The sequence below is a fragment of the Pimephales promelas genome, chromosome 4, assembly GCF_988280905.1.
Source record: "Pimephales promelas chromosome 4, fPimPro1.hap1.1, whole genome shotgun sequence".
In the NCBI taxonomy this organism is placed as follows: Eukaryota; Metazoa; Chordata; class Actinopteri; order Cypriniformes; family Leuciscidae; genus Pimephales; species Pimephales promelas.
In genome coordinates this window covers 17,413,223-17,467,936 of record NC_142772.1, presented here as the reverse complement: position 1 = coordinate 17,467,936, position 54,714 = coordinate 17,413,223, and the positions used below count along the sequence as shown (strand labels likewise).

Genomic DNA, 54,714 nt, shown 5'->3' with positions numbered 1-54,714 from the left:
CTTGGTCTAACTAAGGCAGTGTACATTGCAGTTTATATATTTTAGGAGGCAGTGCTTAGAAATGGAGACAAACCACCTGGCTAACGACCTTAAAGGAGCTGTATGGAAGAAATGTACGGTATTTAAATTAATCATACATTTTCCCTGATATGTCACTAGACATTAAGAAATCATGTTAATTTCAAATACTTATATCACTGACAACTGTAGTCCGGCCAGTATATTGTCATTTAAAAAGTGAAGCTGCAGCCCTCAACTGATGTTGATGTTGTCATGTTGTGTTTTGTTCTGATCCGCCACCCTCCACAGATCTACCAATCACGGAGTCAGTATTGTTGCGCATTCAGGTTGCCAGTGTAACGAGTTGTATAGTTGTTAAATTCCTGCATAAATGGGGAAAGCGCCATCTGCTGGCGTCACTTGGTATTGTGCCATGGTGCTAAAAATAGCAAATTCTGGGTAATCCACAACAGAACTTTTGATAACTGCTGTGGTAAGTTGCATGTTAAACGCTGCAAAGCACTTAATTGCCTAAGTGTTTTAAATCTCACTACACAATGTTTATTTCACTGTATTTTTGTTATGATGTAACTAAGAGATGAATGCTGTTTATTTGACGTCGAGTGAGTCATTAGTTTTAGAGTTGAATGTTAAATGTAGCATATGTTGCATGGTTGCTGCTATTCCTCCATCCGACTTTGTGCTGTGTAGGGCTGTTCTCTGTCTGCAATGTCATGCCATTCCTGATTTGTTTTGGTTTCCCCTTGTGCAGGTAATATTGAATCTGATAGACGGCGCTAGGGAGGGGCTAATATCTGGAATAGCCCAAAATAATATCTGGAAGCAATTATATTTTGGCTGTATAGAAAAAAGTTTACTGATAAAAATCAATGTTTTCGTAGTATTCTAATTAATAAACAATAAAATAATTTAAGACAAACATTTTACTCATATGCGGCGTCTGACGTGTCAGGTCACATAAATTGCATTTGCTGCCAGTGCCACTCTTTTCAATCACAATGTATTAGAATTATTTAGAAAGATGGAGCGTTTCCTTCTGCCAAGTAAGCAAACTTGTAATTCTAATTTAGTTTGTGGAAATGAGTACATAATTTACCTCAAGCCGAGGTTGACAACGTTTCAAAATCGGATTTTAATTGTACGAGTCAAGGAGTCCATTAATGCGTTTGCCTCAGATGCAGAAACGGCAAAAGTTACAAGGCGTTTCACATGCACCTCCTTTGTGTAGGTCTGTGCTCTTTAAAGGGTTAGTTCACCCAAAAATGAAAATTAAGTCATTAATTACTCACCCCCATGCTGTACCAACCCCGTAAGACCTTCGTTCGTCTTCGGAACAGAACTACGTTCTCGCGCATGCGTCGTGGAAATCTAAGGAAGTCCCGTTTCTGGCCTACAAGGAAGAAAAGGAATAGTCGAATAATCTCGTTATTTTTGTTTGTTTTTTCGCACAAAAAGTATTCTCGTCGCTTGATAAACATATAGTTGAGCCACGGTAGTCACTTGGGATATTTAAACATTTTCTTCATTGACTTTCTGGACCGTCAAGAGGCAGTCCCTTAGGAGCCAATGTGGTAGTTATACAGCTCTCAAATTTAATCAAAAATATCTTCATTTGTGTTCCGAAGACGAACGAAGGTCTTACGGGGTTGGTACAGCATGGGGGTGAGTAATTAATGACTTAATTTTCATTTTTGGGTGAACTAACCCTTTAAATGCTGTAATAACCTAATATAAATAAATGACTGACAAACATGCACATGCTCTGATTATAATCATATAGCCTATAGATCATTTTAGATGATGTTTTGTATGCTTTATTTTAGCAGCTTGCAAATTATTTATGCTATCTATGAAAGTTGGGGGGAAAGTTGTTGTCTTTTGCGGTTCGCGCGGCCCACCGGGAAAAGTCCCGACTTGGATTGCCACTCCGCTACTGACCGGCGGCCACAGTATCACTTGTGCTTGTGCATGGAGCCGTCTCGCTGTGTCTCATGAAGCTGCCGCTACTTTGCTGCGTGCGTGAGGAGAAACACAGACGTCCATAGGGAGGGACTGGAAGCGTGTGTGGCACACACCGATACGTCTCTTACAAATCTGGAATGCGGTCATTCATTAAAGTTTTGATTCTAATAAATTTAGGTAGGCTATCTGTAATAGGTACACCTATTACACTCGGCCAGCACGAACACGGCGGGGACGAGGCAAGAGAAGCGGGCTACATGCTAGGCTAAAGGCCAGAGCTACACGACCACCGCTACCGAGTCTGCTGCTAGCTAATGTCCGCTCCCTTGAAAATAAAATGGATGAGCTGAGAACCAGGACAACAACACAATGTGAAATCAGAGAGTGCTGTACTCTGATTTTCACGGAAACCTGGACTACAGACAACACGCCAGATTCAGCCATTCAACTTTAGACCCACTCTGTACACCGCGGAGACCGCACATCGGCCTCGGGGTAGCACAAAGGTGGCGGCGTCTGTGTCTACACAAACGATAGATGGTGTTCAGACACTCAGGTGATAGAGAAACACTGTTCAGTGGACATAGAGTTGCTGATGGTGAAGTGTAGACCCTTTTACTTACCGAGGGAGTTCAGTGCTGTTTTTCTTTTGGCTGTTTACATCTCGCCGCGGGCGAACCGGACCGCAGCACTTGGACTACTGCACGATATTATTAGCAAGCACGAGATCCATCAGAGAAGCCAAGAGACAGTACAGAGTGAAGCTGGAGGGATACTATACCACCGTGGATCCCCGGCGCATGTGGCAGGGCCTGCAACACATCACGGATTATCGGCAGAGGAGCAGGGAAGTCACAACTAACCAAAGCACACTACCAGATGAGCTGAATGAGTTCTACACTCGCTTCAACAACCTCAACTCCTGCAGAGGGACTATCCCAACAGAGGCAGCACAGAGCTCTCCATTTACGGTGACATCAGCTCAGGTGTGCAGGACACTGAAAAGAACAAATCCCAGGAAGGCAGCAGGCCCTGATAACATCCCAGGCCGTGCACTGAAGGACTGCTCAGTGGAGCTGGCTGAGGTACTAACAGACATTTACAATCTATCCCTCTCACTATCTTTTGTACCCATCTGTTTCAAGACCACTACCATTGTCCCCCTCCCCAAGAAAAACACTGTAACATGTTTAAATGACTACCGTCCCATCGGACTCACTTCAATTGTGATGAAGTGTTTTAAGAGGATAGTCATGACCCACATTAAAAAGACCATTCCAGACACACTGGACCCCTTTGCGTATTGTCGGAACCGATCCATTGATGATGCAGTAAACACTGCCATCCACACAGCCCTCACACATCTGGAGAACAAGGATACATATGTTTGAATGCTGTTTATCGATTACAGCTCAGTATTCAACATGGTCCTCCCAACCAAGCTGGCTGAGAAGCTCATCATCCTTGGACTGGCACCTTCTCTCTGCAGCTGGGTCCAGGACTTTCTTACAGACAGACCCCAGACAGTCAGAGTTGGTACCCAGACATCAGGTACAAGGATGGTGAGCACAGGGACACCCCAGGGCTGTGTGCTGAGCCCTCTGCTGTTCAGCATAATACCACCATCATCAAGTTTGCGGAAGACACAACAGTCATCGGCCTGATCACTGGTGGGCTGAGGCAGACTATAGGGAGGAGGTGGCTCAGCTGGTGTTCTGGTGTTCTTTAAAATTTAAAATGATTTTTTTTTTTCATTTTAAATAGTGTGTAATGTTACTGTTGGTGCATGAACAGTATCTGCAAAGTTGCAGTGCTGAAAGTTCAATGTAAGCAGAGATATCATCTTTTTAAAATCAGGAAGTATAATTGCCTACAAAAACGACTCGATTGGGACTACAGCTAGGTTATGGTACGTCACTAACCCACACATTTACATCAACCCCTCCCTCCGGAATATGCAGAAAAGGACATGCGCATATTTCAGCAGCTCCAGCTCGTCGAGTGAGTTGTTCATCCAGCTGTCAGGTCTTCTGTATTCGAACTTCCCACAGACGCTGTACTTCGTCAATGGATACAATTTATGTTTGATTATGTTTCTTGAAAATGACGATCGTATTCTAGCTCTCTGTGCTGCGCATTTTACGGAAGACAGCTTCCAGAATCTCCACGAATTCAACACCGGATTTAACAAGAAACTGTTACTAAAACGTGAAGCAGTTTCAACTTTAAAACCAGAGGCAGCAGTTGTTGGGCCACAACCTGTAAGTAGGCTAAGACTTCATCATTTTAAATGTATTTTCATGTATAATTCCAGACGTAGCCTTGTGTTTTATTTTTTTTTTCAAATGCCAGCGCTGGCTTTATAGCCACTATAGACCATTTTGCAAGATGTAAACAACACTGGTCCAGAAGCACTTCCTGTTTCAGTTTTTTAACACTACATAAAAGCTGGGATAAAATACAACCAACAGAACATTTAAAACTGAATCAAAAAGTTAAACAAACATCTTTAAGATGTTTTATTTACATGTGAAATAAAGAAAACAGTTACAAACTGAAACAGGAAGTGTTTCTGGACCAGTGATGTTTACATCTTGCAAAATGGTCTATAGGCTACTAATGCTATTGTGTCTACGACAAACGTGTACAAACATTATGGACCTGAATTTTGTGTAAGTACTAATGTTTTAAACATATTTTTCATGTATATATGCTTTATGACGTTATTTTCGATTTGATCAAGAATGTAAACTTGCCAACGCTGTTTGAGTATAACAGTAGCCAGTCAGTTGCTATTGTTGCCAGTCAGATACTATTGTGTAAAACAAACATGCATAAAGTTAAAAAATGTAGCAAATTATCATTCAGAAACGTTTAGTAAGAGCCGTGTGTGGTGAGGTTCTGTGTACTCTCTTCATCGCCGCTTTCTCGGTCTGATTCTGCCTCAGACACTGCAGTTCGACACATATTTACATCTGGACCGGAGCTCCTGTTTCGCCCGTAAAGGTAATGGGTCTTAACCTTCCGGACAACGTGAGCGACAGTTTAGCCAATCACAACACACCGGCCCAAACTAACCAATCTGAGGCCACTACGTGTTTCTGAGGGAGCGGTTTCATAGAATCAGGAAGTCAACCGCTCGTTCAGGGGACAGAGGAGAGCGCGGCTGACAATAAAGGTGAAGGTTATGAAAAGTAAGACTTTAAAAAAAAGAAAAACCACGAATACATGTTATATTGCACCCCATAAACACAATCATGCAAAGAAAAAAAGCAGTCAACCCCCCTTTAAAGCATGACTTGCTTACAAGTGTAACGTTAGCTCACCCTGATTTTGATGGCCATTTCATATTGGCCGTGAGATGCGTCTTTCGTGAGATGCGTCTTTCGATGGGTTGGGAGCAGTACTCTCCCAGATCCCCAGAGGCAGTGACATGGCGAGGCCAGTGGCTTATCCAAGCAAGATGCTTTCACGCTCCCAGATAAACTACCCCGCGCACAGGGGGTAGTTTATCTGGGAGTGTGAGTTTTTAGCCCTTGAGTTTTTAGCCCTAAAATGGGCAGTATATGTGACAAATTCCATTACTGGTTGAAAGGTCATCATTTTACAGCTTGGACTGACAACAACCCACTCACATACATACTCACCAAACCAAGACTCGTTGGGTAGCGAAGCTGACATCCTATAGTTTCGATATGAAGTATGTGCCAGGAGCTAAGTACATAGTGGAGAATGCATTCAGCAGGGAGTCTTTTGTCAAGTCCAGTGTCAGCCATCGCCTTGTGACAGAGCCATACCATGCTTTGTTAAATCAACTAAATGGTGTGATGGATGAAACAGTTCAAGATGCTTTCAGATGCACAAACAACTGTCAACTTGTGAGTATGGATGTTGAACTAGGCTCTGATCTCTCCCACCAACTTTCTCAGGGCAAGTTAACATCTCAGGACATCTCTGCCCTCTTGGATGCACACTGCTCTGGTGGGACAAGTTGTGTAATGGGGGCGGGGGTCATCCCTCATTTGGAGAAAGAAGATTGCACCACTGCTCTGCCTAAAAGCTCTCTTTTAGGCAGTGCATGGACTACGCAGGAGCAGGACAGCAACGTGGGTAGAGTGGTTTACTATGTCCAGAGACACAAGAGACCTGACAAAAGTGAGTGTGAAAAGGAGCCTCTTAGTGTAATCAAGCTGCTCAAACACTGGAACAAACTCACACTGCAAGATGGTATGCTATTTAAACTGAAAACTCAGTCGGGGGCCAGTTCTCCTTGCCAATGAGCAAACAGTGAATGATTATGATCCAGGCAGCATTACAGGTCAGAAGTCAGATTGGATCAGAACATTCAGAATATCAATCCAGTCCCATCTTATCACATGAAAATCCTGTGCGGACAGAGAACAGATGGCACGTTAACAGGCTAGCAAATTACTAGCGTGTTGTGCTACCAATAAAGATTTAGATAGAAGCTAGCAATGTCAGGTTAATGTGTAATGTGTGATTATAAACAACAAGGAATGATAGTAAATAATGATTCAGAATAGAAAGATATACAAAGCTTACAGATGCAAACCATCGCAACAGCAGTAGCAGAAACCATCTGACAGCTGATTCTTGCCGGTAATACCTTTGCCTCAGTTCCTACATACTGTTCTATTGGCTATGGGTCATATGACTCATAAGCTTGGGACACTATCAGCGACCCTCTTAACAGCCCGTCGTCAGGTGTGGCTTGATCAGCCACAGTTACCTAAAGATTGTAAAAAGTAAAAATAAATTATACTAGGATGCATCTTGCATATTTTTGGCCCAACGTTTTCTCTGTTTAACATCTAAGTTACTGGAGGAGTTCAGTGTCCAAGCCCTGGTTTCTGGCAACTTCGAGGAGTACTACACATACTTCCTTTTCCCTAAGAAATACGGCAGGCCAGGCAGATCCTGTATTTAAAATATTTAAATGTGTTCCTAAAGTCTCTTCCTTTTCAAATGATATGCACAGTCAACGTTATTTATTCTCCCCGCCACAGGAAGTTTCTCAGAATCAGCTTCAAAATCACACCATTCGGTCTATCTCTGGCTTCTCGTGTTTTTACAAGATGCATGAGCCCTGCAGCCCTGTCACCTCTTTGGTCCATGGGCATGAGGCGTCTGCCTTATTTAGATGATTGGTTGCTTTGTGTCTCAACAAAACAACACGTTTTCCAAAACACCAGAATTTTGCTGGAGCATTCAGCGACTGGGCCTCACTGTGAACGACACAAAGAGCAATTTGGTTCCAGTACAGTCCATAACGTTCATTGGAATAATGCTGTGTTCACACTGAATAGCACGTTAAATTCGCGCCTGATGCGTCTAGTTTGACGCTTGACCACTTTGTGTTAATTCGCGTGTCAAGAGTGAAACTGACGCGCGTAAAAACAAAAGTTTGAAGCGAAATTTACGTGCGTGACGCACGTCAGAATCGAAATCCGTTGGCGGCCATTGTTTTTATGTCGACTGAGCATTCATCAAGAGAGTTTCCACTCTGTATTTACTCTGGAGAGCAGAACAGCGGCGTGGGGATCATCGTCGCTGTATATTTGTGTCCACCGGACCCTTCTGAGGTGAACCGTTTGGCGAGTTTCACCATTTGCTTGCTCCAGGAGCTGCGCTGGATGACAGCGCTGTCAGCGGTACTTCCGCCTGTCACGCGCCCAGTTTGATGACCTGTTGTCCCGCATTGGAGCGAGGATCACCCTAGCTGTCATTTATTTTTGTTTTGATAATAAATAGAGCCAGCCTTCAAAAGTTATTAACCTGTCCTTTGATTTTTTTTCTCTCTTACGTCCAGACACGAACTTATGCACATATATGTTGATTGCCTTTACATCATAATACTATTTCATATAATCTAGAGATGGAATGAATAACATTCAATACAAAATGAACATGTCTCGTACATAGAAATAATTTTTTAAGTGATAAAATATTTGCTTTTTTGTGCATAATCCCACCATACATTTAGTCATATTAACAAAATAATTTATTGAAGCATCCAGACACTTCACCACGTGAGCAAGCAGCTAGGCTCCTGATTGGAATTCACGGCAAAGTTCAGATTTTTCAACTCGGGCGGCAGACGCGAATTTGCGTCAAATGCGTGAATGCACAAATGGCACTAGCTAAATCATTCGCGCTTAACGCGCCAGATGCTCAATTCGCACCATTCGCGCGAACTTAACGTGTGAATGAGGCGTATTCGCGTCTTCCGCGCCGCGCTTCACACCTCATACGCGCCGCAGGAATTTTTTACGCGCGTAAAGCCAATTTATACTTCTGCGTCGAGGGTACGCCGTAGTGTACGGCGTTGGCTACGCACGTAGGCGACGCCGTTGTGAGCATTTATACTTCTGCGTTCAGGTCTTGGTTGTGCAGTACTGCTCCGAAACGCTAGTTGGCGGCGTAGGGCTTTAATGTTCCACTGTGTTTAGATTCCTCACGGCTAGGTTACTACAAGCAATAGCGACTGAAAAAGAGTGGATCATGTTGGAGTTGGAGCTTATTGAGGTGGAAAAACAGTTCACTTTAGTGAAATTACTAAAACTGAAAGGCAGAAATGAGAGAAGACGTCGGAGGAGATGGTACGTGTGGAAATCATAGACAGTGGTGGAAATGCGTGAGAAGGTACGTGCGGAAATGCGTAGGAGGAAATGCGATGCTACCAAGCCGACCAATCACCGTTCTTGCAGTCTGCGTCGTCGCGACGTGTAGTTACATTTTTGAGGAGGTGCGCGTCAGTTGACGGCGAAGGGTACGCGCTATGGGACCCGTCTGTGCGTATGCTACGCTGTACCTACTGCGCGCACCCTACGCAGAAGTATAAATTGGCCTTAACGTGTCTATAGCGCTTGACGCGCTATTCGCTTACGGTGTGTACGCACAATTACAATCAATTCTCTCCCAATATCTGCCATTATCTCATGCTCGGACAGACAACACTCATCAAATACTGGTTAAATAACTTGTTTTCGACTGTGGACAAAAATTTCTTATGGTGTCCTTCTGAATCAAGTGGGACTGCTAAGAGTCATGCCCAGTCTCAAATTCCGTCCTGAATTTATTTTACTGTACAGGATTACAGAGGCAATCACAGTGATTAGAGAAGGGCTCATTCAGCCCAACAGGCAATTGTTTACGCATGTATGGGTTAGAAAAACCCATACAGGTTTTTTTTAAAGTCGGCGTGAAACGGAAGTTGAGATTGTCTTTTTTTTTTCCTTGTCACGACTTATATCCGAGTGAAATGGCTTCTGAAATTAGAAAAAAAAAATAATGTTGGGCAGGGCTTGACTTCGTCCTTCGGGAATTGATTGGATCGTTGGAGGTTGGGCGTTGCATACAAAATGGAGGCAGATTTCAATGCGATTCTCTGAGAGGCGGTTCACCGACAGCCGCATCCTCATCGGATCTGGCCGCACCCTTTCGCCATTCCACGTGACTGAAATGTAAGAGAGTTCGTTTCGATGGGGGAGGGAAGGGTAATGTCTTTGATTAAAGATTATAAGGGTACATGAATTTTTTTTAAAATAATGAAGTACACAGATAAATCATTTCTAATAAACACTACTGATTGTTCTTTCACACCTGATTGTTCTTTCTCCTGCTTCTGTCCACACACAAAAACCCTGGAAATATTTTTGAGGGCCAGAGTGCTACTGGGGGTTGTACCTTCTCCTTTTGAAGTACCCGCTTTTTGGCCTGTTCGCACTACAGGAACTGGGAACAATTTAAGCTCTAGGAATGCTTTTTGGGGGAACTAAATTAGCTCCTAATTCAGAGTAGGGTCTAACTCAGCACAATGGGAACTACCAGTGATGTAAGTGTACGGTGATTGGCTGAATGCACGAGAAACACCAGCACTCGCCATTCAAAAACAAAAAAGTGTACAAACACAGATTATAGCCTTTTAATGGAATCCATGTACATGGAAAACAGTGATAGATGGACTTCTCAACCTTTACACTAAGGAGAAAATCCAACCCAACTTTGAGGGGACCAAGCAAAACTTTTGCTCAGCTAGCGACATTGGACATCATACTTTTCATTTAATGTCTACTTTCTTTATAGAATAGTTCTATGTAATACCAAATTAGACAGTACTGTTAAACAGATCATATACTAATGAAGACGGAGACTGGGAGCGCTGTGTGCTCAAACTCTGGCATTCTCAGCACCATCAAAATAAATGTCCGTCATTTTGAACATACACTTTTTGAACGAATGAAAATTGGTGTGTTAAAAAGATTTGATTGTCCGTGCCATCAAAACAATATTTTGAACTTACCTTCTAATGTTCATTCGTGTTTATTAACTATTGACTAGTAGTAAAGAGGAAGAGATTCTCATCAGTTCACATGCCGATTGAACTGAGGCGCTACAGAGATCTGTCAGGTCACATTTAAGAGTATCAAAACAGTGTTTGTTGTTTGAATGTCATAATACAGTTTGATAATTTGAAAGCTGAGACTTTGTGTCATATCATAGTAACCTGATCTGTCTTGTCTGTTGGTGCCAGAGTCTTCTTTGCTTCACGGTATTTTTGAGTGAGAAAATAGTTGTGTGGCGTGAGAGTGTGAGAAAAATGTCAATGGTCTCTATGCACAGCGGTATTTCCGGTGAAGGTTTAAGGATGCTCGATAACTTCCGCCGATCGTAGAGTCCAATACAATACCGAGAATTTATATTGAATTTTATACTCCATGGTTATACTAAAGAAACGTTAGTCACAAAAACAGACAAAACAGACACCCCTCGTTGTGTTTATGCTTCTTTTAAAAATTATATTAAATGAACATAACTATATATAAAATTACATCTAAACATATGTAAGTTTCGTTTCAAAGATGGGAGGACAGTAAATTTTGAAGACTCTGCAATAATCCCGTTTTTCCTCCGCTTTAATCTCCCCAACCGGAAACTGACGAGCATCCTTGCATCAAATGTGGAATTTATGTGTGCATTTAGCCCATTGCGTGAGTCTCATGCTGAATGTGTGAGAGTTCGCAGCCCTGGAAGGCTAAATGAGGAAGGAACCAAACAAGACCCAGGTTGTACATAATTAATTAAATGATGAGTAAACATTGAAACCAATGTAGCATCCAAATTCGCATAATATCCATTCTAAATACTATTCAAAATTAGAATTAGCATGTCCCAAATCATAGTACATTGACATGAGTTTCCAAAGTTACCTGAATGATCTACTTTTTCCAGTTAGGATCCGAAGTGCAGACTCCCTGCACACTCTGGGCAAATTCCAATGGGAAGTGAGGATCCATATATACCCTACTCACTCAAAGGCAGAGCCCTTCCAGTGGGGACTTTGGACGGAGCAGAGCACTTGTGTGTAATAATGAAGTCATTTGGAATGCACTTGGCAAAGGAAGCAATGAAAAAAACATGTAATTTAATCATTAGCTTCACATGACAATGTTACTATGACAAAGCTATGATGAATGTTACTATGACAAAGCTATGCGTCAACAACAGGAATGTCTCTTTATTACTGTTTATGGCCTGGTTTCTCATATAGGGCTAGGATTAAACCAGGATTAGACCTTAGTTAAATTAAGACATTTATGTAGCTTACATGCCTTGGAAAAAAATTACTGGTGTGACTTTGTCACAGTCGAGAAGAATGCCAACAGGTAAGTGAAACAAAGGAATTTATTGAAATCAGGAACTGAAACGGCAGGTGGGAAATCTTTCAATAATTCCGTCTTAGAACGGTGCACGGATGAGTCAATAAGATACGAGTCTCTTATCTGTTGCAGGCGTGGGAATCAGGCCGAGATCAGAAGACGGTGAACCAGAATGCAGACTGACGGACCAGATGAAGAACACAGCTCTCAGCAAAGCGGGTGAGTAAGCAGGTAAGATACGAGTTCAGCAGACACTCAATATGACGGGAGTCCGGACATCTAGGGTATGCAGACGAGACCAGACAAAGGACTGAGGAAACTGACGGTGAATATAAAGGTGAGTGAACTTGATTGCAGATCACCGTCAGCTGATGCAGGCAGGTGAACAGAATCAAAACTCCGGGGATGAGGAACGAGTGGGTGGAGAGACAAGATCTGGCGTTGATGACTGGGTGTTCGTGACAGTCAAGGACAAGCACACTTCTGACCGCTGAAATGCCAAATGGGACACCCTACAGACTTGTACACTTGGCAAGAACACGCAATTTAAGGCCACGAGACCGCGAGTCCACATGAAGTGTGCCATTTGGGATTCGGCCTCAGTTGTTCACTCTCATATGGAACCCCCCTACAAATATCTTCCCCTTCTCGAAGTGCCCTTCAAGGGTGCAAAAATGCCATTTAGAATTCACCCTCTAATGGCTAATATTGCCCACAGCACATTGTGTGTTGCCCGAGGATTTGGTTAGAACTACAAAACTACAAACATGACAGAAGACAGAAAAGAACTTTTCATATGCACTTTCGGTTTTGTGTGCTTACAATGGCTAACGTGTGTCCGTTACAGCCATGAAGACCGTAGGGTGTCACATTTGTATTTTAGCTTTCAGAAGGTGGCTCGCAAACACCCCCTTTGCAGTCGATATGCGCCCTCGATGCACACTTTTGCTGGGCCTGCATGGAAGTGAGCTCCCGACAGTCAAAATGGCATTACGTTACGGAAGTGCGGACTCGTTACTTATGAATCAGGGAACCTACAATATGTCCCGCCTTCCAAGTAAAAGTCACTGCAGCTGCCATGAGAAGCTCCTGTTCTCATAGAAACCTGAGACTCAAGCTTACATGCGCATTGGCTCATCATTGTGAGTTTGGCAAGCATTTTTGGAGATTTCAGGATTCCCCCATAAATAGATCTTGGATGCCTAAAATAGCTGCAAATATGTCCTTGTTGCAAATATGGCCACTGAGTGAGCACACTTTCCTTGAAAGGAACTTTGGAATTACCCACAACTGGCAAATCAACATGCTTCTATTCTCTCAGAAACGGTATGAAATAAAATTATATTGAATGTGGAATTTTAACTGTGACAATACGATTGACTGGGCAGTGTAAACGGTGACAGGATGCACTTAACTAAGCAACAGAGCTGTCCTTTAAAGACAAATTTATTGCGAAGTAGTTCATCCCAAAGCTCGTCACACACTCAATAACATGTACTTTTGGTTATACTTTATTTCGATGGTAACTTTAGACGTTCTACTAGTTATAAGTAACTTTTCAACTACATGTCAACTAACTCTCATTAGAGTATTAGTATATTATTGTAGACTGTCAGTAAACTGTTATGTTATGGTTAGGTGTTAGGCTTTGGGTTAGGAGAATAAGTTTACTTGTAGTCGCCAAGTTACTTATAGTCAGTTGAATGTCTGTTGGGGGACCAACATAATAAAGTGTTAGCAGATATTAAAGGAGCAATGTGTGACTTTTAGCGACATCTAGTGGTTCGGTTGCGAGTTTGCACCAGGTTTGCACTAAGGGCTCAGCCCACTGCTCACCCCTCCCTTTCGAAGAAGCTACGGTTGCTAAAACGGGACAAACATCTCGTCGGCTGAGACAGCAGAGAATAGCCAGAGTAAGCCAAGAGTGTGTAACATTGTCACTGTTTCTGTACCACAGTCCATTATAAACCACATCATGAATACTGTCTGTTTACAAAGCCATAGTCAGGTGAGGATCAAGGGTTTTAATATATAATTTAATAAAATAATAATCAGCTGATTGTCTCACAAACGTAACCAGCAGCACATTTCTCCCCACATACTGTAGCAAACCCATAATACAGCGAGGGAGCAGCTATATATTTTTTCTAACAGGGTAGTAATAGTTTAGCTGGCTAATATGAGCTGTTACTGTGGCTGAGCTGGGACGCGTCTGCATGAGTCCAAAGGTCGGAAGTGCGCGCGCTGTTACAATCATGTCATCTCCGCATCCCATAGATACTATTTACTACACACAATAGGCTTTTTTTTTCTCTGATTTTTAACATTTTTCGCGATCGACTTTAGTGATAAAAGACTTTAGTAAAAGTCTCTATCGACGGGTTAGTGATTCCTGTAACGTACTGTTTTACGGTCAATGACATGAATACTAATCATCAGCTGTCTCACGAACGTAACAGCACATCTATCCCCAACATAACAAACCCATAACACAGCGAGGGAGAACTAAGTTACATGAAACAATCCCAACTACATATTTTACACCACTCACAAGGGAAAAGTCACTACTCACGGAGTGTAAGGCTAGCTTCCAGCTTTCCGCTACTTCTCTTTCAAGGTAGTGATGAAACGCGTTCTGTAGCGCTGTTTGTTCGCGTTCGGCTACGGTAGGAATATGACGTCACAACATGGCGACCTTCATAGAAGGGGATTCCCTCGGTTATGGAGCTATTAATGTCTCATTCTAAGGTAATAAAAACATTACGGCTAATTAAGTAAGTTCTTTATACACCACTGAAAACATAGTTATGGATGTCATATTGCATTTCTGTAGATACTCAACTTTGTTACACATTGCACCTTTAAGTTGACAGTCTACTAATACTCTGATGACAGTTAGTTGACATGTAGTTGAAAAGATACTTATAGTTAGTAGAATGTGTAAAGTGGACTATCGAAATAAAGTGTTACCGTACTTTTTCTTCACAAAAACAGTACATACCTTTAGGGCATAGTATAAGTAGGCAAATTGGGACACAGTGCAACTAGCAATGGGAACAAAGGCAACAGGGGCTAAACAAAAGAAGTAACATAAGAATGCACACATATAACTAACCTTTACACATTTCACTCCATAGTAAAAAGAAAAGAATACTGCATACAGAAAATTAATGTTTTTTTGTTTGTTTGTTTGTATTTTGACATGCATAATGTTCTCATTGAATGTTTTGTCCGGAAATTTTCATTAATGTTATATATCATTATATATATATATATATATATATATATTGGAGTTCCCATTATTCATCATAGTGATTTATTAGCATTAGATTGACTATGATACATTATATTTTACTTAAATCAGGAGATATGAAAGACAGTACAATGTCAATAATATATCATATACTTTACAATAAAAAAGTATAATTATTTCTTTTAAATTTCAGTAATGAAAATGTAACATATCAAAGCTGCAGAATATGAAAATGCCATCAAGTTTAAAAAACTTCTTTTAGGTTGAAATGTGCATATGATTTAGGGCTAATATTGTGTCATCCAAAAGAAGGCTGAAAATCTCTTCAGTCAGATGCATTTTCACAGTGTACTGGTCATCTCTGTAGTCTAGCCAAGTTCTCTCCTCATTATGAAGTTCCTGAATCTAGAAGTAGATAATAAAAAAGGCAATTTCAGTTGTAATTCAAATCAACACTAATTTAATAAGCAAGCACATTACTATAGGATTGCCTTTACACACACCAGTATAAAGTCCACTCTGTCTCTCTTGGCATACCAGTATTTGCACAGTTTTTGGAGCATCTCTGTCATCTGTTGTTCATTTCGCTCTAAATTCAGAATTTTCTGTATCTCCTTCCTCACTGCAGCCTGTAAATAACACAAAGGGGAAATGAAGCAGTGAATCAAGTTTACATGATTTACAAGATGGATTTCCAATATAATCAACAATTATATAAGAAACATTACAAATGTAAACATTTAGAAGAAAAAAAGAAAAAACTTTGTATCTTTCGCCGCCAGGGCGCCGCCATTGTGCAGTTGACTAATATTTTTAATTGAATGGGAACCGGAACCGGAACCGGAATCGTTTGGCGGAACCGGAATCGGAACCGGAACCGGAAAATTTCTCACGATTCCCAACCCTAGTTGACGTCACGGGGTTGGTTGGCTCAAGTTTAACAGGCTCTGGGCATTGAAAATCACGACATCAAACTGTGTTTATACCAGTGTTTTGACCGCGAACGACTAATGTTAGGTACAGATATTAGACAAAAAGACGACGTCTCATGTTATATGTTGACAAACTGCACATAGAAACATTGTTCGCGATGTCTGCCGTCAGATATTCCCGTCTCGTCAATAACATGTAAGTTAGCACGTATTTGTTAAAGGGGAAATGAAACGTCCATATTTTCGCACTGGTAGTGCTAGTAACGTTAGCTACAGCCTACATATACTAGGAAAAAGTGTCTCCGCTCTGACATCCTTCAGGGAAAGCATCGCCGCTTCCACACGTCTAACTCCCGGCACAGCATGGTAAACGTGCGCGCCGGTGATGCAGAATTGACCACGCATCACATGCTTAAGATCAACCTCTTGACAACAGATGGACTCTGACACGGAGGGCATCGCAGGACAACAGCCACACTGACACCTGGTAAGTTAGCGTTGCAAACCCGCTCTCCGCCCCAAACCACCACTCACTGACTGTTCTACACAGCAACGTAACTTACATGGTGTTGACGAGACGGGAATATCTGACGGCAGACATGGCGAACAATGTTTCTATGTGCAGTTTGTCAACATATAACATGAGACGTCGTCTTTTTGTCTAATATCTGTACCTAACATTAGTCGTTCGCGGTCAAAACACTGGTATAAGCACAGTTTGATGTCGCGATTTTCAATGCCCAGAGCCTGTTAAACTTGCGCCAACCCCGTGACGTCACCTGCACAATGGCGGCGCCCTGGCGGCGAAAGATACAAAGTTTTTTTCTTTTTTTCTTCTAAATGTTTACATTTGTAATGTTTCTTATATAATTGTTGATTATATTGGAAATCCATCTTGTAAATCATGCAAACTTGATTCACTGCTTCATTTCCGCTTTAACACAATGCAAATGTTCAAAAATACTGTGCTTAAAAGTAGATATAAAATATATATACATTAGGGGTTTCATCAACTAGTCGACTAGTCGACTGTCACAACCACTAGTTGGCGCTGTTGGCCTTAGTCGACTAGTCGGAAACAAAATGATGACATATATTTTTTTGTTAACTATCCCTTTAAATACAAGCGGCAGTACTATATACTATAAGCACTATAAGGCGCACCTTCAATGACCTATTTTAGAACATTTTTCAAACGTTTGACTGGGTTTGCATTATGCATCCACTAGATGTGCTGGGAATGCAGCGAGTGCGCGGCGTCGGAGGTGAGGCGTTTATTTAGTAAGCGTGAGCGCGCTGGGGCGGGCACGTAACTTACATTCGCAGCCTGCTGACAGCAGTGTCTGTTCGTGTGTGTGTGGAGAGAGCGCTCGTGAGCGGGAGATATTTTATACGAGGTTGAACTGGCCGTGTGACAAAGCGGGCATAAGATGGACACGAGCGCGAGCAATTGATGCATATATAATGCGCTCCGGATTGTAAAGCTTGAGAAAAGGCCGGATTGAGAAAATTAAAGGCTTTTAAGTGCGCTTTATAGTGCGGGAAATACGAGTACTACTCTCGCTTTTAGACCAGCACGCGACGTGTTTAATATAGACGCATATTAGCCTACACCAGATTTTCTCTCAAATGTTTGCTTTCACTTTCTATATGGGGAGGCTGCACTTTAGACATAGCCAATTCTGTTTATGTAAACATTGTGTGTATTTAACAGTATTAGCATAATAAGACTTGAAAGATAACTTTAGTCCAGTATTCAGGCGCTGTTTGACAGGCTTCTAATGCCTGTGAGCGTCGGGGATATGCCGCGCGCTCAGGAAAGCGCACGTTAGAACAGCGCGTGAAATAAATGTTTAACAGGCAAGGCTTATGCAAACAATGAACTTTTGTGAATTGCAGTGTCCCGTACCTATTCCTTAACGTGTGATGTGTAGGCTACGTCGCGTTGTACAGTTGAGAGGCGCCAGAACTGATAGAATGCACTGTAACACGATACTACTACCATATTTCTTCAAAAGCAGATCGTGGAGACATTTACTATTCGTGTTGTTGCACACCCCTAGAATAAACCATTTAACGACTAGTCGACTAGTCGTCGACTGTTATGCAAAACTAGTCGACTAGCAAAAATCAGTAGTTGTGAAACCCCTAATATACATATATATATATATATACAAACCCAATTCCATAAAAGTTGGGACACTGTACAAATTGTGAATAAAAACAGAATGCAATGATGTGGAAGTTTCAAATTTCAATATTATATTTAGAATACAACATAGATGACATATCAAATGTTGAAAGTGAGACATTTTGAATTGCCATGCCAAATATTGGCTCCTTTTGGATTTCATGAGAGCTACAAATTCCAAAAAAGTTGGGACAGGTAGCAATAAGAGGCCAGAAAAGTTAAATGCACATATAAGGAATAGCTGGAGGACCAATTTGCAACTTATTAGGTCAATTGGCAACATGATTGGGTATAAAAAGAGCCTCTCAGAGTGGCAGTGTCTCTCAGAAGTCAAGATGGGCAGAGGATCACCAATTCCCCCAATGCTGAGGCAAAAAATAGCGGAGCAATATCAGAAAGGAGTTTCTCAGAGAAAAATTGCAAAGAGTTTGAAGTTATCATCATCAACAGTGTATAATATCATCCAAAGATTCAGAGAATCTGGAACAATCTCTGTGCATAAGGGTCAAGGCCGGAAAACCATACTGAATGCCCGTGATCTTTGGGCCCTTAGACGGCACTGCATCACACACAGGAATGCTACTGTAATGGAAATCGCAACATGGGCTCAAGAATACTTCCAGAAAACATTGTCAGTGAACACAATCCACCGTGCCATTCACCGTTGCCGGCTAAAGCTCTATAGGTCAAAAAAGAAGCCATATCTAAACGGGAACCAGAAGCGCAGGCGTTTTACTCTGGGCCAAGGCTCATTTAAAGTGGAAAACTGTTCTGTGGTCAGACGAATCAAAATTTGAAGTTCTTTTTGGAAAACTGGGACGCCATGTCATCCGGACTAAAGTTATCAGCGCTCAGTTCAGAAGCCTGCATCTCTGATGGTATGGGGTTGCATGAGTGCGTGTGGCATGGGCAGCTTACACATCTGGAAAGGCACCATCAATGCTGAAAGGTATATCCAAGTTCTAGAACAACATATGCTCCCATCCAGACATCGTCTCTTTCAGGGAAGACCTTGTATTTTCCAACAAGACAATGCCAAACCACATACTGCATCAATTACAACATCATGGCTGTGTAGAAGAAGGATCCGGGTACTGAAATGGCCAGCCTGCAGTCCAGATCTTTCACCCATAGAAAACATTTGGCGCATCATAAAGAGGAAGATGCAACAAAGAAGACCTAAGACAGTTGAGCAGCTAAAAGCCTTTATTAGACAAGAATGGGACAACATTCCTATTCCTAAACTTGAGCAACTTGTCTCCTCAGTCCCCAGACGTTTGCAGACTGTTATTAAAAGAAGAGGGGATGCCACACAGTGGTAAAAATGGCCTTGTCCCAACTTTTTTGAGATGTGTTGATGCCATGAAATTTAAAATCAACTTATTATCCCTTAAAATTATGCATTTTCTCAGTTTAAACATTTGATATGTCATCTATGTTGTATTCTAAATATAATTTTGAAATTTGAAACTTCCACATCATTGCATTCTGTTTTTATTCACAATTTGTACAGTGTCCCAACTTTTATAGAATTGGGTTTGTATATATATATATATATATATATTCATTAACAGCTGTTTCTATGGACTGCTATACGTACTGTAAGTCGTCCGCCATATTGGAATAGTCAAAGCCGGTCTGTAAACACTCGAGAGGCTGTGCAATGTTTTGGCATCTAAGAAAACTCATTGATTTTTACTGTAAGTGACAACGGCATCTTAAGTGTTGACCGTTCCAAGATGGAGGACGCGCCAATGTGTCTGGAGTGGTCGAATGTGGAATCGATGTATACAGCTTAAGCCTTAAAATAACTAATCTGGAAAACTGAGTAGTTCATACAGCTTATTGCAAATCCTTTTACCTTTAAAAATGTGACTGACATTTTACTTGATTGAAGAGTTGATATTGCATATTGATCATCTATATTCTGGGCAGGTTTTGTCCTTAACAGATCACCCAAAATCTTATGCAGTACGTCAGATGTCAACTGAAAGATCACCTACAGTGTAAAATGAATAAAGTTTAGATGAGAGTTGCTTCTCTCATTCATTTAGTATTTGTATAGTTGTTTGTTATGCATATATATAAATACTAACCTTTCGATAATGTTTGCAGCTGTCATTTAATAGATAGCTTGGTGTTTCACAAAGGTCAAGAGCGTCTTCGTTTGCGTGGCAGCACAGAATTTCCACTGCAGTATCTACTAATCTGTACACAATACTGTCTTCATGGGGTGACACCTTTATCTTTGATGGTGTGTTGGGTTGGGCCTGTTGCCACTGCTCCAAGACACATGGCATAAAATAACCGTCCTCACTTTTTCTGATGTCCTGAATATCAAAGAGTGAGAAGTTCAGAAATAGTAAGATTTGTTTTCATCCAAATTTCATGCATATAGATATATTTTATCCTTTGTTAAAAAATGTCAAGGCTGTTTTGGCAACTATAGCATCTGTTGATTGACTGTTACGCACTGATCTAATTATTTGTGACATTCTGGTACCCTGAGAACCTTTATCCAGCTTTTCTGTCAGTTTAGCATCCAATAAAAATTAGACTGTAGACATGTTAACATAAATAGAGTGGAATTACTCGACAACAAAAGACAAAAAAAAAGTCTCAAAAATAATACAGTTAGAATTGGCACTATGGTTCCGTCCCCCCCCCCCCCCTCTTAGGGTAAATAGAACAGAACCAACATGAATGTATTGCAGATATCATTAATTCCAGATTTTAAATTACAACATCATTCGAGAATTTATTCTGATTTAATGGGAATCAGAATGACATACTGACTGACGAGAGGAGGAGCTGGGGATGAGGGTAATTAGCTCCTGAAAAACACGATAGCTGCTGATACTGAAGGAGCTTAAATATGTATCCAGTGACTGATGAGCGTTGTATTCCTATAGATAGATGTGGATCAGCTGAGTGTCAGCTGATGCGAGCTTGACTAACATGACCTGCCAGAAATGACGCTATGCTCAATATTTACTAAACAGGGCAAATTAGCATGAGAGCCCATTTCCCAAAAAAAAAAAAAAAAAAAGCACGACCTGCCAGAAATGACGCTATGCTCAATATTTACTAAACAGGGCAAATTAGCATGAGAGCCCATTTCCCCCCCCCCCCAAAAAAAAAAGCACAGATGAGAGTGGAAAGTTCTGCTGCTGATCTAATAATGACGCGCAAATTGAAGAACAGATGCTGCTAGATCATTTTCCCAATGACCAACGCAATCTACCAGTTAGCATCTTGTTTAGGACATGCTTTTTTGGGCGGTAAAATAATGGCGCAAACAGCAGTAGATTGACGAGCGCAAACCTTAGTAATTCACCTTGCATGTTTCATTTAAATACTCTCCTTCCATAAATGTTACATCTGAAAGGGAAACTCCTACAAATGCATAGGCAATAAGTTCAGCCCCAAAAATAATTATATGCATGCCTTTTCAGCGATATTTTTTTACTGTGTGTCTCTACTAAATCCTGACAGTATTTTTTTTTAATGCCAAAAGAGGGTTTGCACTGTTAGTAAATCTGGTCCATTATAGTGTACTATGCTCAGGAAAAGTTTCTTATTATTATCAAAGTTGAAAAGAGTTGTTCTCCTTAATATTTTTTTTTTTTTTGTGGAAAATTCAAAATAACAGCATTTAAAAAAAAAAAAATTGTCATATTATAAATGTCTTTACTGTCACTTGCGATCAATTATATCCACCCTTTTTGAATTAAAACTATGAACTTCTGTATGTTCTGTATGAATTAAAAGTATGGAAAAACAATCTTACTGACCACAACATTTTTGAACAACATGCTTTCACTGTATATAAAAAAGCAGCACAAACTATCATCTGAACATCTTCTCTTGTGTTCCAATGTGTCCTTGTTACACAGTGTCTTAAATTAGGCACAATTACATGCAACTAACCGTAAACCAACCCCTTATCCCATCCTAATCAAACAGTAATGTACTTAATTAATAGTACTTAAATGTATAATTACACTGCAAAGGGGACACATTCAAATAAAGTGTAACCGAGTAAAATTCATATGGGTTTGGGATGACATGAGGGTAAGTAAATGTTGCCAAAAAATGTAATTTTTGAGTAAACTGTCCCTTTAAATTTTTGGTGTTACTTACTATTGGTGAGGGCATTTCAGAGGGATGTGAAAGATTTCTTGCGCCATCAAACGTATCTTCCTGAGATTCTTTTTGTTGTGTGCATGTGGTGATTGTAAGTATGGTTTCATCTCTAGGAGGACACTGACAATGAGTATGTTCTCTTTGTCTATCTTCCCATAATATGGCTATCTGTTGTCTATCTCTCTTTGCACTAGGTGGTTCCTCATCTGAGAAGGTATCTTCATCCTTCCCAGTCTCTACATCACTACTATGTTCTCTGTGTATATCGTCAATGTCCTCAGCTCTGACCAGGACACCGTGACTTTTGTCACAGCTAAAGTACTTCACACCTCTAAAAGTTCCATTGTGGTTTCCATTGGGGTTGTCCAAAGCCACACCAGCCCAAAAACCATTCGCAAATGCTGTGAGGCCTTTATATTTCAGCACACCTGGTTTGGAGTTACATACAATATCTCTGTCTCCAATCTGGAAGTAGGACAATGGATCTGAGATTTCATTTCTCACATCTTCAGGAAGTGAGCTATTGTATTCCGAACAGTCATTTTCCTCAGCATCCTCACATAGAGCTCCATTACTATCATCATTTACCTTGTTTTCCCTCAGACTGTTAGAGCCTAGACTTAGAGGCTCTCTTCTTTTCAGAGAATGGTCCACAGGGAGAGGAGGGAAGCTTTCGCTGTTAATGGAGAGATCTTCAACAGAATCAGGTGGAGCTGGAAGTTCCTCCTCACTGGTCCATGTAATAATCTCAAAGGCTGGAGGGGGAGAAGGACAACCATAGATGTCAAGATCTGTTGTGGCTCCTCTAGTAGACGAAAGAAGTTCTGCACTTCCGTAAGACAAAACCTCATCTACAGGAGAGATAATTTCTGACAAGGTAGACTCTACAGTCATTTGTCTTTCGTAATGTGGCAGTCTACAGCGTCCTTCCTGTTTATTGTTCACATAAAGCTGAGCATCTTCTGGTACCATAGTGTACTTTTCTGAAAAAAACAAAGAGTAGCTACTTGCTTGGGCTGCCTCAGTCTTCTCCTCATCGAGACAGTCCCTCTCTTCCTCAGACCAAGCGAGTGCTTCACTTTGAAATGAAATTGCCTCTGACTTCTCATCTATCTCAGACAGACTGACATCACAAGATGGACTATCCTCAGCCTTTCTTATTTCCACACTTGCTGCTTCCAGAATCAAGTTTTCAATAAGTGGATTGTCTGTGACAGTCTCATTTGTAAACAACTGTGTTTTTTGTTCAGGAAGCTCATGGTCTGCATTGGTTTTATTAGTTTTGTGGTATGAAAGAGATGACTTCCTTTGGCCCCCTGCATCCTGGTCGCATATAGTGTGGTTATTGTTAAACACCAGCACATTGTGCAGTCTCTGATTGTTCTGTGCATTTAAAGCCGTGGTATCTGGTGTTGCACTGCCACGGACCATGCTTGCCATCTTTATGTCCTCTTGGTCACTGGGCTTAAGATGGCTCTTCTCCAATTGGAAATCATCCTTTTTGTCTAGACACGGCTCACGGTTGAGTGTGAAATGCTGAATTTTTAATACTGGCTTCATTGGCACTGCAGCTGGAGGTTGTCGTCTTTCTCTCTTGGGTGTGCAGGTGTCCTCATAAAACCCTTGTGCCTTCTTCTGCGTGTCTTGTTCTGAAAGCAACTATAAATGGTTATAATTCAAATAATTTTCCATAAATTTATTTAATGAATATTAGGTGGGGGTTTTTTTTTCCAAACCTTCAAATAAGTCTGGAGATATTGATCTCAACAATGGCAACACATGCAATAGTTCAGCAAAATGTAAACCTTCAACCAGCTATAAATATCCGGCTAAAAACATAAAAAAAGCCACAAAGCATGCTAGATTACCATCAGTGCCATAATAAGGCTGCATCCAAAATCGCATATTCCCTTGAGTAGGTTATTGTTTTGAATTACTTCATGACTGCAAAAAAGGTATGTTCTATGATATGAATGTGTGTAGTATGAATGTAGACTGGGAGTAATAAATTCGTCATGTTGTCATTATCATGTGACCTACCAGCATCAGTTACATCGCTTCATTGCCATTCACAAATTCTTCATGGGATAGTTAAATGACCATCATATGCACACTTCAGAATCTTGACGGAAGAACTAAGTCATCCGGTACATTTTTTGCCTACTCTTTTATGAGTACTGTGAATTCGGACATGCTTCTTTTGTCACATACTGTTTTTTGCCTACTATATAGTCGTTAAGTATGCAATTTCAGATGCAGCCTTTCAGGCTATTGCGTCATTAGTAACTAAAGTGTTCACAGTACCAAAGCAAACTGAGGAAAAAAAAAATGTAAAAGGTGTTGTAGAAAAATTAGGAACACTGCAGTTCACTTACGCTAAAGTTTTTACGGTAACACTTTACAATAAGGTTCATTAGTTAACATTAGTTAACTACATTAGTTAACATGTACTAAGAATGAACAATACTTCTTCAGCATTTATTAATCTTAGTTAATATTAATGCCAACATTTACTAATACGTCATTAAAATCAAAGGTTGTATTAGTTAACATTAGTTAATGCGCTGTGAACTGAACATGAACACACAATGAACAGCTGTATTTATATTAACTAACATGAACAAAGATTAACAAACACTGTAACTAATGCATTGCTCATCGTTAGTTCATGTTAGTTAATGCATTTACTAATGTTAACTAATGAACCTTATTGTAAAGTGTTACCGTTTTTACTTTTAAATTAGGCTTTTCTCTTTAACTGTGAATAGCATTATAAAATCTCTGATTCAAAATCTTTTTCTAGTACCATGGGATGCTCTGTAAAGTTGAGTAAGCAACAGTAACCAACGAGGGCTTAAATTTTTCTAAGAATTTTAGTTCATGTAGATAAACATAGCCATTATGTTATACAGTTTCTTAAAGCCACAATATGAATTTTTTCTGCTTTAAAAATAGCAAAAATAACTGTATCTATGTTATATATTTCTATTAGATGTGTACTTACATTATCCCGACAGTTTCCACCAACTTTCAAATACGGAAAAATGTATAGTTTAATTCGAAGACACGGGACGTTTCTTTATTTCTGTTTCGTCGCCCGTCTATGGCGTCATATAACAGCCCGTTCTCATCCTTTAACGTCATATAGAACGCTATATGCAAAAACGGCGCTATACTACGCACATGGCACCCTTTATCGTTATAATAACACGCGAACCCAAGACGTTATAAATCCTTTAGCGTGAATATGACACACACACCCTACCCCACACCTAAACTTAGCCCTCACAGCACGTGTTATATTAACGATAACGGGTGCCATGTGCGTAGTATAGCGCCGTTTTGTCATATAGCGTTCTATATGACGTTAAAGAATGAGAATGCGTTGCATATAACCTTTGACTCCTCTATTTTATCTAACTTCCTTGCGGAACCCGGCGGAACCGCCAAACACAAAGGGGAACACTGGACTACCGCCAATAAAGCAAAGAAAATGATGAAGAAAAAAAAGTAGTACGTATTTTTATGTGTGTAAATCACGTGCCCGCTCACTCTTAACAGACACTGTCCCCGGTGCTGCTCGCGCATAAAGCGCTTCCCATTCACAGTAACCGGGTCGTCTCATTCAAAACCGATTCAAAACAGCCAACTGTTGTTGTTAGTGAGCCGGGCATATTGAATACTCATATGAGTCAGGCTGCGATTGTACGTGCCCGCTTCAGCGCACTCATGCTTACTAAATAAACGATCACCTCCGGCGCCGCGCTCTCACTACATTCCCTTTAGCCTTTAGCACATAGTGGATGCATAACGCAAACCCAGTCAAACGTTTGACTGGAGTATCTTATGTGCTTGCTTTATAATCCGGTGCGCCCTATATATGAAAAATGTTCTAAAATAGTTCATTCATTGAAGGAGCGTAATATAAATATTTATATTCATCTGTATTATAGTTATGGACCACGATTACGCTTTGCCTGCATGTTCTGCTGCTACAGCCAGCTCAGTAAAGCTCAAACGTACGGGTGAAAAATATGACCCGAGAAGGGTTTGGGGCAGGAGAAAAAGCATGACACAGTGTAAACATTGGGGTTGCATTTAAAGCTTCTTGACTGAGAGATGCCGTATATCCGTATATTTTGTGAAACGATGATGTCATGCCATGAGCTGAGCTGGTTGTCATTGACAGCGACAACAACTCCCATGAGCCCACGCTCTTTCCCTACGTCATCAAAGTACGTCTTTTGTTATTATTTTAAATAAGTGACCCCTGGTGGCCAAAAATCGCATACTGTACGTTTAAAAGGTTAGTTCACCCAAAAATTAAAATTAAGTCATTAATTACTCACCCCCATGCTGTACCAACCCCGTAAGACCTTTGTTCGTCTTCGGAAAACAAATGAAGATATTTTTGATTAAATTTGAGATGTGGATCAATCCTACATAGGCTGCCTAAGGAATGGAAACTTGACGGCCCAGAAAGTCAAAGAAGAAAATTTTAAATATTCCATGTGACAACAGTGGCTCAACTATAAGTTTATCAAGCGACGAGAATACTTTTTGTGCGAAAAACAAACAAAAATAACGAGACTTCAAGAGTTTTCCATGACGCAAACGCGATAACTGAACTGAAGTAGTTTATGCGTCGTGGAAAACTCTTTAAGTCTCGTTTCAGGCCAAAAAGGGAGAAAAGGAATAGTCGAATAAAGTTGTTATTTTTGTTTGTTTTTTTGCACAAAAAGTATTCTCGTTGCTTGATAAACTTATAGTTGAGCCACTGTTGTCACATGGAATATTTAAAGTCCCTTTAAAGTCAAAATTAAGTATGTGTTCTGAGTTTGTCACACCACAGAAAAATGTGTTATTAGCCACTCAGCCAAATTTGAATGATAAAAAAGCCGGCAAGTACATAAAATAAGCTATCAAAATCTTGAAAAAATGAGCAGTAATCTCTATCCTCAAACGCTGGGGGCGTGTCCGCTGGCTGCGTGGAAACCACGCCCACTCGAGGGAAAGCTAGTGTTGACAGTGATATTAGCTGATACTGCTTTCGGGACAGGAGAATGAACGCTGAGGCAGGAGATAGTCGGTCCGGCCCCGTTCACCAGTAACAGCGGATTATCAGTGAATCCCAGTTGTCTCTGAGGAAAGTTTATATAATGATCCCGTGTAAAATGATCACTACAGAGGAGGGTGTTGTCGGTGATCCTCAGCTCTTCATCAAGGTTGGCACTCTAAAAACCTCTTCTTGATGTGATCGTTTTTAGGGAATTTAAATAAAGATACCGATCTGTTTTGTACATGATCGCATTCAGGTAGTAGCCTATGCATTTCTGTGTTGAAGGCATAGCTAGCTAGAAAACTGTAGGCTCAGCTGTAGTAACTAATTGTACTGACAGTCACTCGCGATTGAGCGGTGAATGCGAATGTGCTCGGGGAGTGTTATTGTGTGTTAGGGGAGAGATCAGACTCTGTGCGTCATCAAATAGGGGTGTGTCCAGGAGCTCATGGGCTCCAGTGCGTCATCGAGCCCTGTTTTAGCCCCGCCCAAACAATCCGTAAAATTGCAATGGTGAAAAACTGTTTAACGGTCTAACTCCACATTTCAGTAGTTCAGTTCACAGTCTTTGTAATATGTTTTAGCAATACGTAACATTTATAATGTGTTTAGAACGTTTTTGTAGAATTGCCTTTACAGGGACTTTAAACATTTTCTTTGACTTTCTGGGCCGTCATGTTTCTATTCCTTAGGCAGCCTATGTAGCAGTGATACACCTCTCAAATTGAATCAAAAATATCTTCATTTGTGTTCAGAAGACGAACGAAGGTCTTACAGGGTTGGTACAGGTTGGTACAGCATGGGGGTGAGTAATTAATGACTTAATTTTCATTTATGGATGAACTAACCCTTTAAGAGTATGATGCACTAGCAGTTAGGGGCAGTCAATCTTTCTATTTGGTATTAAATAAGGGCAATCTATGTTTTTATTTAACTGACTTAAATTGTCTTAAAAGGAAAAAGGAAAACTGTGATGACTAACATTTTATGCAACCAGCCACTTATTTTATTCTAAAAGAATTCCTCCTTGATTAGAATTGGTTCTGTTTTTCGAACACTTTTTTGACAGTATAAGTGTTTTCCGTTTTTGCATTGTTTACATGCAGTCATATGCTATAAAAGCCACAGTATATCTGAATGGGTATCGAGTCATTCTGCTAACAGTATGAGTCAGCAGAAACTAAACTGTAAATCAGCACACAGCGAAACTGCAGTCCACTCAATAAAAACAGAAAGGCATATATCAATGAGATGCACTGTGAAATGGTAAAATCAAACTGTATGAAGCCTGACTGCTTTGTTTGACTGCCTGAAATGAAGACAAAGCCTGATGATTAAATGTTCTCTTCTAGGAGTGGCCATCACAGTCACTATGTGCTCATGAAAGCTTCAAAGTCTGAAAAACACAGAACCCTACCCACCATTAACTTCAGATCCTGATTTCAAAGCCTTCACGGATTCAAGCAGACATGAAGTGCTTCCACCTTCCGTCTTGGCAATTCTTTCAGGACTGATAAGGTGAAGAGGGGCCTGGTTCTGTCGGCTGTACCTGTGAGAGGGACTGGTAGAAGGATTGTTTGATTCTGCAACTTGCAGAATATCCTGCTCGGCTGGGACAAATTCCACTTGGTTCCTCTTCTTTCCTAAAGTCCACACTTCATCTGATGACAACAGCCTCCTCAAACCTGCCTTATTCAACAAGCTGAGGGAAAACAAACAAGTCTGCACTCACATTTTGTCTTAAATCTGAGGCCTCATCATTTAATATTTTGCTATATTTTCACAACAGATATTATGAACTAACAATATTGAACAATTAACAATTTTTAATAATGTGTTTAATCATTTAGTAATCGAGATAAATGTTAATTTATGCATCTTTAAATATATAAAATGTATTAGTATATGTAAAAATAAATGTGAACCTAGATTAATAATTGCTAAAAGTTATTGTTCATTGTTAGTTCACGAAGCACTAAATAAAACAAAGCTTACTGGAGTTGGTTTTACAAGAAAATACTATTTCTTCTTCAAAATGTCAACTTTAATTGTGTGTTACTTGCCATTTCATTGTATTTAATTGTGAAATTTGATGAAATTTCTGAGTGAAATTGTTTCTGCACCAATCTTTTTTAAATTTATTTTTTCAATAACAAACTTTATTACACGTTTAATAAGTTTTAATCTAATAACTTCTATATACTTCTAACTTATGAATACTTCTAATTTTAATAACACATTTTTCTTTACCTAATGTGAAAGAAAACATGTCTTCCAAAATATAATGATATCTAATTTAATTTTTTATATATATATATATATATATATACATATATATATATATATTTGCAATTTTGTGTAATTAAATTAAGTATGGTCTGCAGATTTCAAGCATCAAACAGAAGACTTAGTCTCTTTTCATTGTAATTGCTTGAAAAAAGTAAATAATGTGCTTAAATAAGTACTACTACTTTAAGTCCATGTTATATATGTTACACACAACTAATGCCTACTCATGCAAAAAGAAGGAAAGAGAGAGAATCAGAAAGAGAGACAAATGCCATCCACCTACCCTGACCTGCTCATGACTGACATACTGCCATCACAATGGGGCTCAGTCGTGAGCGAGCAGCCAGAGGAACAGTAGCCTGTCCTCCTTCAGGTCCCCCAAGAGACGCTTCTGCCACTCCCCAAATATCGTGTCTACTCGTAGTTGCAGTCGAGCCACGGACTGAGAGAACAGTCATCCTGCATCTTTAGTCTGAAGCTATGCCCTCTTTTTATTCTCTTTAACTTCCTCCTGCTTGCCTCTCTCTCTCTCTCTCTCTCTCTCTCTCTCTCTCTCTCTCTCTCTCTCTCTCTCTCTCTCTCTCATCCAATAACTCTCTCCACCCATCCAGCCCCCCCCCCCTTCAATCTCTCGCTCAGTCTGTCTCCACTCGATCTCTGCAACTTCCTTCCATCTCTCTCTCTTCAAGGGTAATTACTCTGAGTCGTGCATGTAACCAAGACAGACACAGTAAATGCTGTAGATAACAAGCTTATGATATGCACACACTTCTGTCATGTCTCCTCCTCTGCTGTGTGTCATGCAGGATTTGTAAGTGGTGCACTGCAGTATTTCCTCTTGAGCTGGTACCCTACATAAATGTGTTGGTATTGCATGCCTCTGCTTACTGTATATGGAACCAAAATTCTCTGTGTAGATTTATGATAATAAATGGTGCTTGGTGCTTTATCTCTGCTTCTAGCATCTGGCTTAATCCCAGGCTGCATAACACTCTCTTCCTCCTGCAAAACATCAGCATACAATCCAGTACCTCTAAATGTAGGATCTGAGCATTATGGGTAAAATGGTTTTGCAGTTTGAATGGTCTGGTAAAATGGTCTTCCTGTTTAATCCATCACATTTTTGCTGTAACAACACTGGGAAGTGTTGCTTTTTTAGACTTTGTTAAGGTCAACATGAAATCAAAATTGACAATTTAGTTGTTTTTTTTTTTTTTTTTTTTTTTTTTTTTTTACCATAAACATTTAATTGGTGCAAGGAAATAGTTCCAAAAAAAAAATAAATAAATAAAAAAAAAACATTTATTTCCATTTGATGTCAGCAATCCCTCCTGTTCCCATTCAGGGAACTTCGAGCTGCGTGTAAACGCCGTGAGAACGCCTCTGTGTGACGAGTCATGAAGCACGTATGAAATCTGTCCAATGGCGAGACGGAACGTCATAGGCGGCGTGACGTATCGACCAGGAAACTATAAAGCATCCCCGAAACACAAGCGCAACAGCTTCTGAGTCTTCACAAGCGCTCTATGTATGAATTTTGTCTGTCTGTCTAATATTGTATATTTATATATATTGATATGGCGAGCAAACAACAGCAGAATTTCAGAAAGTGTGTTCATCCCTGCCCTCGCTTCATCACGGGTGGGGATACACACGATCTGTGTGTTGTTTGTTTGGGAGTGCAGCATGCTCAATCGGCTCTCGAGGGGGCCGGCTGTGAGCACTGCGAGTGTCTGCCCATGAAGACACTTCGCTCCCGCCGGGCACTCTTCGAGGAGAGTGGTTCGATGCGCGCTCCCCGCGGCTCGGGTCCCGCTGCTGCCGAGGCACAGCGAAGGCTTGCGTCGTGGGGATCGCAGATGGATCTATCAGCGGGGATTGAGACGGGCCCCGCCCTTTCTCTGCCCTTACCTGGTAGATACAGTGCCTCAGTTCTCGCTGCGGGGGTCCGCGTTGCGGTTTTTCCTGCCCGGGCTGAGGCGCCATCACTTCAATTATCCAGTTCTGAGGAGCTGGATGTTGAAAGTGTGGATGCAGAGTCTATGGACTCAGTGGAGAGCGAGGGAAGCTCGTTTGCCATCCCAGTCTCCCGCGAATGCAGTAAAAAAAAAAAAAAAGGGAAAAAAAAAATAAAAAAAAATGGAGGTTTTTGACTCGGGCTGTGGAAAAATTAAGCATTGAATGGCCAGTTGAGAAACAAGAGTCGAGAGAGTAAAATGGATGAGAGATTTTTAATATCACACTCATACCTCCATGCCGGTGTTTGCCCAGTGTCAGCTAGAATTTTGACACACCAGACCTCTATGTATGCTAATATTGCTGGGTCTAGGAGATAAGAGTGAGGGGGAGGTCGTCGGCACTGACGTGATTAATGAGATACTGCGTCAGGCGGCAGATATTTCTCTCCGTGCCACCAAGGAGACGGCCAGATCAGTCGGCCGCTCTATGGCAGCCCTGGTGGCCACGGAGAGGCATCTGTGGCTAAATCTGGCTAATATGAAGGAGAAAGATAAAGCTTTTCTCCTGGATGCGCCACTGTCGACCGGGAAAAAAACAGGCAGCGGCGCTCCAGAAATGTCTCCCCCTCCGTACTCATCCTTCGGGGGCTGCTGGGCGAGAGCAGCCCCGCCCGTCGGGTTCCTCGCATAGGGCGCAGCAGAAGAAGAGCGTCGCGTCTCGGGCTCCTCCCCAGCAAAACTGGGCTGAGACGCGGCGTTCTCAGGCGAGGTCTTCCCGGGATAGAACCGATCTGAGGACGGTTATTGTCGCCAGGAAGGCTTCGTCCAAGAAGTCCTGACGCCACTGGTGTCAGGCTACTGAGGGTGGTCCCCACCGTGAGACAGAGGTGTTCGCCGCTGAATCCGGCGCCCGCTCTCTCTCGGTGCCCTCAGGGGTTCGTTCTGCCAACCCTGCCTGTAATGGGGGGTGCAGACGGTCCCAGCGAGCGATTTCCCGAGGGACGCTCGTTTGCTCCGAGGAGCGATACAGAACGGTCGTTAAACCCTGCCTGTGCGCGGTCACAGGGCGCTGTTTCTGTTTTAAAAACTACTCCAGAGGCCAGTCTCGAGAGACTGGTACCCTTAGTAGAATTTCTGGTAGAATGGGGAAGTCTTCCAAATATATCTCATTGGGTCCTGCAGACTATCGAACGCGGGTACGCGATCCAGTTCAGGTCGCGTCCACCTCGTTTCCGGGGGGTTTTGCCCACAGTGGTGACCCCCGAGCAGGCTCTGGTTATGGAACAAGAAGTGAAAGCTCTGCTACTGAAGGGGGCGATAGAACGAGTTCTTCCTCCCGACAGAGAGCTGGGGTATTACAGCCGGTACTTCATTGTTCCAAAGAAGGATGGGGGGCTGCGTCCGATTTTAGACCTGCGCCTCTTAAATCGGTCAGTAGGGAAGCTCAAGTTCTAAATGCTGACTCTCAAGCAGATCGTGTCACAGATCAGGTCCGAGGACTGGTTTGTCACGATAGACCTAAAAAAGACGCGTACTTCCATATCTCCATCCTTCCGCAACATCGGAAGTTCCTGAGGTTCGCTTTTTGGGGCGAAGCGTACCAATATCGGGTCCTTCCATTCGGCCTAGCGTTATCTCCTCGAACCTTCACGAAATGCATGGACGCGGCCTTGGCCCGCTGCGTCTCCAGGGCATTTGCATTTTAAATTACATCGACGATTGGTTGATTCTGGCTCAATCGGAGCATCAGGCGATTCGGCATCGAGATGCCGTCCTCGCCCACATCAGAAGGTTGGGGTTGAGACTCAACGCCAAGAAGAGTGTGCTTTCGCCAGTTCAGCGGACCACTTTTCTAGGCGTGGTATGGGATTCGACGACGATGCAGGCACGTCTGTCGCCGGCTTGTATAGCCTCGATTATCTCGACTGTAAAGCAAGTGAAGCGAGGCCAGTCACTCACTGTAAAGGAATTCCAGAGAATTCTGGGTCTGATGGCAGCAGCATCCAACGTGTTACCGTGCGGCCTGCTGTACATGAGACCACTACAGTGGTGGCTCAGGACCAAGGGGTTCTCCCCGAGGGGAAAGCCGCTCCGCAAGATCAAGGTCACGCGACGTGGTCTCCGTGCCCTGGCTATGTGGAAAGAACCTTGGTTCCTGTCCCTGGGACCTGCGCTGGGAGCCCCGTGTCGCCGGGTAACGGTGACGACGGATGCCTCTCTCACGGGCTGGGGAGCGATCATGAGTGGTCGCTCGGCCCGCGGGTTGTGGCAAGACCATCATCTCCGATGGCATATAAATTGTCTAGAGATGATGGCGGTGTTTCAGGCTCTGAAACACTTTCTCCCAGACCTCAGAGATCATCATGTTCTTGTCCGGTCAGACAACATGTCTGTGGTCTCTTACATAAACCACCAGGGGGGTCTGCAGGGACCCGTTCTGCTGAACCTGCCTGTGAGGGTGGGCGCAGACGGTCCTAGCGAGTGGTTTCCCGAGGGAAGCTCGTTTGCTCCGAGGAGCGATACAGAACAGTCGTTAAACCCTGCCTGTGCGCGGTCACAGGGCACTGTTTCTGTCTCTATAATTACTCCAGAGGCCAGTCTCGAGAGACTGGTACCCTTAGTGGAATTTCTGGCAGAATGGGAAAGTCTTCCAAATATATCTCGATGGGTCCTGCAGACTATCGAACGCGGGTACGCGATCCAGTTCAGGTCACGTCCGCCTCGTTTTCGGGGGATTTTGCCTACAGTGGTATCCCCCGAGCAGGCTCTGGTCATGGAACAAGAGGTGAAAGCTCTGTTACTGAAGGGGGCGATAGAACGAGTTCTTCCCCCCGACAGAGAGTTGGGGTATTACAGCCGTTACTTCATTGTTCCAAAGAAGCTAACGATATACGCCTCCCTCACGGGCTGGGGGCGATCATGAGTGGTCGCTCAGCCCGGGGTCTGTGGACTTTCTCCCAGACCTGAGGGGTCACCATGTTCTTGTCCGGTCAGACAGCACATCGGGGGTCTTCTTATAGACCATCAAGGGGGTCTGCGCTCATGTCCATTATTCAGGCTAGCGCCAGATCCTTCTGTGGGCCCAGGGGAAGCTTCTTCTTTGGCGATTATATATCCCAGGATATTTAAATCGGGAAGCAGACATCCTGTCGAGGCAGGGGCCGAGGCCCGGGGAGTGGAGACTCCACCCCGAGGTGGTGGAGCTCCTATGGAGTCATTTCGGTCATACCGAGGTAGGCCTATTTGAATCCAGGGACTGAGACACTGCATGCTGTGGTTTCTCTGTATCCACCAGCCCCTCTGGGGTTGGATGCGATGGTACAGGAGTGGCCGAGGTCACCCCTGTACGCATTTCCCCCGATTGCTCTGCTCCCAGGAGTTCTGGAGAGGGTTCACCGAGTCGGGGTCTTTCTACTGTTAGTAGCCCCGCGTTGGCCGGCCCGAGTATGGATGCGGGTCGATACTTCACCCCCGCCCAGATCTATGGAGGTTGTGGCTTGGCCTCTGAGGGGGCCCAGCTCATAGAATCGGGTCTCTCGACTGAGGTCGTGGAGACCATCCTCCAATCCAGAGCTCCGTCCACGAGGAGATTATATGCCTTGAGGTGGCAATGTTTCACCTCTTGGTGGGGAGAACACCAGTTGGACCCAGTTAACTGCCCGGTGTGGCGGTGCTGGAATTCCTTTGGAGCATTTCTCCACAGGGTTATCCCACTCCACACTAAAGGTGTATGTGGTGGTCTATCTGCTTACCACGTCCCTTTGAGTGGAGCTTTTCACGGGAGATACCCATTGGTAATTATTTTTCTTCGTGGTATTGTGAGGTCAGACCAAGAGAAACTAATCTGCTCTGCCCTCTGAGGGCTCTAGATGCTTATGTCCACAGAGCTGCCCTGTGGAGAAAGCCTGAACAGTTATCTGTTTGTTTTGGACCTCCGAAGAAAGGTTGTCCCGCATCTGAGCAGAGGTTGAGTAAGTGAGTGGTCGAGGCCATCTCATTTGCATATGAGTCCGCCGGTCAGCCTTCTCCTTTGGCTGTCTGGGCTCACTCAACCAGGGGTATGGTAGCTCCGCTCCAGGGGCGCAGGTGCTTTCGTCTAAATATGTGCCTGATTTCATACAACGGACACCTGCTCGCATGGCGGCGTTGGTATTAGCGTTCCCACGGCGTTTACACGCAGCTCGAAGTTCCCTGAATGGGAACGTCTCTGGTTACGTATGTAACCCTAGTTCCCTGAAGGGAACGAGACGCTGCGTGTCTATGCCATACTCCCAGCATGCCCGTGAGCGCTTGCTTCAGTCCTATCAGAAGCTGTTGCGCTTGTGTTTCGGGGATGCTTTATAGTTTCCTGGTCGATACGTCACCCCGCCTATGACGTTCCGTCTCGCCATTGGACAGATTTCATACGTGCTTCATGACTCGTCACGCAGAGGCGTTCTCACGGCGTTTACACGCAGCGTCTCGTTCCCTTCAGGGAACTAGGGTTACATACGTAACCAGAGACGTTTTTCCATCCCCTTCCCTCCAACCACCTGTCATATTTAATCCTTACATAGTTCCATTCTAGCATGGAATGCTCACTTTTTACAATACATTGAATCCATGAAATCAAATGAATCAATGAAATATTTCTGAATTTCCTGTAAGCTCTACATCTGCCCATCTTCAACAGTCATGTCATCTAGTCAAAACCTACATTTCTAAGCATCCCTCCTGTTCATCACTGCTGTTTCACTGACTTTATTAACCACAGTATCACTGAAAAAAAAGAGTAGATTTCTGATTCATTGAATACCATAGTATTGGAATCTCTTGGCTTTTCTGTATTTCTTTGGCAGTGTCTACATTTGCAGTAATTGTCTGAAGTGAAAAGCTGACTGCTTGATTTCAAGAATGTCTCTCTGATGGTGGGGAGGCGACCATCTCTGCTGTTGACCTGATCTTTATATGTTTCTCCAGTGGTCAGGTCAGGTCTGCTACTGGTACCATGTAACCCAGTACTATCTGTTTCATGGTTGAGCTTTCTGGCGATCCACTGCTGTCTACTTTTGGCATTCCCTGCCCCCAGACACTCTGCCTTTTCTCTTATTACATGATCTCTGGGTGAGAGAAGCCCCTGACAAGTGATAGGACCACCCAGGGTAGCTTTAAAGTCCTGGTGGCAAGTGAAAAACTTGAATCGTCGACGTGCGCAGAGAAAACCTGCACCTGTAACTCACTCTTACAGAAAACAATACCCAGAACAAGGTAGTTACTGGTTTTAAGTCTGAATGATGGTGAGAACACTCAGGCACCAGGGACCTTGTTCTAGAGTGGAAGGGGTTCCCAAACAGGGTGGGAATTATGTAATTTTAGGGGCAAGGCCATTTGGCCTCCACCTTTTCTTTTTTTTTAATTTTCTTTTTCTTTTTTAGGGGCACCAATGCCATATGACAGGGCACAAAGGCCATTGAGTACAATTTGATGGTTTTCCCATTCAGATTAATACCATAACAATCTATTTTGGAATAAGACATGAATTAGGACTTTTTTTTTTATTATTAATGAGAGAGAGAGAGCGCAATTACATTCTAGAAGGTAAAACAAATCTGACAGAAAATATAATATTTTATGTATAATGCAACAATGATAAAGTCTATCGATTATCATAACATTATACAAATAATCTATTATGAAAATGCCTGACATGGCTCGAAGAATACAGGCAAGTCAAATATCATTGGAAAAATGCAATAATAGTGGTCAAATACTGAAACGTGAGTCTTATATCATTTTAATGATGTATAGTTTGTCAAGGTAAAAACATTAAATCTTATCCACAAGTTTCCGAGGGGCGCTCCTGTAAAAAATAAAGTGGGTAAAACTTCCGGTGAGGCGGCGGAAGTAGCATTCCAATGGTATTTTGTGTGTTAGTTAGCGAAGAGCCTAGCTGTTTTTCGGAGAATTATTTTACTATTTAAAGACGCAAATCTTTATGAGAGATGGTGTTACGGAGTTCATGGACAACATGTGCTGTTCGCAGTTGTATGTATAACCGGATTAAAGTTCAGTGGCTTAAACGTGATTGTTTTGAACATAAGCTGAAAACGAAATCAGAGTGATCCTGCCAGAGCCCATCTCTGATCCTGCCAACGACTGTAGTTTCCATTACCTCCCAAAAGATGACGAATCTTCCTGTGTACATTTGTTTAAATTCTTAATATTCTATAAACTCTATCAGCATGTGATTGGCTGTTCGCTACTGATGTTACAGCTAAACTCAGGATCAAAGCCTGTGTTGACAGAATACCAAATGTGCCAGTTAATCTATTCAAGCAGCACATTCATTTATAATTTTGAATAAACTCCAAAGCACAATGACTAAGTGTGTATTTTTTATTTTAATGGTTTGTCAGCTCGCACAACTGTCTGTCACCATGCCTTGATGAGTATTGATTATTAATAATGTTATTATAATACTCCCAATCAACTACTGCGGAGGGTAAAGGTACTGTTATTTCACCCTTTTGAATTTCGTTGAGGTTATGTTCCCACATCGTTAGCTAGTTTGGATCGCTATAACCTGAATGACTGTCAACTGTTGAATGAACGAGTGTCAAGCATGTCAAATCGCGCTTTGTTTACTTCCAACCGGAAGTCGCGCCCACTTTTGACGCAAGGCCTCATGGGGCGTAGGAAACTTGTGGATAGGAACTTTGAACTATTAAAAAAAAAACGCTTTGTGCGCCGAAGCACTGGCAACGTTTAAAAGGTTTAATATACCAGTAATTCTAAGTTTTACATTCAGTCAAATCCTAACCTTACGCATCATATCAAACCGGCTTATCTCGTTTGCTATGCTAATATTTACCTCAGTGTCGTTCTTCTGTTGGTGCTGACATTACGTGCTTATTCTTGCACTGCTGTTTTGAGGCGTGAGATTATCGATATGATTATGACACTGCACCTGCACGAATCCACAAACTAATTGAAGTTCAGAGACTTCTTGGGTGGCTAGCTGTAATTCAAAGCAAGCCCTCTGTGCCGCACTGGCACTTTATACATGTATCTTGGACAGGGCCAGGGCACACAGGCCACTGTGGGCGTAGGATGATATTTTTTTTTCACGGGGCATTCCCACATTGTTCCCAAACCTCATGGAATCTACCGCCCGCTGAAGCTGTTGAGCCCCCGGCCAATTAGGTGCTCCCCTCACCAACGAACTATCAGACGAGGTGGTATGATTCGTTTGAAACAATCACCTCAAACAACAAAACTATTTTCTACCTGGAAAGTCCAAACAATGATGACTGGAACTGACAACAACCTTGATCCTGAGACATGCATTAGGAAAACGCAACGTGCACATTGCTGCCCTGCAGGAAACTCAAACCGTGGGTACAGGTGCCATCAAGGAATTCCACTTTCTTCTGGTCTCTACGGCACAGGTTTTGGTGTCAGCAATACCATAGTGACAGACACCAGTTGCTGTTAGTGACAGAATTTCAGATATAAAGCTCAATACACGACAAATCAAAATAATCTCTGCTTATGCTGCGACGCTGGCTGCTGACCCTACTGTCAAGGATCACTTTTATCACGACCTTGAGAGTGTTTTGGACCCCTCTAAATGTGTTGTGCTCTTAGGAGGCAGGAATACCAAAAAAGACAAATAACTGATCAGACTTCTTCCATGGAGAAGACAGATGAACATAAGTGTCCAATGCTCACACTGGACAAAAAAGGTTCAGCTTTTCCTGGTCTGAAGAGGTAAACAGCAGAGGACAAAAAGCCTGCAGCACAATAGGCCTCAGAATATTGGTTGGCACCTTAAGAACATATCCTTGCTTAGGGTATAAGAATACCTTTACCATCCCTGGTGCAAAATCAAAGCTGTCAAAACTATCTCTGACTCTTTTAAGGGATGAAATGGCTAGAAGAAAAATGGTCTTGAGTGAAAGAATTTTTTCTTAGACTAACTCTAAGGGCTTGAACGGAGCCCCAGATAGACCTTCCAGTACTATTGTCAGGTCCCAGGCCGGCATCCTAGTCTGAGTTTCTGGCCTTAGCCTCAGAGTGCCATGAAGGAAACGAATAATCAGCGAGTCTTAACCCAACAATGTAACGCCCACCGGGTTGTGGAAAGCCGCATGGCTTCCACATAGACCTTTAAGGTGGATGGACATGGACCTTACACAAAGCGATCCTGCAGAAAGTCCAGCACTGTTTACTGAACAGTTAACTGGATCCCACTGATGCTGGTGACACCAAGAAGTGAAAACTCTCCATTCCAATGTATACTATTGCCTTGTATCGGGATCTCTGGAGCTTAGAATGGTCTCAACAACCTCGGTTGAGAGACCACTCTCTGTGAGTTGGGCCCCCTCAGAGGCCAAACTTCATATTCCAAATCTCTGGTTGGGGTGAAATATTGGTCCAAGGGAGGTCCAACTAAGAGATTAATCAGGTCCGCAAACTCAGATTCAACTCGGCCAGCGTGGTGCTACTAGCATTAGGCTTATTCCGTACTGGCTGACTCGCTCTAGAACTCCTGGGAGCAGAGCAACAGGGGCAAATGCGAACAGACATAGTCTCTGCCATGTCTGCACCATTAGCATCCATTTGTTCCACAATCTAGACAGCTCATTGTGTAGACCGGTAAAAAATGGAAGGCCTCATGATGGAGGTGAACAATGACAAGGAGATGACAAAAAGCTCTCGTCTAACTTTCTTTTAGGATGAGCGCCCTTTTTCTCAGCTGGCCATTCAATATGCAACTTGTCAACAGCGCGAGTAATCACCTCCACCAGCTCCTCATATGCTGGGGAAAGACGTGGTGAATCCTTTACCCCCGTGATTGTGTCACTACCTACGCTCAGCACATCCACCTCCTCGGAGATAGAGTACTGAAACATTGGGCTCTCTGTCCGGGTGGAAGAAGCCGCAGCATGGGCTTCCGACACCAGAGAGAGAGAGTAGAGGATCTCACAGGAAGAGAAGGAGAAAGAGCCCTCGGACCAATCTCCAATCCTCCTTAGAGATCCTTTTGCGATCCCCAGGAATGCATTCTTTGTGCTGCCTCAGCAGCAGCGGGTCCTGCACCCTGAGGAGTGTGAGCTTGACCACTTCAGGTGGAATAAACAATTCAGGTCCGAGGATTGGTTTGTCACGATAGATCTAAAGGATGCTCACTTCCACATTTCCATCCTTCCACAACACAGGAAGTTCCTGAGGTTTGCCTTCAGGAGCGAGGCATTCCAATATAGAGTTCTTCCATTCAGTCTAGCTTTATCTCCCAGTACTTTCACGAAATGCACGGATGCAGTACTAGTGCCCATGAGACTTCAGGGCATTCGCTTCTCAATTAATCGACGATTGGTTGATTTTTAAGCTCAGACAGAGCAGATGGCATTTCAGCAATGAGATGTTGTCCTCGCGCATATCAGGAAGTTTTGGTTGAGGCTGAATGCGAAGAAAAGTGTTTTATTTCCTTCTCAGGAGATCACTTTTCTGGGTGTAGTTTGGGATTCGGTCACTCTCATCGCTTCGATTCTTCAGTCTTGAAACAAGTAAAGCTAGGCCAGCTACTCACTGTAAAGCAGTTTCAAAGACTGTTGGGTTTGATGGCAGCAGCGTCCAACATTATACCTTGTGGCCTGTTGTACATGAGACTGCTGCAGTGGTGGCTCAGAACCAAGGGATTTTCCATGAGGGGAAATCCACTCCACACGATCAAAGTCATGCGGCGCTGCCTTTGTGCTCTGGAAAGAAACTTGGTTCCTGTCCAAAGGTCCTGTGCTGGGGCTCTTTGTCGTCGCGTGACGCAAACGACGGATGCTTCCCACATAGGGTGGGAGGCGTTCATCAGTAGTCATCCAGCCCAAGATCTGTGGCAGGACCATCGTCTATCATGGCATATAAATTGTCTAGAGATGTTGACGTTGTTTCAGGCTTTGAAACACTTCCTATAAAAGATCCTCCTGTGGTCCCAAGGGAAGCTACTATCACTGAGAGCAAATATCTTCCTGTTTTTTTGAATGTGGTAGCAGACTCCCTATCGAGGCAGGGGCCGAGGCCGGGAGAATGGATACTCCACCACGAGGTGGTGGAGCTCCTTTGGTTAAGTTTCAGTCACACTGAGGCAGACCTATTCGCTTCCAATGAGATATCACACTGTCGTCTGTGGTTCTCCATCAGTCATCCAGCCCCTCTAGGGTTGGATACTATGGTACAGCCGTGACCAAGGTCACGTCTGTATGCCTTTCCCCAATTGCTCTGCTACCAGGTGTTCTGGAGAGGATTCGCTGGGACAGGGTCAGCCTACTACTAGTAGCACCATACTGGCCGGCCTGAGTATGGTTTGCAGATCTTATTTCTTTCCTGGACAGCTCTCCTTTGGAGCTCCTGGTCAGGACGGATCTTCTCTGCATGACCCAGTTAACTGCCCGGTGGGTGCAGTGCTTGAATTCCTGCAGGAGCGTTTCTCCACCGGGTTATCCCCCTCCACACTAAATGTGAATGTGGCGAGTGGCACTAGCTGCTAGCATCCCTTTCAGTGGAGTTTCTCTTGGAAGACACCCGCATATAACTCGTTTCCTTCGTGGCACGTTAAGGCTGAGCCCAGCAGTTCAAACGAGGGTGCCGACCTGGGATCTGGCCAGTGGCGGCTGCTGGTCTTTCAAAGAGGGGAAGCTCTTTTTTCTTCTTCTTTTTTTTAAACCCGACTGTCATATGTGGGGATGGTGAAAAGAGCGAGGACTCGATGCAGAGTTGATGGGCTTTATTTTATTGATAAAAACAAAAACAAAAAACAAACAAGGGGAATAAATTGGGAGCAAAAAAAAGGCAGGTAACGAGAGAGGACAGGTAACTAATAATCAGGAAACAATATGGGAGTCGACACAATGACAGGAAAGCAGATATGGCACAAGGAAAAACACATGACAAGCACAAGCCATGTGCTCATACCAAACATGACAAAAACACATGACCAATAAAATAAATTAAAAAGCAATTGTGCTCACACAAAATGAGACCTGAAGAACGATGAGAACACTCATAAGACACGTGTTCACACAGAACATGACAACATGAAAGCACACAGCTAGTTGTGTGTGCTACACAGCACAAGACAAAACATGACATGAAAGCACATGGCTAATGTAAACACAAGCCATGTGCTACACAATACACAACACACTGAACAGAGCGAACACGACAAGACAGAACGCTAACGTTACGCATGAGTACGATCATAAGGTCATCCTGTGCACTCACAACCGAAAACAAACACGCGGAGAATGCACGTCCGAATCCCAACACAAAAGTGAAACCAAACTAGACAGATGTGCCGTGATTCAAACACCACGCCCGCACATGTAACAAGGCATCTGACATCGACGGAAGAAATGTGGGAATTAGGTTGAACTGTGAAATATCTGATGAAAATTGCAAATACTAAGAAATATGTTACAGCAGTTCGTCTTTCGAGTAAAATGCACACAATATCCGCGAGTCCGCGACGAGACTGAGCTCGAAGTCTTTAAACTAGCTTCCGCGTCAGCGATTTTTTTTATTGGGTGAAATCGCTGTCAATCAAAAGGAGACGCAATCCTCCAATCATCACGCGGACGCCCGGACGCCAGGCCAGCCCACTTCCCTATTCACCCCAGAGACGCCCGGCGTCCGTGACCGTGATTTATCCAATGACCGTCTAGTTTAACAGCACTGAAAAAAACTGTTCAAAGCAGCCCCATTGAAGTCAATGGACGCTGAGCTTCAACGGGGAAATGCCATAGAAAAATGCATGCACTGTGACGCGCTACAGGTATGCATGAGAAGGAGATCAAGTCAGCCGACCTGCTATGTGTAGCTTATTCTGAACGAACTCGTCTTCGAGATTACCGCGTTCTAACACATTTTTACTCAATAAAATGTTAACACAATAGTACATTTGACCATTATTTTTTTGACATTATAGGGGAAGCTGAGCTTCCCTTGCAGTCTTAAAGAAATCTCCACTGGATCTGGCCATTGTATTAGAAGGTCTTTCCCTAGCTCCTTTCGAACTTATCGAAGAAGTTTCTCACTCTGAAGTCTATCTTCCTTCTTGCTATCTCCTCACTTAAGAGAATCAGAGATTTGGAGGCTCTCTTGGTTGCACCCTCGTGCCTGGAATTTTCGCCAGGTATGGTTAAGGCTTTTTTATACCCTAGGCCAGGTTATGTTCCTAAGGTCCCTACCAATGTTGTTAGACCTACAGTTTTGCAGGTTTTCTGTCCTCTTCCATTTCTGTCATCAGACCAGGAGAAATTTTATCTACTCTCCCCGGTTAGGGCATTAGACGCTTATGTCCACAGACCTGCCCTGTGGAGGAAATCAGAACAGTTATTTGTTTGTTTTGGGCCACTCAGGAAAGGGTTCCTGCGTCTAAACAGAGAATGAGCGGTGAGTGGTCAAGGCTTTCTCACTTCCTTATGAGTCAGCTGGTCAGCCTTCACCTTTGGCTGTATGAGCCCACTCCACTAGGAGTATGGCTGCTTCTAAAGTTTTATTGTCAGGAGTATCTCTAAATGATGTTTGTGATGCGGCTGGATGGTCTTCACCGCATAAGTTCTATGACTTGGACTTAAGCTCCACTTCTGGGGCACAGGTGCTATCAAATGCTGTTGCGCTTGTGTTTTCGGGGTGCATTATAGTTTCCTGGTCGATGACGTCACCCACCTATGACGTTCCATCTCTCCATTGGACTGATTCCATACGTGCTTCATGACTAGGGCTGGGTATCGTAACAAAATGTTTGATACCGAGACCGATACCGATACCTTGACTTCGATACCGGTTCCTGAACAATACCTTTGTCGATACCAATTTTATGTAACCAGTTTTATCAATATAGTATTAACTACATTTTAATTTTATTTTTCAGTTCACTCTAAATGCTGGGTGTGTTTAACCCAATTTTGGGTAAAGTATGGACAAACCCTAGCCTGGTTCAACCAGACTCAAGTACATTTCATTTGTACATAGAGTCTGGCCTCTCTCCATTGAGAAACGTTTACTTCCTTGTAGGTGGGTTCACTATTCAAGTTCAAAACTATTGGATCTGCCCAGAGTCACTCACGATCTGCCATAGCCAATCGCTAACGTTTGGTCGCGAGTGACGTATGTCATGCGCCGAAACGGCTGGAAACAACAAGTCCGAATGAACAGAGGATTATGTTTACAATAGGATTTCAGTCAATGAGAGCTGCAGGTTTTGTTAATCTAGGAACAATTATTAATTCGAAATGTATATTTGACATGTAGGACAGTGATATATTCATTCAACGGTCGAAGCTCTGTCTAATCATTACAAATACGCCGCTGTGGTCGTTTTTTGATCTGCTGCAAATGCTGTACAGTGAATTATCAGTCTGTCTCTATCTGCAGATGTGTAATAAACAACAATTTTTCATATTACGTCTTATTTTTTCTTAATTACATTAATTATGGCCTTCAAAGTATGTGTTTGTATATTTTTATATGGCATTTAGTATTTTTTATTAAAACAAATTAACCATTGCCATCTAAAACTGAAAATCAAATAGTCTTCAAAGTATGGGTTTTCACATTTTTATTTATGACAATTTTTTTAAAAAAAATCACAACCAATTTGTATGATTTACAACATGTAAAACTGACACACCAACCTGCACGAGAACACAAAGGGGCTCAAAATGTTATACTCATCACAAGAATCAGGAAATTTACTGTTGGTAATATGAGCTGTCATGACTCCTGAGCAGTGGAGATTTCTTTAAGACTGCAAGGGAAGCTCAGCTTCCCCTATAATGTCAAACAAATAATGATCAAATGTGTACTATTGTGTTAACATTTTAATGAGTAAAAATGCGTTAGAACACGGTAATCTCGAAGACGAGTTCGTTCAGAATAAGCAACAAATAGGTCGGCTGACTTGATCTCCTTCTCATGCATACCTGTAGCGCGTCACAGTGCATGCATTTTCCTATGGCATTTCCCCGTTGAAGCTCGGCGTCCATTGACTTCAATGGGGCTGCTTTGAACAGTTTTTTTCAGTGCTGTTAAATTAGACGGTCATTGGATAAATGCTGCGATTATGTCCCGCCCACGGACGCCGGGCGTCTCTGGGGTGAATAGGGAAGTGGGCTGGCCTGGCGTCCGGGCGTCCGCGTGATGATTGGAGGATTGCATCTCCTTTTGATTGACAGCGATTTCACCCAATAAAAAAAATCGCTGACGCGGAAGCTAGTTTAAAGACTTCAAGCTTAGTCTCGTCGCGAATTTTGTGTGTATTTTACTCGAAAGACGAACTGCTGTAACATATTTCTTAGTATTTGCTATTTTCATCAGATATTTCACAGTTCAACCTAATTCCCACATTTCTTCGTTACATGTGCGGGCGTGGTGTTTGAATCACGGCACATCTGTCTAGTTTGGTTTCACTTTTGTGTTGGGATTCGGACGTGCATTCTCCGCGTGTTTGTTTTCGGTTGTGAGTGCACAGGATGACCTTATGGTCGTACTCATGCGTAACGTTAGCGTTCTGTCTTGTCGTGTTCGCTCTGTTCAGTGTGTTGTGTATTGTGTGGCACATGGTTTGTGTTTACATCGGCCGCGTGCTTTCATGTCATGTTTTGTCTTGTGCTGTGTAGCACACAGCTTGTGTTTTACACTAGCTGTGTGCTTTCATGTTGTCATGTTCTGTGTGAACACGTGTCTAATGAGTGTTCTCATCGTTCTTCAGGTCTCATTTTGTGTGAGCGCAATTGCTTTTTAATTTGTTTTATTGGTCATGTGTTTTTGTCATGTTTGGTATGAGCACATGGCTTGTGCTTGTCATGTGTTGTGCCATGTGTGCTTTCCTGTCATTGTGTCGACTCCCATCTCTTGTTTCCTGATTATTAGTTATTTTGCCCCACCTGCCCTCCCTCGTTACCTGCCTTTTTTGCTCCCAATTTATTCCCCTTGTTTGTTTGTTTTTTGTTTGTTTGTTTTTTTATCAATAAAATAAAGCCTATCAACTCTGCATCGAGTCCTCGCTCTTTTCACCATCCCCACACCTGACAGTCGAGTTTTAAAAAAAAGAAGAAGAAAAAAGAGCTTCCCCTCTTTGAAAGACCAGCAGCCGCCACTGCTCCTGAGTGCATCTTCAACAACAGTTTAGCAGCCAGGACTCGGGGCTTCCGAACACCAGGCTAAACCATCCGTCCAAAATGTCACGGTCATCGTGCACATCGTCCGAGCTGCCCAGCACAAACTTCCAACCTTTCTGCCTCCTTCACTTGGTCCTCCGTTGTGCAACAAGAGGTGAGACGATAACAATCCGGCTTCTGTATATTCGGCAGTTTCTTTTCCAACAACGGACCGAATAGCTTTTCTCACGTCTTTCTCCGCTGCCATTACTGAACTCAAACTGACGCGCTACATCAACGTCATCGTTCTCAGCCACTCCCTCTGTTCGCTGATTGGTCCTACAAAAAATTGATTTCTGGAAACCTAATATACAGCAGTCCCAGACGTAGTACTGAAGGAAAATGAAATTGAGCGGAAGTGCGTAGGAGGGCGCAGCCAGGCTAGACAAACCCAGCCACTGGGTGAAATTTTTAAATTACATTTTTAACCCAATGGCTGGGTTTGTCCATTTTTACCCAAAATTGGGTTAAAACAACCCAGCATTTTTTGGAGTGTTTGTTGACTTTTTCACACACACATTTGAGTATGTAAAAAAGCACCAATGTTAAAGTTTTCTGTAAAGCTGCTTTGAAACGATATGTATTGTGAAAAATGCTATACAAATAAATGTGAATTAAATTAAATATTGGCTACTGGGGGGCGGGATATATGCCTCGCGTTCAGCACACGTGAAGCCGCAAAGCACTGACAACAGAAGCCTAATGATTATGGATGTAACAACAGCAAGGATATATTTTAATTGTTTATTAATGAACAAGTGTTTAATAAGTCTGCTGGCAGACTCGTCATTCCTGCAGCAGTGAATGCGCGCGCCTAACGTTATATGGATCAGGTAATCAAACTCTTCATTTCTATTTGTTTTGTTTAAAAGTAGACATATTTTGACCTACTATATGGCCTATTTCTCATGTCTATGAGGCAAGTATCCCATATGCTGAGTTTCGGTTAATCTGTGACGCGCTCCAGTTCTTGCAGTTGAAGATGGATGAACTTTGTACTCTCAACAAGTGTCTGTGCGCTTATCAGATTTACCGTGGTACTGGTCTTGGCGGCAATTATCCTGTCGAAAATATTGCATCGCGTGCTTCTGGTATCGAGTCTGGCACGCAGGTACACTTTGGATCATTTCCACAAATTTTCTATCCATCTTGGTTGGGGTGCTTACACGCACGCACACGCACTCACACACACATGTGCGACGAGCTACGTCTTTCGCCACAGCCTATCATGCTGCGTGCTTATTGTTTCACTGACGTTGACGAGATTAAATGTGCAAATAAGAAATATTGGAAAGAATTATATGCTACTTATAAACATAACACTAAACTGCCAATAGGTGGCGGCAGGCGGCCGTATAAATGAGTAAGTTATTGATTCATTCATTTAAACGATTCGTTCTTGAAAACGGTTGATCATTCAAGAATGAGACAGATGTTTATGAATTGGTTATTGAATCTTTGACTCAACCTATTCGTTCAAAATGCGGAATCATTCAGTAATGAAAACAGATGAGTTCCTGTGAGATGCGTCGTGGTTCTGCTGTGACTTTTCTTTGGAACTATTTTCGCTGCTGAAATTAAACACCCAATATTAATAAAAAGTAAGTGACTAATCTTAACTGTTTATTGAACTGTTGTAGGAAATCAATATCACTTTTTCAATCGTGATGGTATTCAGGAAAAATAATTGAGGCTGCTTAACATATGTTAAAATATAAAAACTACACATTTAGATTTTTTATAGGTAGTATGCATAGGGTAGTATGTTGTTAACTGTGTGTGTGTGCGCGGTCCGCTCATGTGTGTAGATTTCTCTGCGCGAGCGTCAACAGCGCAACCTTACCATCAATACAGTAGGCCTACATTTAGGCCTATTATGCACAATCGATCGCAACTTGCAATAAATGTAATAAAATCATTCTCTCGGTTTAGGTTGTTTGTTATTGATGTTCTAATCAGTCTACTTGTCCGTTCGGGCGAGTAAAATTCTCTTTGTCCTTCAAAAATCCATTTGTCCCGGACAAGCGGACAAGTTAGACGGGCTCTGGAGATACTGAAAGAAACGAACAAATACATGGCGAAAGAATTGGTAGACAGCAGAAGATGGGATTGGGATCATGATTGGAATTTTTGGGATGATTTTTAATAAAACTAGGCGGATGGAGGTATTAGTAGCCTATGTGGTGTGTCATGCCTATGAATGCATGCATTTGTATGTGTGCGAATATGAATAGAAGTATCCTAAATGACAAAAAAAAAAAAGACTTGTATAGTATTATAGTTCAGTTTGACGAACGATATCTGCCTCGTTGTTAAGGGAACACTCCGACTTTTTGGGACTTTAGCCTACTCACCTTATCCCCCAGAGTTAGATAAGTCCATATACCTTTTTCATCTCCGTGCGTGCTATAAGTCTGTTTGACGCACCCACCGCTAGCCTAGCTTAGCACAAAGACTGGATGTGAATGGTTGCAGCTTTCATACTAATCCAACCCAGATAGCAAACTGACATTAAATCAACGTGGAAATATGACATCGAAACAACGTTGATCTGACATTGTTTTGCTCATCGAATTAACGTTGAACCAACGTCAGACGCGTCGTTCTTTCAAAACTAACGGAAAATCAACTTGAAATCAACGCGTTGTTTCAACGTTATGAAAGCAAACCAATTTTCGATTTTCATTTACCTTTGAAGAATGCCGCGTCTGACATTGGTTCAACGTTAATTCGATGAGGAAAATCAACGTTGTTTCAATGTCATGAGAGACGTCGTTTGCTGTCTGGGAAATGAGTGACAAAATAACGCAAACGTTTTTCTATTTACATGTTGTGGTTTGTATAGTCACCGACTGTACAAATATTAAGGCCATATGAGACACAGACATCTTTTAACCGTATAAATACTATATTTTCTGAAGGCGAAGCACTGATACTTGGGCAGAGTGATAACCATCACCTGAGACGCACCGTGACGAGGAGCAGAGAGTTCGCTCAGTGTTGGAGTAAAGAGTCAGCAATTACTAACGTTAGATAGAAAAGCATAGTTTATCATGGGTGTTTGCTTTATTGTATGAGCTGTGACAATAAACAGGGGAGACCAGGTAATACAGTACCATGTTTCATTGAATTCCAACCAAAAACGCATCCAGATTTATAAATATCACAGAACATGAATAAACAATTTTTATTACAGGAATCAATATATTTTAAATGTAATTTATTAGCTGAACCAAATATTCAACAGCATATAATATAATTACTATAGGATAGAATAAGGGGAAAGTAATAGCACAAATTGTTTTTGCACAATGAACTCAGCCTGAACAGCCTATCGTACCCTTTTGCACGCTCAAGTTCGTTATTTCCATGGTTATTTCAAATTTAGGCTAGGCGCGCCGCGCGCAGGGTGCAAAGTTCAACGCGGTCGTTTTTTTCCAAGCGCGTCCGCGCCGCATCAAGATAAAAACATATTCATACCCTAATCATATAATAGTGTCACTAACGTTACATTAGATCTGGATAATGGCACTGTTACAGTAGGTCATCTAAAAACATAACGGAACACTTGCCACAGCCGCAGGTGATGCACTTGTCCTGGGATGGCCGTATCCTTCAGCACATTATGGTCCGTGTGGCAAATTCCATTTTTTTCAAAATAATCGTCCTCATTGAAATGTACCGAGCAAACATATAATGTCCCTTGATAATCTATTTAGGTGTATTTGGATCAATATCCAGAGTAAGTAAGTTAGCCATTTCTTCATCCAGTCAGCGTTTTTAGTTGGAATTCTGTGAAACATGGTATTACCTCCCCTGTTTACTGTCGCAGCTATTTACAATAGAGCGAAAACCCATGACTAAACTACGCTTTTACTATTTATAAATTGCTGACTCTGTTACCCAAACTCTGAGCGAACTCTCGGCTCCTCACCACGGCGTGTCTCCGGTGATGCGGTTATCACTCCGCCAAAGTAACAGTGCTTCGCCTTCAGAATAGTTCCCAGGTTTTATACGGTTAAAAGATGTCTGTGTCTCATTTGACTTTGTTATTTGTACACTCTGTGACTATACAAATCACAACATGTAAGGAAAACGTTTGCGTTATTTTGTCACTCATTTGGATTAGTATGAAAGCTGCAACCATTCACATCCAGTCTTTGTGCTAAGCTAGGCTAGCGGTGGGTGCGTCAAACAGACTTATAGCACGCACGGAGATGAAAAAGGTATGGACTTATCTAGGGATAAGGTGAATAGGCTAAAGTCCCAAAAAGTCAGAGTGTTCCTTTAATAGCATTGCTGGAGGACAGTGGCGCAAAAAGTGGGTATGCGGCGCATAGGGGCGCAGCACAATGGGGGGCGCCAAAGCGATGGTAAATATATATATATATATATATATATAGGCTATATTGTATTTCTATATGTAGCTGCTGTTGTGCGTTTCTAAATAATTTCTGCATTCCTTCAATGTTATATAAAATTTTAGAGGACTAACAGCCAGGCTAGAGTAGGCGCCCTCATGGAGAAGGGGGGAGGGTAATATCGCGAGCGGGCGGGGGCGCCGTGAGCGCTGAGCGAGCAGGTACGTGTAGTTAGTTGTCGTTGAAAAGGATGGATAAAACAAAATGCTGTGGGGCTAAAAATAGAAAAAGAAAGAGAGAAAAGGAGATGGCATGTCAATTGATGCGACAGCAGCTAAATAACTGCATGCATTGCTGAAAGCCAACAGGTAGGATTTAAAATATGACATCCAGGCATGTAGGCTATCTATATCTCGGTGGCCTTTGGGACTACCGGGAGATTCCCGCTGGGCCGACGTGCTTTTCAGCCAATTCATTTCATCCTTTTTTAATTTATTTGTCTTAACGGCCCACAAAACTCATACATCGGTGGCCCATTTGTTTGTTGTTTGTTTTTGTTTTGTTTTTTGCTTAATTGGCGGCGCTGTGCTGGTGTAATGCATTGGTCAAAAAAAGTCAGCTTTAGTTTTTTTTTCTGACACATGAAATATGTCATTATGCGCTTATATCTTTCAAGTATAGAAATTAGTGCAAAACTAATTATGAAATTGTCCTTTATTTTTCAGTGCATATGTTTTACAATAGCCTTTATGGCTATTACTATCATGGGATTAATATTATAACTATTATTATGTGGTAGTGTAATGTAGACAGACACTAACTAAAAGAGGTTCACATTTTTCTCTGTTTAATTTGCACCCTGAATATGGGTTGGAGCTTTTTATTTTGAACTCTCAAAGTGCGCCAGACTGCTGAATTTAACATTACAGAACACAACATTTTCTTACGGGGGAGCATGCCCCCGAACCCCCCTAGAGAAACAGAGGTCCACCTACCACAGTTTTACCTAAAATCCTGTGAGAAACACTGGTATTGCTGTTCCAATGGAGCTTATAGCTTATAGTGGAGTAGCTATAGTTTATTTGTGTTAATAAATGACAATTTTGCACTTATTTTTTTCTGTTAGCTCTCATTTCTTCCTACTCACTTATTACACAGCACACTTACATTACATTTATTTTTCCTTTTTGGGGGGGAGGGGCGCTAAAATTGTTGCTGCATACCCCTCTGAAACTGGGTAGTTGCGCCCCTGCTGGAGGACAAGATGCATCTTGCATCGCGTGCTATAAAAAGACGGTGCTGTACAAAAACGTAAATGTATAGATCGCCTCAAAGTTTTTTATTTGTGTATTTATTTAATTTGTATTATTTCTTCCCCAAGCTCATAAAATAAATTTGGGTCGCACATAAATTGACAGGGTCGGTCGGAAACCGGAAACAACACATTTTTCTTTTTTTATGCCTCAGACTGATTCACACACAGTGCTTTGTGAAGGCACAGAAGCTGTTGCACTGATGTTTTCGGGGTACTTTATAGTTTTCTGGTCGATGACGACACCCGCCTAGGATGTTCCATCTCTCCATTGGACTGATTCCATACGTGCTTCAGGACGCACAATGCAGGGTCATTCCCATACTGTACCTGATAGGGAATAACACAGAATAGGAGCAAATTCCCACAGCATATTCCAACATCTATTGTGATTTTAAATGAAAGTCAAATGAATTATTATATTCCTATTATACTCCTATTATACTCCTTTGATTTCTTACAGGTTAGGCTGTTGTTGGCCGGAACACGCTAGCATTCTGCTATTGTGCGACGTCATCACATTTTTGAACGGATTTTTAGAACAGATAAGTGAACTTAAAAATGCAATTTTCAGCTGAGTGTATTTTCTTAGCACTCCCTTTTGAATGCAACTTTCAAATTACTTGACAAAAAATTACATCCTGAGAAAAGTGGATTTCTAGGGGGTTAAACCCCATTGACTCCCATTCATTCTGCACTCGACCGCGAGCACCCCCGCATGGACAGAGATACGTTACTGCAGCCAGTCCAGAACCCGGAAGTAACCAGCCAGTGCCAATTCTCTTCAATTAGACATTCTCTGCATGTACTGTGTCTATTTCTGTGATTTTACTACTTGCTGACTCAACACTGCCCTCTTGAGGCTGAGAAAGGGAGCAATGGGCTCTGCAGTAGACTCACACTGTCACACTTAGGTTCTTTCTAGGAAAGGCAGACAAGGGCAATTGTTCTTCAGTTGTGTCAGCTACATGTGCACATCTCTTCTCCTCTGAACCGCCTCTGTTCTGTGTAAGTGCACATTTATATTCCATTATTGTAACAGCATGGAAGTGGTTACCCTTGAGTTTCTTAAATAGTCTAAGAACATTTGCTTATGGCTTTTTCCAGACAACATTCATTTACATACTTTGTACTTGTGTTGATGTTATTTTTTGGCCTTGTGGAGTGCTTGTCTTTATTTACTTACTACTTCATGAATATTCCTTATACCTCTCATCCTCTCGCTCTACTTCTATCCTTATTTGAAGCCCCCTTTTTCCTTTTCTCAATGGCCTTGTGATGCATGTATTCATGCAGATTTTGGATATCATGTCTTGGTTGCCTGTTTGATTTCACTTGACCTTCATTTCCTTTACCTGCCAGTGGTCTTACTGTCTTTTTACTGTATTTTATTGGGCAATAAGAAGCTGCAAGACTTGAGCTTGGTCTCTTAAGGGGTTTGCATGCTTCTCAGATGATCTCTTCCTTTTTAAATTAGTTTGAACCCTGTCTCCTATGTGGTTGAGCATTTAAGGAGCCCTTTTGTGTTTGACCGCTCATTCTGATCTGTAAAGAAAGTGCATGAGAACTAGACAAATTTTAAATAATGCAAAGGGGCATATCATTGCAGATAAATATGATATAAGCATGCATAAGATGCAGAGCCTGATTCTCTGTGCCCACTCAATGCAAGTGAAGTAATGCCTGCCCTTAATGCAGACTCTTTTAGCCTGTGAAAAAGCATTGCAAGTTCAAAATTAGTTTCAAAAGCCCATGTGCATTCCTCATGGCAGATAAACTTATTGAATGCTCTGCTGCATTAGCTTGTCTCTAAGGCAGTTCCCTGAAAGGGACAACTTTGTGCCTTATCTACCCTGAATGGTGCATATTAGTTGCTTCCCTTAATTGTGAAAAACAGGCATGCATGCTTAATTGTACTTCAAATCTTAAAAGTGCATTTAAATATATATATATATATATATTTGCAGATAATGTAATAGCTAAACAACAATAGTTATTTGCTTCAAATAAATAATTAATTATTTAAAGTTTAAATTATTTAAAATGCTTTGTTCAAACATGCCGCCACAAATCTACGTCAGGGACAGAGTTTCAGAACACCGCCCAATTGTACATGCAAAGAAAGGAGGGGTAACTTTTATTCACTCTGTATTATTGTTGCCACCGGTGCCACCATGTCGTGGAGACGCTGTGTTTTTCGTTGTGAATGTGAGCTACTTTGTTTGGCTGTCCAAAAGAGGACACAATTGGACACCAGCCTTATGCCGCTCTCTCGTCCCTGTCCTTCGGCCTCGTCCTGCTCATCACAATATTATTTCAGCAACATGACAAGCCAGTGAATTAGCATGTTTCAATT

At 42.2% G+C, this 54,714-nt stretch overlaps 1 protein-coding gene across 2 annotated transcripts; it reads right to left on the bottom strand.

The window, feature by feature from the left end:
* Positions 1 to 13,415: 13,415 nt before the first annotated feature.
* Positions 13,416 to 30,077, bottom strand: LOC120477454 (uncharacterized). 2 transcript variants are annotated; one of them, XM_089130020.1, is made up of 8 exons: positions 29,817 to 30,077; positions 28,666 to 28,946; positions 22,145 to 23,834; positions 20,484 to 20,589; positions 20,136 to 20,369; positions 19,901 to 20,038; positions 15,420 to 15,545; positions 13,416 to 15,321 (listed from the first exon to the last, which is right to left on the bottom strand). In XM_089130020.1, exons 1-8 carry the CDS (start codon positions 29,837 to 29,839, stop codon positions 15,175 to 15,177), a joined length of 2,745 nt encoding a protein of 914 aa, XP_088986146.1. In that variant the 5' UTR covers positions 29,840 to 30,077; the 3' UTR covers positions 13,416 to 15,174. The 2 variants fall into 2 exon arrangements, with proteins under 2 accessions (XP_088986146.1, XP_039524988.2); XM_039669054.2 differs by lacking the exon at positions 20,484 to 20,589 and having other exon boundaries at positions 22,183 to 23,834.
* Positions 30,078 to 54,714: the final 24,637 nt, after the last annotated feature.

Coding starts and splice junctions, on each gene's coding strand:
- LOC120477454 (XM_089130020.1), bottom strand. CDS start 29,839: ATGTCAGTCATGAGCAGGTCAGG. Junction 23,835..28,665: donor ATCAGGATCTGAAGTTAATG/GTGGGTAGGGTT, acceptor AGTTGCTTTCAG/AACAAGACACGCAGAAGAAG. Junction 20,590..22,144: donor TTAAAGGGACAGTTTACTCA/AAAATTACATTT, acceptor TACAGTCTAATT/TTTATTGGATGCTAAACTGA.